Source organism: Phyllostomus hastatus, unplaced genomic scaffold, assembly GCF_019186645.2.
Source record: "Phyllostomus hastatus isolate PE091 unplaced genomic scaffold, TTU_PhHast_1.1 phas_contig_34, whole genome shotgun sequence".
Lineage (NCBI taxonomy): Eukaryota > Metazoa > Chordata > Mammalia > Chiroptera > Phyllostomidae > Phyllostomus > Phyllostomus hastatus.
This window is the reverse complement of record NW_025333857.1, coordinates 33,084,235-33,156,323: the sequence shown is the minus strand read 5'-3', so window position 1 is coordinate 33,156,323 and position 72,089 is coordinate 33,084,235. Positions and strand designations below refer to the sequence as shown.

Sequence of the window (72,089 nt, the reverse complement as noted above, 5' to 3'; positions counted from 1 at the left end):
AAAATGAGATATATGGTAAAAGTCTAGGAGGGAAGAGAGGCCCAAGAAATAAGGTAAACAGATTAAGACTGAGGTAGTGAAAATGACTGAAAAGCATTGAAAAACCAGTTTGTCTAGTAGCCAATTAAAAAATATCTGCTGAGCAGAAGTATGTGGAAAGACCTTTGTAATTACATGTGAATAACTAGAACAATCCACTACCCACCTGGAGCAGCCACCAGACACAGAGTACAGAACTGCAATTCAGAAGAAGTTAGAAACTAGAGCAGAGTTATTAGCTAAACATTAGCCATGGGGTAGCTTAAGAAAATCTTGGGAAGGTCACTATTTCAGATGAAAATCTGAGCTAATCCTAAAAGGCAAAATGGGGTCCTAAATGAAATCCATTACAAATATAAGGTCTGTCCAGAAGGTATCCAGCCATATAATATGAAAAATGGAGACATTTATTGAAGAAGATACAAGGTTCAAGAAACATGGTATGCAGGACAATGGCACCTCAGTCCCCTTCACAGTAGGCACTTGGGACCTCACACAGTTCTCCCAATCATGATCAGCCTCCCCATCATATTTCCCTGAATATCATTGATAGTATGAAATCTCTTCCTTTCAAAGGTGATTTTAGTTTGGAGAAAAGCCAGAAGTCACAAGGTGCCAAATCTGGGCTGTAGGGGGGCTGAGTCACCTGGCTGATTTGATGTTGCACCAAAAAACTCTGCATGATGCATGAGTGGGTGCATTGCCATGATGAAGCTGCCAATCATCATTTGCCCACAAATGCAGCTTTCTGAATCATCTGAGTAGTTTCTGCTGAGGAATGTTCAAGATTCACACAAAATTGGGTGCAGATTTGTTGCTCTGTTTGCTCAGTCATTTTGAATGTGACAGTTACACAGTACACATGCTCACTCAAAAGCATCTACTGACTAGGACAGTGAAGTCATCATTGTTCACACATACACATTTCAGTCCACTTTCCTTGGCTGCTAGGTTACATCAATGTTTGCAAACTGCTCTTGTTATATTAATAATGACTGGACTTTTCCAAGACAGGCCTCATATCTTTTCCTCATTGTCTCTATCTTCCTGTCTCTCTGTCTCTCTCCATGAGTGTGTGTTTACATGCATATGTATATTTATTTATCACATACAAATTACTAAGTTTAAATTAGAATTTAAATTTGAATTCCAAATTTCTATTCAGTTTCTTAAGTTGTAAAATTGATCATTATTGGCACTACCTGATTTCACAGAATTTCAGTGTTCTCATTTGTACAATGCAGGGGGGTTATATTTACATTCTACAGGACATTTTTGAAAACCAATTTGAATGATACACATGACAGCAACTTGGAAATGATGCCTGTTGTACTAGTTATGGTAGTAATAACTTTGTACTTGTACAATTCTGAATTCTTTATAAAGTTCTCTAACATACAGCATCGTTTCTATTCTTAACCACTCTCTAAGGTAGAACTTCTTGATCCCATTGAAAGACAATAAAAGAAAGCTCTGAGAGGCTAATTGAGTGTCTCAAAGTCACACAGCAAGTAAATGGCAGAGAGGCCACTTCCTACTCTGAGAGAGCACTTTTCCATTTCTTCTTAGCCATTTAATAAGACATCAGATTATCTGCAGTAGTTGCTGCTTCACCTAAGCCATCTTCCCTTCTTGTCACAGTGGAGCCAGCTTTGTACAAATAACCCAGTCAGAGATCTTGAATGATCCAATTTTTCTATTTAGTTAAAAGCAAATATCCAGAGATTGGAGAAGGTAGACTAAAAGGAAGGAAACTGGAGAAGATGTTGAAGTTTAAAACAGAGCTCTTATCATGCTGGGTAATGCTTTTCATAGATTTTTTTAAAGCAGAAATTATAGATCCATAAAATGCTAATGAACATTCACATTCACAGCATGTACTGTAATGACTCTGGTGGAGAAGCACACAGCTTCCATTCAGCTCCGAACAGGCTGCCAAATGAGAAATACCTAGTTTCAAGCAATCATACATAAAATCATATTGGTAGCTTACTTTGAAATACAGACACTCACACTGCCACCACTACCACCACCATAAAATAATATTTAAATTACAATAAAATTACAATAAAATAGAGAAAGAATCAGAAAAAGAATCATCAGAGTGAAATTGACCAAAAAATTAAACATTGTTAAAGGTTAAATAAAACAAAATAAATTAGGAATATGATGGGAACCTCATTCTCATCCTAGTTTACTGTCAATCACAATTCTTAGAAATGCCAGTACCTGGGAGATATAACATCAATAATAATTTAAAAGAGGTAATAATAAGCAAAGAACAGTCTTCTTAACAATTTTCCTAAACCAATATGATTTCTCTCTGCCTCACTATGGATGGGTTGGAGTGTGAGTGTATTTCACATACCTGTGAATAGAGTACTCAGCCAGTCCAGCCCCTGCCACCCAACTCTGCACAATAATAAGGCTGCCAACATTTCAGATCTAAGTACATCGGACTTAAATAATTTACTAATTGTCTCCCCACATCATTTTACCAAATAATGGAAAAAAATGTGGAGTCAGTAAGTGGGTGATTATTTTTACCATTGCTTTCTCTAGTGCATGATTGCATCATGATGTGGCCATGGTTCATGCAATGCAGTCATCTATTCCTTCCTCTGCTCTCTCGATGTGGCTACTTGTCTTTAGTTGAATCTATACTGCTAGTGCCCTTCGTGAATTTGAAATCCATTCTACTCCCTTATTCCTCCTTTCCAACAATTACTATTATATTATTCAAGGCTGAGACAATACTTTCTCAGTCCAGGATTCATACATCTTATTTATCTCCCCAGTTTAAGGCAGTTTTATATTTATGTGTGAGTAGACATGCAAATGAATGCACAGGTGATTCTTAGTTGGGGTTCTCCAGAAGCCAACCCTGAAATAAATATTTGAGTGCAAATAGTTTATTTGAAATTTTATCCCAGGAAAGAGTGGAGAATGGGGGTAGTCATAAGTTGTGCTAATTCTCCTGCACTTGCAGACTGCTGTGCATGAGAGCAGACCTGGCTCCAGCTATCAAAAAATTCACTGGACAAAGAGAAGCAGAATGTGGCATTAAGTCAGAACTCCATGCATTACATGGTAAGGCCCTAAAAATTAAAATGGGGCACGAGAAGCATCTCCTATAGGATGGGTGCAACTCAAATGAGGTAGGAATAAAACCTACATCACAGGGTGCTGTTAGAGTGAAATGGACACATAAATATAAACCACAGAGTACTATGTGTGATAAGTATTAAATAGGCATTATCATGTTATGTCTATTATGGTTATTATGAATATAATAATATATTTTATTAGTGTGTTATACATTCATTTTATTGATTAGAAATCATTCATCTCTGTTATTTAATATATTACTTGCTTATAGAAGTTATCTTAATGACTTGCAATGGCATATAAAATATAAACAATTAAAACTGTTGAAAATAGAGACAAGGTTGGAATCATAGAATAAAACAGTGAATGAGACTAATAACAACGCTCACAATGACCTGCATTTGCCATGACAGGTTATATATCCATCTACAAGCTGTTTAAAAGATAGTGTAAAAATGGCAAGATTTTAAGCCAGAAGTAGCTTCTTGTTCATTCTGAGCGAAAATGCCAAAGGAAGAATTAGGAACTTCTGAAGTTAATACCCTGAATGTTTCAATATTCAAAGACAATGTACAATTGTGGCCACATTTTGCATACCAATTATAGTCTCTTATGAGAAATAACACATCAATATGACATGTGTTTGCCATACAATGAAATATAATGTGTGCATATAATCATGTGAGCTTTGTCCTGCTCCTGAAATTCAAAATAACTTTATTGTGCAGAAGGTAGTTCTGTTCTTATAGATTCATACAAATCCATAGACACTACCTATGGAAAGTCTTCGTTGCCAGTCCACACACAAATTTTTAAAGAAGTGGCAGTTGTTCTCAGAGTTTCTTGGTTCATGAAATCCTTAATGTTTAATAATACTTCAATGGCACTGAGGCCAAAATTAGTACCTTACTGTGCATTTATTAAGTGGTTAGGTCCAAGATATTGAAAAAGTATTTATTTTCTAGCAACATAATAAACACAGGAAAAATAATGCATCCAAATTTAAGAAAAATATTTTATTTCTTTTTTAAATAATACTTATAATGAGATGCTAACCGTACTTCCAACTTCCAAAACATGAAATCCTTTTATTGAGGATGATCCCTCGCCTTGGAGTCCATGCTTCTCCTCTGCAGAGGCAGGTGAGAAGTGTCAGGGAATTAACATTCCCCAGGAGCAACCCTAACCAACCAGTAGTAGGAGTTAATGTATAAATACTCCAGCACTTTTACCCATTAGGGATAATAACTCGGAGGTGTTTGTTCTAGTCTGTTTCCCAGAGTTTCCTATTAGGATTAAGCTCCAGTTATCCACAGTGGGAGTTTGCTTGATAATACAAGTATACTCTTTTACTGCCTGCCTTCTCTTTCTGTCTAACTTCCCTACCCCCATTCTACAGTTTTCTGGAATTACCTCATCAATATACTACTTACTTGAACCCTTGACTCAGGATCTTCTCCTGGAGGAGATCAAACTAAGACAAATGAATTAATGATTCATGAGCTTTACACCATGTGCTAGTAATGCTTTGCTTATTAAGTTTCTCAGTTGTTTCCCTTGTTTGTTTGTTTGTTTTTTGTCACAGATGCAAACCTGAAGTGTTATTTATGTGATAGGCACTAAGGTAATCATTATTTTCATACACTGCTTAACCATACAACTATTCATTCAATGAAAATGCTTTATGGTTTATACACTATGCTCAGCGCTGCAAACACCAATATAAACAAATATAAATAAAACATACAGCTCCTGCATTTAAAAGTTCATAGTCTCCAGAGAGACATAAACTGATGACTTTTAATATACAGTAAATGCTTGAAAGCCTTCAATAAATAGTTTCCGAATAGCTGAATAAATAGACATTCTCCTTGTCACCACAATCTTCCTTGCTTTATTCATTATGTTCTTATTTATCTCTTTTACAGCATCGTCAGAGAAAAGCAGAAGACACAGGCACAGGTCATAAGTCACATGTTAGGGCAATTCCCTTTTGTCATCTCTGCAGTGAAACAATGTCTACCAGAGACCCACCTCAGAATGAAAGATATACACAGACTAAAAGTAAAGGGGTGGAAAAAGATATTTCATGCAAATGAAAATGAAAAATAACCTACAGTGGCAATACCTAGGTATATTTGACAAATAGACTTTAAAACAAATCCTATAGTAAGAAACAAAAAGGATATTACTTAGTGATAAAGGGAGTATCCAACAAGAGGATGTAACCCTTGTAAACATTTGTGCATTCAATAGAAGAACACCTAAATATATAAAGCAGATCTTGATTGACATAAAGGGAGAGATCAACAGTAATACAGTCATAATAGGGGGTTTTAACACTCCATTGACATCCATGGATAGATCTCTCAGATAGAAAATCAACAAGGAAATAGTGGCCTTAAATAACACACTAGATCCAATTAACTGAGTTGATATCTTCAGAGCATTTATCCCAAAGCAGAAGAATATATGAAGTCTGTCCAGAAGTTATCCAGCCATGTAATATGAAAAATAGAGACATTTATTTAAGAAGATACAAGATACAAGAAACATTGTCATAATAAAATTTAGAGCAGAAATAAACAAAATAGAGTCCAAAATAATAAAAAATCAATGAAACCAAGAGCTGGTTTACTGAAAAGATAAACAAGATTGGTAAAACTTTAACCAGACTCATCAAGAAAAACAATAGAAGACCCAAATAAGTAAAATCAGAAAAGAAAGAGAAGTAACAACTGACTCTGATACAGGGTACAGCCAAGAGGTAGCCCTCAATTAGGGATTTGGAATGGGGTCCAGAACTCAAAGTGTCCAGGAAATATTAGAAAGACATATAAGCTGTCCTCAGCCTTTCCCCCTCAGGTGTGAGTTGGGGGAAGGGACACATGGAGCAGGAACATGCAGGGCTGTTTTGTACAGCAACAGCTTTGCAGCTAATCCATGGCATGGTCACTTAACATATCTATAACCTTTAACTAGTTACATAGATATGTTAAATAGCTGTGGCCATGCTCTGAGCCAGGGGAATGGAAGGAACTTCCCCCCAACATGTAACTGGGTGTTGGGAACCGCCCTGACTGGTATCAGAAGCTGAAACCCCCGCCTAGGCTAAGACTAAGGGAACGCCCTTGGAACCATAAGCCAGCAAGGAGACAAAAGCTTATCTTCCTGGCAGGAATGCTGCTTCTGCTGCTTTATTTATGACTGAACCCCAAAAAAGCTTGGTCAGTTAGCCAAAGACGGGTAAGATTCCCCACGGGGGGAATGACCTAAGACAGGCACGATCACTTTTGAGAGGCCCCCCAAAAGAAGGACTTGGGGGGGGGGCTGCAGCAAAAGGGGGTGATGGACCCTCGCTCCTCAGCTTTGACATAGCCTGAGTTCTCCGTGTCTGGGAAAAAACCTCCTTGTCTCCCAGTTGCCTTAGTTCCCTTGCTCCACCTAAGCCTGAAACAATGACAGGGTGGTGCAGCTCGGTACTGAGAAGTGCGGGTTCCCCGGGGTGATCAGGCCTAAGAAAGAACATGTAAATTACTGTGAAACCTTCTTTGTTTAGAATGCTCTCAGTTGAATGAGAAGGGTCTTAGGAGGAAGTTAGTTTGTTCCTCAGTCTTACAGCTCTTTGACCCCGACTCAATAGACCGGCAGAGTTCTTTGTTTTCTATAGTTCCTTACTTCCCCCTAGTGAGTACTGTTCTTTACCTGAATTATTATGCAGAATGAGCCCAAAAAAAGCAGGTATGGACTGTAAATCAGCGCGCTCCCCACTGGGGGGGGTGGCCATTCCGTCCCTACTTCCCCACAGAAACTAGTCTGTCTCTGTGCATGTTGTTTTTTCTCGCGTGTTTTTCGTCGAGCCATCCGCAGCGTTCCATGGTCACTGCTGGCCGGGGACCCACGCAACAACTGGGGGGCAGGTCCCCTGAGTTATAGCACCTGTGTGGGAGCTTGGAGAAGATTGGCTTCATGACATGGGGCCACCCCTACCCAGACTCACAATGGCAGCCCAGTGAACTTGGAATAATACAGGAATGCTAGCAGGTGTAACTGATTGTAGGAGGAGTTGGAAATGGTGATACAGAGGAAGATTGGTGTGGGGATTTAAACCCAGACTCAGCAGCGATTGAGGAGAGATCCACATGGTTTTGCCAGAGTGCAGACCCCTGCAGCTTTGGTGGGGAGAAGAACCATGTGGTTTTGGTCAGAGTGGGGACCGCTGCAGCTTTGGTAGAAGTGGACCACACGGCTTTGGGGTGCTCCCTTTGGCCACATGGCCTGGGAAGCAGGAGAGACTTTGCCTGGAAGAAGGGTGAAAGAACTCTTGCCAATAGACCATGAGAAGGTGCCACATGACTTTGAATTACTTGGAGATCCTGCCTGAACGGCGACACAGCTGATGGTGTCAGCAGCCTGAAACATGGATGTTTGCTTCTTTTTTAGAGTCATGGTACCCCGAATTAGGGCAGGGGGAGAAGGGAGCACTGTGGGTGTCTGTGGGTATCCTAAAGGACTTTGATATTTTCATGAAGACATCAGGGTATTACTTTAAGTCTATATAGCATTAAATAAACATTTCCTTTCCTTTTCACAAATCTCTGGCATTGAGAGTTGTCTTTCCTACAAGTCAGCAGACATAACAAACCTGGGAGGATCCTTTCCGTAATAGTATACCATCCTCACTCCCCTTGGCACCTTTTGTTCTGTAACAATTCTACAGAAATACAAAGAATTATAAGAAAATATCATGAACATCTACATGCAAACAAATTGGCCAAACTGGATGAAATGGATAAATTCCTAGAAACATACAATCTTTCAAAACTGAATCAGGAACAATTAGAGCATCTGAATAGTGAAATTAAAGCAGTAATCAAAAAACTCTCAACAAACAAAAGTCCTGGATCAAATACCTTCACAGGAAAATTTTACCAAATGTTCAAAGAAGAGCTGACATCTATCATTCTCAAATTATTCCAAAAAATTCAGGGGGATGGAAGACTCCCTACCTCATTCTATAAGGCCAACATTATCCTAATTCAAAAGCCAGATAAAGACAAAAACACTATAGAAGAAGAAAATTATAGGTCAATATCCCCGATGAACATAGATGCTAAAATACTCAATATAATATTAGCACACTGGATCCAGCAACACATGAAAAAGATTATACATAATGATCAAGTTGGATTTATTCCAGGGATGCAGGTTGTTACAATATTTGCAAATCCATTAATGTGATACATCACATAAACAAAATGAAGGGTAAAGATTGCATGGTCATATCAATAGATGCAGAAAAAGCATTTTATAAAATCCAGCACCAATTTATAATAAAAAATTTCAGCCAAGTGGGAATAGAAGGGTCATACTTCAATATACTAAAGGCCATAAATGACAAACCCACAGCCAACATCATACTTAATGGGCACAAACTAAAAGTACTTCCCTTAAGATTGGGAATAAGACAGGGAGATTTGCTTTTACCACACTCTTTAACATAGTACTAGAAACCCTAGCCATAGCAATCAGGCAGGAAGAAAGAAAAAAAGGCATCCAAATTAGAAAGGAAAGAGTGAAACTGTCATTATTTGCAGATGACATGATACTATATAGAGAGGACCCTTAAGGTTCCACCAAAAAAAAAACTATTAGAACTGATTAATAAATTCAGTAAAATAACAGGATACAAAATAAATTTCCAGAAATCAGTTACATTTTTATAAACTAATAATGAACTATCAGAAAGGGAAACTAAGAAAACAATCCCATTTATAATTGCATCAAAAATAAAATAAAATACCTAGGAATTTATTTAGCCAAGGTTTTAAAAGACCTGTATAAGATACTGAAGAAAGAAAGTGAAGAAGATACAAACAAGTGGAAGCATATACTGTGTTCATGGATAGAAAGAATTAACATCATTAAAATGTCCATATGACCCAAAGCAATCTATAGATTGGACAAAATTTATATCAAGATATCAAAGGCGTATTTCATAGAACTAGAACAAATACTCTAAAACTTTCTATGGACCCACAAAAAAAAATAGCCACAGAAATCCTAAAAAAGAAGAACAAAGTTGGAGATATCATGCTATCCAATATTTAACTACAAGGTCATAAAAATCAAAACAGCCTGGTACTGGCATAAAAACAGACACATAGATCAATGGAACAGAATAGAGAGCCCAGAAATAAACACACACCTTTATGGTCAATTAATATTTGATAAATGAGGCAAGTACACACAATGGGGTAAAAATAGTCTATTCAAGTAAATGGTGTTCAAAAACTTATCCAAGTAAATTGGAAAAATTTGACACATATGTACAAAAAAAAAGAAAGAAAGAAAACTAGACCAACTTCTTACACCATACACAAGAATAAAATCAAAATGGATTAAAAACTTACATGTGACTCAAAACCCATAAAATCTTAGAAGACAACAGAGTAAAATATCAGACATTTCTCAGAGAAGTCTTTATTCTCATATACTGCCTTGGGCAAGGGTAACAAAAGAAACAAAAACAAAAACAAATGGGACTCCATCAAACTAAAAAGTTTTTGCACAGCAAAGGAAAACCACACAAAGACAACCCACTGAATGTGAGAACATATTCACCAATGACACATCTGATAAGGATTAATATTCAAAATTTATAAAGAACTAATAAAACTCAACACCAAAAAAAAAAACCACAAATAATCTGAATAAAATGGGTAAAGGATCTGAAAAGACACTTCTCCAAAGAGGATGTGGAAATGGCAAATAGACATATGAAAAGATGTTCGATGTCACCAATCATCAGAGAAATGTAAATGAAAACCACGATGAGATACTGCCTCACATCTGTCAGAATGGCTGTCATCAATAAATCAACAAACAATAAGGTGGCACAGATGTGGAAAAAAGAGAACCTTTTTGCACTGTTCATGGGAATATAGATTGGTATAGCCAGAATGGAAAGAAATATGGAGTTACCTTAAAAAATTAAAAATGGAACTGCCTTATGATCCAGTGATTCCACTACTGAGAATTTATCCAGTGAAACCCGAAACATTAATTCAAAAGAATGTATTCACCCCTGTGTTCTCTGCAGCATTATTTACAACAGCCAAGATCTGAAAGCTGCCCAAGTACTTATCAGTACTTGGTGAGTGAATAAAAAGCCGTGGTACATTCACATAATGGAATACTATTCAGACTTAAAAAACAAGGAAGTCTTACCTTTTGCAACAGCATTGATGGCCCTGGAGAGTATTATGCTAAGTGAAATAAGCCAGTCAGAGAAAGACAAATACCATACGATTTCACTTCTATGTGGAATCTAATGAACAAAACAAACTAACAAACAAAATAGAAACAGACGCATAGATACAGAGAACAGACTGACAGCTGTCGGGGCAGGGGGAGAGGTTTGGGGTGGCTTGGTAAAAAATATGAAGGAATTAAGCAAAGAAAATAAAACCCTCACAGACACAGACAACACTCTGGATTACTGGAAGGAATGGGGTGGAGGGGTCTAAGAGAAGGTAAAAGGGAGATAAGTGGTGATAAAAGGAGAGCTTGACTTGGAGTAATAAACACACAGTACAATAAAAAGATGATGTATTATAGTTGCAGATCTGAAACATATAATTTTATTAACCAATGCCACCCTATTAAATTCAATTAAAATTTAAAAATAAAACAACAGGAGACCAGAGAGCAAGTAAATGCCTAGAAATATGATCTCTGCCCTTTCCAGGATATTTGTATTAAAGAGCAAGGCAATTTTTTTATAGATTTTATTTATTTATTTTTTAGAGAGGGAAAGGAGGGAGAAAGAGAGAGAGAGAGAGAAACATCAATGTGCAGTTGCTGGGAGCCATGGCCTGCAACCCAGGCATGTGCCCTGATTGGGAATTGAACCTGCAACACTAGAGCAAGGCAATTTTTAAAATGTGGGAAATAGTGGTGCCTACTCAAAGAAAGCAATGGACATAAGATATGTAATGAAGAATTTTCCTGGACAGGCAGGAAGAGTTAATACTGTTACTAGACCAATTAATTACAATAAATTTATAAAACAGTAGTTTTAATTTTTAAAATCATAGAAAAATACTTTTTGTTTTAGTTTCAGTTAACCTCTGCTAATCAGTTACCAATAAACAAAAGACATGAATTAATTTTTTTTATTTAAACAACTGAAGTTTCTTCCACTTTGGTCCCTTTATCCATTCAATAAGGCAACATCAAAGATGCAAGAGGTGAAATAATTTGCCCAGTCTCATAGATATTTGGAAACCAGAACGCAGCTAGAATGGGCTATGCGATTGTGTCTTTAAGAGAATTTAGTAGAGTACACGATTCTTTGGTGCAGACAGAACAACAGTTGACAAGACACACTACAATAGCAGCTCACATTTCCTGCATTTCTCTTCAGTATTATATAATCGTCAACAATGAAATGCCCTGGAATAAACTGCTTTGCAATAATCAGCAGTCCAACAAATTGGGTCTTTAACTAAAATGAAGAAAGTCAGAAGAATGTGTCCTTGGTTTCTCTGCTGGGATGGCTAAAGGAGGGAGTCAGGCTACATTAATACTAAAGCTGATAAAATTGCTAGGGACATGGGGACTTCAATCCTTGAGAGGTCAAGTGAGTCTACCTATTCTTTTTAAACTAACATTTAACAAAGCTTTCTGAAAATATTATATGTGACATGTATCAACTTATGACATCTGCCCAATAACAACAGATGTAAATTTAACTTGGGAAATCAGATATGATAAGCATACTAACCCATTAAGAGTTTGTATTATTCAGCTCTAGAAATGATACACAAGTAATTAGGCATGACACAGTCAGTGGACAGTTCTGACCACTAGGGCTGTCATGGTCAGGGGTACAACACAGGTGTTTACAGTGGGGAAGATGGCAATGTGCTTTTTGAGTTGTTGGGTAAGTGTTGGGAAAGGGTCCTCTAAGAGTCTTTAAACTGCACGCATGCCAAGATTTCATAAGGATGAAGATGGTGGTAAAAGGAAGAAATGGAGCTGCATCACTGCTGAGAGAGTTAACAGAGGATGAGTAGCATTGCCAGAGTAAGTGTTGTCCTGTACTAGAACGGGTTATCATGAGTGTCAGAGAGGGAATGCAGAGGAGTAACAATTACAGCCCTTGTATCAGAAAACTTGTATTCAACTTGAGACATCCACAAACCAAGGAGTCCTTAAGGATGCATAGCAATGTACAAAAAGTACTGAAGATAATTATTATTGTGTAGAAAAAAAGTTTAACATAAATGAGTCAAGAAAGACTATTAGAAGAGTTACAGTAAGAGCTGGCCAATTGAATTTCAAAGTCAAACGGGGTGAAGTGCATCCAATTTGTAAAAGTAGGTGTAGGTGGGCAGGATCACATTCTTTTAGAGGGACTTTGCACAAATAGATTGGACAGAAGTGTTGGGCTTTAGAAGCATTGTGCACTGCTTCAGTGCCATGCTGCAAGTGACGTCATAATCTACAACAGTGCTGCCCAGCAAAAGTTTCTGTGATGAGGGAAATGTTTTATTTGCGCTGGCCCGCATTGTGGGCACAGTTGGCTATGGAGCCCTTGAAACGTGGCTAGTGCAGTTTAGAAACTAAATATTAATTTTGTTAAATTCTAATTAATTAAAATTTAAATTTAAGTAGCCACCTGAGGCTAGCAGCGTCAGTGTTAAGCAGTGCAGCTCCGAAGAGTAATGAAGTCACTGTAGGTTTTAAACAAGGAATGACAGGACAGAAGCCACACTTTAGGCAGATTAATTTGGCAGCAGTGTTTAAGAAAGTTCAGGGGAAATAAATTGTTCTTTTGAGATTGTACCAAATTTATAAATCTGGGAGAACTGACATCTTTAAAACATGAGACTTCCAATTACGAACAGGATGCATTGCTCCATTTGTTTAGGATTTTCAGTTTTTAAAAACCACTCAACAGTTTTTTAAACTCATAACAACATAGTTCATAATAATAAAAATATGGAAACAACCCAAATGTTCATCAAAAATACAATGTATCAGTAAAATACAATGGAATATTCTACTGAAAAGAAAATTAAAGAATACCTAATGCAATAATTAGAATAATATTGGGTAAATGAAGACACAAAATGATACACACAGTATTACTCCTTTCAAAAAAGATACAATGACAAGCAAAACAAAATTGTATTAATTATACACAGGGTAAAATCAGTTAGAAAAGCAAAGAAATGGTTTACCTTAAAACTCAGGACAATAATTTCCTTTACATGGAAGGGATGAGGTGGCCACACAAGGGATTTCAAGGGTTGTACTATTAACCCAGTTATTTGCCAATCTAGGTGGTAGTACAACAGGCATTCACTTTAAAATTTAACATTACACCATATAAATATGTGTTTTATGTACTTTCCAATATGATGTCACAATAGCCAAAGAAACAGAAGATTAAACAAATTTTTTTAAGTAAAAACAAAATTGAAATTATTAAAATGAAGTAGAGATAATTACTTTAAAAAACACAGCCACAAAATCTTTGCAGCTTTTCCCTTTCAAGAGGTAGGTAGGGCTGCTTCCCTACTCACTGAATCTAGACTGGTCTGGTACTAGCTTTGACCATTAAGATATTAGCAAACATGATGCAAGAAAAGACTTGAAGAGTGCTTCCATGCTGGAATTTGCCTTTTCTTGAAGCTTTGGGAACCCAGTTGCAGTTTGAAGAGACCCTGACTGGTCTCTACTAGGTGCTGGAGACCCATAGCTTGATTTAACTGCACCAGGGAGCTGAGGTGAGACTAGTGTAGGAACTTCCCAGTTGGTTTGGCTCAAATTGCCATTGAATTGCAAACTTAAAACAATTCTTTAAAGCCACTAAATTTTGGTGGGGGTTGCTTTCAGCAAAAGCTTGTTATCAGAGGAACAGGATGTTTAGACATTCCCAGATAACTGTAACAAAATACTTTAGCACAACTGGGCAGAGATTCCCAATCCCAGTATTTTCACAGGAAACAGGAAACACACTGAAGAACAGTTTTCATTTTCTGATCAGCAAATACCAACAAAAAGTGAAGAATGCTGTTGCTTTTGACTAATCTCAGACATAAATCTTTCACACTGATTCTTTTGAAAAGACAGAGGAGAAAGAATAGAAAATATAATTAACCACAATCTTGCAAGTCCCAAGAGAAGTTATCTGAGTTAACTGGTTTTGAATCACTCTTCTGCAGAAACAAAAAGGATTATAGTAAAGAGTAACTCAAGGAAGGCATTTCAGGAGAGGAACAGAGAACTTGTGGCCCAGATAATTTGCTTTCCACTAGTATACAATGTTTATATACATCATTGTGAGGATAAAAATACAGTACTTTTGCAAAATAAATATTGTGTTCATCTGACTATCACTTTCAAATGCCATAGTCTTAAAGCAGCTTTTGAAATTGCTGCAATGTAGGCAATTTGGAAAATAAATCTAGAAAATACCAGTACTGCAGGTAAGACAAGCTGCGCAGTTAAATAAACTGAGAGCTGGGTCCTTTAGGTACAAGGTTGGAAAGGCCCCACCGTTTTACTGGAATAACCTCAAAGTCCTGGGCCTGTTTATTTTTACTTCTTCATACTTTGTGTTAAATTAGGAAGTCATATCAACCCAGTATGTCTTTTATCTTTTGAAACCTTTTTTTGAAAACAAATTTTATTTTAACTTCTACTTTCAACTTTTAACTTCTATTTTTGTTTAAAATAAATTTCATATCTATAGCTGCTTGATCAATTTTTCTATGTTCAAATCAATTTGAAGTTATCTTTTCAATATCTCTAACTGGATGCCACACTAGTATCTTAGTCATTATATGTAATAAACAGAAAATAAAATTACCCCTCCATATACGTATCTACTAACCCAATCAGAAACTATTTTTAAAATTTTCTTATAGTACCATTTTTTTCTTGATTACTTTGCCTATGGAAAATTTTTAATATTTCAAGGACCACCCACTATCTCTTTGATGATGTGCCTGAATATTACTCTTGCTCTCTTTCACACAAATTTAAAAATACATATATTTTCCTTTGTTGTTATGGTCATCATGCATTTGTTTTATTCCTCTTAGCTCATCTTGAGTCCTTTGAGGGCAAAAGCTGTGCCTTACTGTTTGGATTCTCCACAATGGTTAGCACAGGTTTTACCTGTATTAGTGGGTCAATAGCTATTTGTTAACTTTTTTTAATTTATTGATTTTAAAGAGCAGTGGGGAGAGATAGAGTTAGTTTTTCAACTTATTTATGCATTCATTGGTTGATCCTTGTATGTGCCCTGGTCAGGGACGCAACCCAAAACCTTGACATAAAAGGATGATGCTATAACCAACCAAGCTACCTGGCCAGGGCCTGCTATTTGTTAATTTTAAAGTTTAAGAGCCAGTCTTCTATTTTTACTCATGCAGAATGTAAACTTATTCCAGCATGAGTATGCGTCTGCAGGTAGAAGTGAAATAAACATTTGATTAAAATATTCTAAAGACTCTTGGCAATGTGGGGGTTAAGCTTTGAAAGTTATTGGTGCAAAAGATCTCATTCTCATACAAAATCTATACAGAATTGAGTAAAATGAGCTAAGTTGATGGCCAAGACCTAAATCTGGGTAAAGACTCTCAGTAAGGGGGAAAGAAAAGAAAGTGAGCAAAGAATAGTTGGAAGCAAAGGGGAAAAAATCAAAAGAAATTTTAAAGGGAAAAGAATGTTTTAAAAACTGAGATTCAGCAAAGGTTGTCGAATCTTGCAGAGGAACTGAAGAGAGCAAAGACTGAGAAACACAAATGCATATTAGAATTTGCAGAGCTTTAAAGTATTAACAAGTATGCCACCATCATTCTCTTGCTAGAGAATAAGTGTGTAGTTATCAAGTTCATTAAGCTGAACACTTAAGGTTTGTGCATTTTAATGTGTGGACACTGCACTTTGAAACCCGCTGTGTACAGTTGTTCAGCTATTATTTCTTTGACTTGATTTTCACTAATTTCCACATTTTCCTATAAGTTAGTAGATTAACACTTATTTAGGCAAAACACATCTTATTTAAAAGAAAATAAGAAACCAAGAAAAGCTGTTTGCTAGTCAATATAACAATAGAAAAATAATTTCCCAAAACTCTATCCCATTTTATTTATAAAAGAGAGTAATAATTTACTTAGTTGGTATGGATAAATACTAATATGAACCCCCCTTTTTTAATAACTCCAGAAGTTTACTGGCTTGTGTGATAGGACAATTTTATTGTCTATATTTAGAAATGACTAGACATAGTAGCCATACAAATAAAATTATTAAATGACAACTCAAAACAAACATTGCTCAAATGCTTTGCTGTTCCTGTCCACAAAAGTTCGGTGCTATATAAGTGCATCAGTTTTCTTTAATATTACCTACAGTGGTATCAAATGCTATAAGTATTTTGTTTATATATGAAAAATCATAGGGTTTAAGAGAATTTGCCACACATGTTATAATTTTTCCCACTTGACAGTCTTTGATTCTTATATTTCATACTTGTATAATTTCATACTAATGATGAACCTACTCATTGGCTGATATTACATTTGCTAGTATTGATAAGATTCTGAAAATAGATGAGCTAGCTAAGACAAAAGTAACAGTAATTGCAAAATACCCAACAATTGATTAATAAAAGGAACCACTCACCAATCCCTCCCCAAAAGACATAGAAAAAATATTTCAAAATAAGTACACATATTTGTATTAAAAAGAATGTTGAGTTCATATCCAGAATCCCTTGTATTTTATACATTTTTAAAGACTATCATCTATATGGAACTGACATTGGCATATGCCACCTAGATGCTTTAGGAAATAAAAGAGAGATTTAGATTTCTAAGGGTTACAGAATTCGAATGCAACAATCTCAGGGGCAGGTAGAGGATTTAGAAAACAAAGCTCCCCTCCAGTGTCTGGCGCAGTCTGGTATCTGTTATTTAGTCACTCCCTAATTCCTTTAAGTGCTTTGCAGTGAAAGAATTAAAAGAGAAGACGAGAGGATCGTCTGGGGAGGAACCATGATGAGGGGCTGGGGGAGCTGCAGCATCTTGGGAGAGAGAAGGAGAGGATCCTGAGGAAATGGGAAGAGAGTGATTAGTACCAATTATAGAACCACGAAAGTAAAAACATCCTGAGTATCGGAAGTCGGAGCAAAGAAAACCTTGGAGAGCTTATCTGGACCTGAAAAGGGAATGCGGGGCCAAGAAGGCGAAAGGCCTACATGCAATTTCCTAACATGTCGAAAACCTGCGCCGAGTGCCCACAAAATAACACTAAATGCTGAAAAAGGTACACCGGAAGTACTCGTCTTTGTTTTACTCCAGATTCTGAATCTGAGTTCATGGTCTGCAAAGGTACCTCTCTTCAATCAGTAACACATAGCACACATTTAAAATATTTAACTCCTAATGTTACACACATCTTTATATAGTTAAAATAAAAAACCTTACCTTTATTTCAAATGATGTTTTCACTAGAATCCACATTGTCTCCTAATTAACTTCTCTACCACCATTAAGGAAAAAAAAAAAGTTGTGCCTATAAAGACTTTGTGGTGTAAAATTTAGATACCAGAAAATGGTGTAGACAGGCCCTTTTTGAAAGCTTCTTCCTTTTGTTGCCTCTGCAAATGGATTTAACATCATTAAATCGCAAAAGGCAGGACAGAAAGGTGATTTGACAAAACGAGCTTGGTTATTTGGAAGCAGCCCAGAAGCAGTAGCTCTGAATTGGGGGCCTTGTGGGTTTCTCCATAATGCAGATAAAACTTCGTGATATATTTAAATCCTTTTCCTCAAACATTTCCCTGATTTGTCGCCAGGCCATCGTTGAATTTAGTAATCCAGACAGATTACCATAGGGGTTCTATTTTCAGGGCCCTTCTGTCACTGTGGCCGCAGCAGCTGATGGGATTACAGCCATATCCTACCCATGTAAAATGCATTGATTCTTCAGGAGAAACGTGCACTCCACTCCCATAATGACAATGTCAGACTCATGGCTGGATATTTCTCTCTGAATTTATTTTGTAGCTCCATTGTGGCCAATCCATTATTAACTCATGAGATGGCGTGTTGTCTTTTAGTTTTGCTCTGTGCCTTTCAACACTCGCTCACTATTGTGCGTATGTGTGTGCCGGGGGGGAAGGGTGGGTGAAGGAAAATGCATGCTGTGGGTCACAGAGGACATAGGTAATTTTTCTGAGTCTGAGGGCAGAAAAATAATGTAACCAGACATTACTCTCCCCTGCAAATGGCAATATCTCCACCTAATGGTGAAAATGAGCTTAATCATTACAGTCTCTTACTTCACTGGCATTTACACATCTATCTCAGAATGTAATTTTCCTCAAGAGGGAGAGATGTTTGCCAAGCCAAGTTGGAGTCTTCCCTGCAGTTTTGGCAAGGGAAAAATAAATAATTCCATTCACTTCAGAGAAAGTCTGGCCTCTGGACATGCCTGTCCCTCGATGACCAGGTGGAGCTAGTTGACAATCTCACCCATGACTTTTCACAAGACAGTGGAAGGGAGACAGTTGTAAAGTATACTAAAGTAACAAGTTGAACTAATTTCATGTGAATTCTTGTATTTGGCTTAACAAGTAAATGACCTAACAAATTTCTCATCTCCCATATACAATGTTTTATCAATTTCATGGTAATTACACCCCAGTAAATTAGTATATATTACACACATCTAAGCAAGTAAATTACATATTTTTCCTTGAAGGAATAAAGGCTAAAGAAGAATGTTAAGATTTTCCTGCCTCATAAGTTATGGCAACCTCGATGAAAAAGTTTTTGGAATATAAAGCCAATAATTTCAGGCTGTCATTGACAAATATTCTTAATTCATTATTGTTATTTGTTAATGAAAACTGAGGATTGCTTCTGGCTAATCTTCCAACTCATATCAAGTTTTACAGCTTGTAGTAAAAAACTTATTTACATAAGCATAAATACAGAGTTACCAGGCAGGGACCTTGCTAGCGATGGTGAAGACTGCCACTGAGCTTGCAGCAGAGGCCCACCAGGTGGCAGCACTCACATGAACCCTGTCCTGGGAGACCCCAAACCTCCACTTTGTTGGTTTGCCATAGAATTTGGTTTGTCCTCAAGGACTGAGTCCCGTAACCCAGTGCAAAAGAGTCAGATCTTTCACTTCACAGTGCAGATTGATTCATGTAAAATTGTGGATATTCCTTTCCTGGGGCTGTAGTATCAGAATTTACAGAGAGAAAGATCAGAGAGAGACAAGTATGGAAATAAATAGCTACGTGGTCTATGCACACATTTATTTCACAGCTTTGTGTGCTGAGCAGTCCTAAAAGCGATCACACTCCAGTAAATATGCACACTACCAACTAGATCTTGGTTCCTAAAATCAATCTTCCTTAAAATAGTAACCAGGGCTCATTGAAGAAATGAGTGATTCCAAATAATAACAAAAAAAAGAAGATGGTCGTTTTATGGACACACCCTTCTCCAGCTCCTTGGGATGTAAATGAAGATGTCAGCCACAGAGGAGAAGGCTGAGAGAGGGCAGAGTTGCTGTCTGTTTGGCCCTGGCCAAGCTGAGAGCCATTCACCTCTAGATTTGTGAGCAGGAAAGAAACCCGTGCTTGTTTAAGCCATAATTCATTAGGTTGTCTTTTATCTGGAGCTGAACACATTCCAAAACTGATCCAAAATTTAAATGTGTAAATGTAATTATTAGACAAACTCAAAATACTGATATAATTAATACATTTGTAGGATTATGTGGAGCTATGGAGATCGGGAGGTTATCTTCATTTTTTAATGAGAGATGTTAGTAGATACTTTCTAAGAATAATAAATTAAGAAATGAATGTATAGGTTTGTAATAAGAATTACTGAGTTAAGCCATCACAAGAAGTAGAAATAGAAATTTTCAAATAGATTATCCATAGAGAGTGGTGCTTTCTTAGACAATACAAGAATAAATAAAGAAAAATGGCTTACCGTATTTTGCCATGTATAATGTGCACTTTTTGGCTCAAATTTTTGAGGGAAAAATAAGGATGCACATTATACATGGGTATAATGATTACACACCATGGGTATAATAATCCCAGTATAATGCGTACAAAAATGTGACTGCGTATTATCCATGGCAAAATACAGTAAATGATACTATTTTGAACACAAATAATATAAACTGATACATGTTGAAAATATAAGATAGAAGAAAATATTACTTAAGGTGACATCATTTTCTTAATTTAATAACATGAATACTTATTTGTACAAATACAAAAACACAGAAAGAATTGTTCCAATGACTTAAGGTATTTTCTACTTTAGGATTTTTTGTTTCCCTCAAGAATGGACAAAAAAAAACAACAAAATTTTTTTCTTTTTTTTCCTGGACAGCTGGAAAAGAATAAAATGTTCTCACTGTAAAGAAAAGAATTTAATTAGTCTTTGGAAATAGATTTTAAAGATCCCTTGAAAGAAGTAGTTTAATATCTCATTCCATATGCTGTTAATGGGTGCTTTTTTTCTTTTTCATTTCCTCTCATTTGTATATACCCTCAGTTAGATACTAATGATCTTAAACATTAAAAAACTCCCTCTATAGTGAGACATGGCTTTGGGCACTCTGCAATAAATCCCAGAGTCCACTGGCACAGTACCAAGGACAGGAAGCAAGGAGTATTTGAAAGTGGATCATTTATCCAAGGCCAGGGATGATTTTTGCCAGACTTTCGTTTTCAAATTACTGAATTCTAAAGGAGTTATTAACCCCTAATGAGAGTTTATAATGTTAATACCCAGCAAAGTGTTTCTGCTCGTTAACATTACAGATTTTTTTAATTTTATTTCATTGCTTATGCTGTTACAGTTGCCTCAAGTTCCCCTCTTTTCCCCCTTCCATCCAGCAGCCCCCATCCCTCAGGCATTCCCCACACTATTGTCCATGTCCACCGGTCGTGCATGTGTGTTCTTTGGATACTCTATTCCCTAGTTGTGTTTTGCATCCCCGTGACTACTCTGTAACTATGAATTTGTACTTCTTAATCCGTTCTCCTCTTTCACCCATCCGCCAACTCCCCTCCCCTCTGGCAACCACCAAGACATTCTCTGTATCTATTGATATGGTTCTGTTTCTGATCTGATTTTTTGTTTATTTTGTTTTTCAGATTCAATTGTTGATAGTATTTGTGGACATTTTATTGTACATATTTTTTATTTTCTTCTTAAAGAAGATCTTTTAACATTTCATATAATACATTTCATATAATACTGGTTTGGTGATGATGAACTCCTTTAGCTTTTTCTTGCCTGGGAAGTTTTTAATCTTTCCCTCAATTCTGAATGATAGCTTTGCTTGGTAATCTTGGTTGTAGGTCCTTGCTTTTAATCCCCTTGAATATTTCTTGCCAATCCCTTTTAGCCTGTAAAGTTTCTTTTGAGAAATCAGCTGACAGTCTTATGGGAGCTCCCTTGTAGGTAACAAACTGCTTTTCTCTTGCTGCTTTTGAGATTCTCTCTTTGTATTTAACCTTTGGCATCTTAATTATGTTGTGTCTTGGTGTGGGCCTCTTTGGGATCATCTTGCTTGGGACTGTCTGAGCTTCCAGGACTTGCATGTCTATTTCCTTTGCCAAGTTAGGGAAGTTTTTTGTCATTTTTTCAAATAGGTTTCCAATTTTTTGCTCTCTCTCTTCTCCTTCTGTCACCCCCACTATGCAAATGTTGGAACACCCAGAATCTCCTTAAACTATCCTCATTTGAGGAGAAATGGGGGGTTCTCTTGTCTTCTTGCTGCCCTGATTGGGTTTTTTTTTGTTTGTTTTGTTTTTTTTGCTTCCTTATATTACAAATCACTGATTTGATTCTTGGCTTCATCCACTCCACTGTTGATCCACTGTAAATTGTTCTCATTTCAGTTAGTGTATCCTTCATTTTTTACTGGATCTTTTTTTTATGATGTTGAGGTTCTCGCTAAGTTCATTAAGCATCCTTATAACCAATGTTTTGAACTCTAAATCTAGTAGATTGCTTGACTCTATTTTGTTTAGTCCTTTTTTGGGAGTTTTGTTCTGTTCTTTCATTGGAGCCATGTATCTTTGTTTCCTCATTTTGGCAGCCTTGCTGTGTTTTATTTCTATGTATTAAGTAAAGCTGTTATATCCCCCAAGTTTGGTAGCATGGCCTAACGTACTAGGTTTCCTATAGGGCCCAGTAGCACAGCCTCCCCTATCACCCAATCTGGGTTCTCAAGGTGTGCCCACCATGTGGGCTGTGTATGCCCCTGTGCTGTAGTTTTTTTTACCACCCCAGTGATTAACACTGGCAGCAATTGGTACCCCCCCATATTACTATTTGTTACTAGTGCAGCCAGGATGATTCTCATAAGAGGCTGCTGTACCTGATGCCCATCTCATAGGGACCTTCAGCAGGACCAGAATTCACTATCAGATGAAAATGTGGACATGGTGAACTTTAGTTCTTGGGGGATATTCAAATGTTTGACAGGTCACCAGATGTGCAAGGCTGGAGCTCTGGGAAATTAGTACATACATGATAGATCCAAAGGTCATCAGAATATGGATGTAAAATAAACATATACATGTGAATTATCTCAACATGTGACCATTAGTGAGGCAAGTATACCACTTTGGGTAATACCAATGAGATAGACTGAAAGTTGTGTCCTCCCAGAATTCACATGTTGAAACTTAATCCTCAAGGTGATGTTATTAGGTAGTGGAGTCTTTAGGATATGCTATGTGATGAGAGCAGAGCCCTCATGAATGGGATTTAGAGATCTTATAAAAGAAGCCCCAGAGAGGCCCCTTTCCCCTTCCCTCGTATGAAGTTACAGTGGAAAGTCAGCTGTCTATAGGAACAGCACTCTCACCAGATACAACTCCAGACTTCCCAGCCTCCACAACTGTGGGAAATAAATTTCTGTTGTGTATGAGCCACTCAGTCTGTGGTATCTTGTTATAGTAGCCTGAATGGACTGTGAAGACCAACAGCACTTAAAGAATAAGCATCAGAAAGAAGAAATGGACAGAGAACCAGAGGACTGGAACCATGAGTGGATGGAAAAACATAAAAAGAATATGGCAAATGATCCCAAGGAAGTAAAGACTAAAAATGGGCATTATATTTATTGATAAAGTCACTACTGGTTGTCCAGGGTCATTTCAGCAAAGCAGTGAGGAATAAATGGGACTGAAGAAGCAGAACTTGTCACTGAGGTGAACTCTTTTGAAAAGTGCAGATGATACGAAGACAAAATTATTCGTGTAACTTCTAAAACTCTTAATCCCATGCAATGTACAACTAAATTAGGGTGAATGGGTAAATTAGCTTTCTAATGTCTAACTTCAAATAAAAATAATAAGCATACTATTACATCAAAACAGTATTATTGTTTTACACATATAGTGTAGACTTACAATTTTCCCCATTGTTGATATTTTGTTCTTTTATATTCTGTTAAAAATGTTTTCTCATGCTTTTTATGCCTACAGTTTACATCTCCTGGCTACACTATAAACCCGAGGAAGAAATACAATGTTCTTCCTAGTTATTGACACTTTCTTACACATTTCTTCATATATGTACTTAAGAGGAAGTTTTTAAAGTTTATCACTAGATGGCAGTAAAGATCAAAATTGAATACAACCATGGTAGAAAACTTCCACTAGTAATTAATTTTGGAATAAATTATGAATTTCCACATTTGAGATCACTATAAAAGTTATATTGCAAAATACTATAGCTATACATATATGGGAAAATATGCAAGCATACTGTTCCTTAAAAGAAGATTCTCTTGGAGGAAAACGATGGAGATACGGAACCCAACCAGTTAAAAATTACAAATGAGCAGTGATATGCCTCTTTGTGTGACAACTATGCCCTCCACAATGCCCTTAAGAGAAACTCTTTACACAATACCACAATCATGCCTAAACCGTAAAGTCCAGTTCTATACTTTCCGTCAAAAAAAAATGTACTCCCTCAACAAGTAAAGAATTTTTTTCATTTAGTATTTTAGCATTTTTTACTCTAACATTTTCTTCATATTTCTGAAACAATGAACTAGTACAAAAATATATCACAATATTAGAATAATGAATAATAATTCTCACGGCATTTAATGGCATTTTTTAAACTTAAAATAATTTCATAGTTCCTTTTTGGACAGTAGTTTATTTTAGAAAAGTTATGGTATGCTTTGCTATCTTTAACTTATGCATATTTCCCATTTCTCTTCTTTGCATAATGTGAATAGTGAAGATAAAACATTTTTGTTATAAAGGTTTTGCACCCTGAACAGCACTATTTGTGTCCTATGGACAGAAATCAAGGCACCCTGTGACCCCAACATGGACATACTCACCTCCAAGCAAGTATCACAGAAGCAGGATGGCTTGGGGGAGGGCCCAGGGGTTCAGGCATCCTCCCCTTCTGGGCTCTGTCTAATGCCACTTTCCACTAAGCATCCCCTGCAGCTACTCACTTGCTGCTTAATTGAAGTTGGTAGCTTATGTTCATTTTGGTACCAGGTGCCCAGGGCATATAATAGACCAGTTTTTGGTTTTGTTTTTATTTTATTATTTTTGCATTTTTTCTTTTTATTTCATTTTGTCTTTTAAGATGGAGACTTTGTGAATCTTTAAAATAAAGATGGCAAAGAACCAGCAAAGAAAACAATTTAAAATAAATAGAAATAAGCCATAATGAATCCCATGAAGTATAAATGCCTCACTGTTGAATGCACTTACATATCTTTTCATGGAATCCATCAAAACACTGGGAAACAAGGAAAAACAATAAACTAACTGTATTTACTTGATGCAGACACTGGCCCACAGTGTCTGCATCATTATGGATGAAATGAGACATTCACACGAACTACTGAGTGCGGTGGAGGAAAAGGGACAGCATGGTTTTTCTCTCAAGGGGAGCAAGAGCCAAGGCCCTTGCCATGACAGGCCTTTATTGGGTTTCCCCACCCATTACACAATGTTCCTCATTTACTATGCACAGGTTCGCCTCAGGTGGTTACCTTTTACAGAAAACAAAGGAGCCAATGGTGCTAATCACATCACTGAAGAGGGATATTTGCCAACGAAAAGGCAAAAGTGGATGAACCAGTTACACTCATCTTTGGAAGGTTTAGCATGGATTTTAGGAAGTTACTTTGCAGTAAATGTCCTCAATTCAGGGTGAGGGAGTTTTTTAGCAAGAGCAAGACTCAAAGCGGCCTAGGCACATTGTAGGCCTGATTCCCCACAGGAGAACCTATCTGTGGGCATGGGTCCTGTGCGTCTCTGAGTGGGAGCTGGGCCCACGCCAAGCAGAATGATCTCCTACATTCAGTTTTTTTTTTTTAAATCATTATTTAAGCCCTGGCTGGAATGGCTTATTGGATTGAGCACGGGCTGCGAACCAAAGTGTTCCAGATTCAATTCCCAGTCAGGGTACATGCCTGGGTTGAAGGCCATGACCCCCAGCAACCGCACATTGGTGTTTCTCTCTCTCTCTCTTTCTCCCTTCCTTCCCTCTCTAAAAAATCATTATTTAATAAATGATTTTACCATAGTGTTCCTTTAAATAAGTCAAATTTGTGTTTTTATATAAAAGTAGGGTATTTTTTGTTTAATATTTTTTTCATTTCAGAGACATAAAACTCACCTAAAACATAAATCAATATTTATTTGTAAATTAAAAAGAACAATCTTATGAAAAACTATCATACGTCACTATGTCATAAATTTCACATGAATTTTACCTTAAATTTGCAACAAATGTAAATAAACCCCTTATTTTGTCATTAGTTAATAAGGTCTTTTTCCTAAGTCCCAAACACTGGAAGAAAAAAATTAACTTTGAAACAACCTTGTTTAAAATCCAATAATGACTTCTGCCATGGAACAAATAGGCCGTCTCTCACCTCCCAAGTTAACCTGCGATGTCAACGTCCCGCAGGTACAAGAGAGGTGTGAGCCAGCAGACAGTAGGAACAAGGCCACGAACGTGGAGCCAGAGACCTCAGTCCTTCCCTCTGCAACGACACACTGCCTCCTAAGACCCTCCGAAAATGCTTAGACCCCAGCCAGGGGAAGAAGTGCAGGAGAAACTGAGAAACTAAGCCTTTTGTTTCTAGACACATGAAGGAGCATCTAAAAGTAGATTGTTAAATCAGACTAAAATTCACACCAGATGGCACTAAAAGTTTATTTTTCCTCTCCTTAGCTCCACTTCTGAGGAAGAATGGGCTATTTTTGGACAACATCACGGAGTTACATTATGAGTCGGCTTCCTGGGGACGAAGCCTGTTTAGTAGCGCAGGGCTCTGGTTCAGAAAAGCCCTGTGGTAGGGCCACAGCTCCGCCCTGACCGTCCTGGAACTCTCGGTAGCTTTCCGACAAGGACTCCACGTGTTCGTTATGCCACGTAGCAGTGTGTGGCTGTTTTTCCTCTACTCCTTCAAATTATGATATGACTGCATTTTCTTAATCTTACTAGAGACACACCAATATGTTCTCTTCCTTTTTTTCTTCTCCTAGTTTGAAGTTAGTAGTAGTTGGTTTCACTATATGACTATGTAGAGAAGTGTTTCTCTGATTCCCCACCCCCACCCTGGTAACAGATTTAGAAAGACTGAACTGGAAATCTGAACCTAGAGAATTTAAAAAGAAAGTATAGAGATGCTAAGTAAACCAGAATAAAGTATATAAAGTATAAAAACTGAGACATTTGAAATCTAAAGTTGGTTTGCATTCTGACAACAGAAACATTCCAGCGGTCACAATCTTCATGGAAATGGAATGACAGTAATTGTTTCCGGTTAGAGAGGCAAGACATTTATTTCCATTAGACTGGCCAAGTCCAAACTGCCTGCTTTCCGTCCTCCTGGGTTATTTGGTTGATGACTCAGCTTGGGATTTCTTTGGACTCCTGGGGTGGGGCCTGACAAAGAAAAATTCTGAGATGTCCTAAATTAACTTACAGTGGGCAGGAGAATGAGAGAAGCAAGTATATTTAACCAATTAACAGCCGTGAGGCAGCTAACCGTAAACTGCTCATATTCCTGAATGCATGTTAAAGCTTTCAATCTGCCTCTGCAGTGACCGCCAGACACCCCAGCATCCCGCATACTCAGGAACTTTCAGGGCTGCTGCCTGTCCAATCACGGGAGCTAAATTTTTCTTACTTACAGATGTGCACCTACCATACACATGCCCCAGCTTCACCTTTTCCCACCCCTCGTTATCTGTAGCTAATATAAATTCTTTCCAAACAACTTACATCTTTCTTTACCAAAACATAATGTATCAAAGTGCCCATCAACTCCAGGACAGGGGACACGTTTGTCTTTTACACTAAGTCCTGCCGCCAGGGTGTTGAAATTTCACGCCCCAGGACCTGGTCTCAATAAACCCTTTGTTTGGGAAAAGGTTTCCATGGAAGTTTTTTTGTTTAACAGGCCAAAAATAAACATGCACACACAGAAAGACAATGAAATTCTTGATGTGCAGATATAGTCAAGTCATTTTCATTTCCTTTTTTTATCTCATGTCTGATTTTCTGCATTCTACTCTGCTCCTTTTTGCAGGTACTTCTCCCTCCTTTAACTTAGATCCCTTTGTAGTTCCACAGTCACAGAAAAAAATAGTCAATAAATAAGCTTTCCACTACTTCAAAGGCTGAGACTATTAAAGTTAATAATCTGCAGTGAGACAAGAATCTAAAAAATATAATCCATAACTTAGTTAATGACATACAAGAAATCTCATTTTATTTATCTTTGCCACAGCTAGAAATGATCTGATCTTTCTGATATTATAGGACATATTATAATGCATTATCATATCAAAGGAAGGTTTCTTTGGTAGAAATGCATTGCAAGCTCCTCGTAGTAGCAACTGTTACTATCAATTAATATTTATTGAGTTCTTTATATGTGTTGGTTGCTGTGTATCTCATTTAGTTTTCATCGCAACTGAGGGAGAGAGGAAAATTTTCCCTCTTTTTCTTTTTACTTCTGGCTGATCTAATAATCAAATTGACAGGAGACAGATGAAACAGGACAGAAACAGCCACAGTTAACTACAGGTGCACATGCAGGGGTTCTGGAAGGAAACCGGGCATCGGAGGCTTCTCTTCCATTTTCAGCTGAGGAGAAAGAGGGGTGGCAGTCTGCACTGCACAGGGAAGGCAGGCCATTCACAGGTGCAGGAGATAAAGCAAGCGTTTCGTAAACAGAGTTTGGCTGGGCCACTGGGAAACACTGGGACACAGCAGGGCATCCAACAGTCAGTCTCGGCAAGGTCCTCCCAGGCCGCCCCACCCCGCTCTCATGACACCGTGGTTCTCCATCTACGTTCTTTAAGGAACTTGGAGGGGAGATCGGAGGTTCTTCCTCAGTCTTTTTTTTTTTCTTTAAAAAAAAAACAACTAACTTAACATAATATTCCCAAAAAGATATATTTTGGGGTGACAAACTCTACTTTCCCTCACTGCCATCAATATCCTCATTTCATAAGGAGCAAGGTGAGGAGGAAGGAGAAGGTCAGAGGGCCGCACCCCACTGTACTGTAGGTCAGTGCCGGGGCAGGGATTTGAATCAAGCAGCCTGACTAATTCAGAACTGGGGTTAGGCAGGCATTTACTTTCTCTGAGTCATTCTGAAGTAAACAGTGGCAATAATTGCAAGAAAGTCATTGTTTACACTTCAAAGGTAAAGAAAGGATTTGGAAGGTGGGTCACTTTGGCTACCAAGTCCATATCCCAAGTTTCCACTGTTGAAGCTGAAGAAAGGATCATTTCCACATGACTGCATTTTGCGTTTCAGGATACTAAAAGCCCTTTGTCTCCCTGTATTTCTGGCTCAACCTGAAGCAGCTAAACAAGCCCTGCTTTTTTTTTCATATAGTTCAATTTTTTTAAGTCATTTGAGTTTGGACTTAAGAATTAGCTTAATCTATATTTAATCACCACAAGATTTATGTCATCTATACCAAAAGAGATAAAAAATAAAATTTCATCCAATCATATTGATTGATTAACCTACCATTAGCAAATATTTTAGCACTTGGAAGCACTGATTTTTAAAAAAAATTTTCTCTTAGGTTATTTAATGTTTAGTTGCCCCTCTAATTTCTTATGCAACTATTATGTCAGGCACTTTACCTCTATTATTTCCAGTCTTTATAGTAGCTCTACAAAGCAGGTAGTCATTGTAGCAGTAATAGTAGTAGTAACAGTAGTAGTATTATACTGATGAAAAACTATAGCTTAGAAAAGGTTGAAGAGGATACCCGCCAGCAGTATCCATCTCGGCTGCAGATGCTCATCAAAACATGCTAAAAACATACACAGAGACAACCAGGTCCTGTGGGGGAATCGGGACAAAATGGTCACTCCTCACGTGGGGAAGTAGGAATGGAATGGCCACTCTCTCTGGTGGGGAGAGCGTGCCGTTCCCCCTCCAGAGAGGCTTTTTATTGGTTTCATTTACATAGGAATTCAGGTAAAGCTCATTAAACATTGCCGGGAAATAGGGATCAAACAATAGATAACAAGGAAGTCTGAGTGCCTATTTTGAGTCAGGATCAAAGAGCTGTAAAACTTTAAAGAACAAACTTACTTCTTCCTTGGACCCTTATCATTCAACTGAGAACATTCTAAACAAAGCAGGTTTCACAGGATTTTACATATTCTTTCTTAGGCCTGATCACCCAGGGAACCCACCCTTTTCAGCACAGAGCTGCACCACCCTGTCATTGTTTCAGGCTTAGTTGCAGCAAGGGAACTAAGGCAACCAAGAGATAAGGAGATTTTCTCCCAGACAATGAGGACTCAGGCTATGTCAAAGCCGAGGAGTGAGGGTCCATCACCCCCTTTTGCTGTAGCCCCCAAAGTCCTTTCTTGGGGGCCCCTCACGTGATCGTACTTGTCTTAGATCGTTCCCCCCTTGGGGAATCTTACCCGTCGTTGGCTAACCGGCCAAGCATTGGGGTTCAGTTATGAATGAAGCAGCAGAAGCAGCGCTCCTGCCAGGGAGATAAGCTTTTGTCTCCTTGCTGGCTAATGGTCCAAGGCCACTCCCTCATCCTTAGCCTAGGTGGGGGTTACAGCTTCTGATACCAGGCAGGGCGGTTCCCAACAAAAGGTAGTTACTCTGTTCAGGGTCACTTAGTAAGTGGTAGAAGCTTGATTAAAAACTCAGATGTAACCCTGGCTGGTATGGCTCTGTGGATTGAGTGCCCGCCTGTAAACCAAAGGGTCACAGGTTTGAGTCCCAGTTAGGACACATGCCTGGGTTTCAGACCAGGTCCCTGGTGGGGGGTGCACTAGAAGCAACTACACATTGTTTCTCTCCTTCTCTTTTTCCCTCCCTCCCCCCTGTCTAAAAATAAGTAAATAAAATCTTAAAAATAAAACAAAACTCAGATTGCTCTAGCTCCCAAGTCACTACCCTCTGTACCACTCTGCTAGCAAAAATTCACAAATGTCTTTCCTTCTTTCTCTTCTTTGCTAGCAATATACCATGACTTCCACAAAGAGAAAAAAAAAACCACTAAGTCTTAACTTTCATTTACTGAGTGTGATCTTTTGAACTATGATGTAGGTGTGACAGTAAATTGAACATGCTTTTTTGGCACTCCCATAAAAATATTTCCCAAGATAGTTTGGTATTTTGCTATGTATAATGCTCAGTTTATTGCCCAAATTTTTGAGGGAAAAATAAGGGTGCATGTTATACATAGGTATAATAATCCAACTTATAATGTATACAAACACATGGGTGTGCATTATGCATGGGAAAATGTAGTATTTATTTCTCTTATTAAAATAATTAGGAAAACCACAGCTTTCTTTTGAAAAGCAAAGACAATTTGTGAACTTGCATAGATGTTCCATAAACGATATTGCAAAAGATGCTACAGGAAATGTAATGACATGCTATCATCCTAAGTATTATCCATTACAAAAATGGTTGTCACATATCTTTATACTTTCCCAAATCATCTAGGATCTTTAAGAGGTGAAATGTAATTATACTCCCTTTAAATCTGAGCAGTCTTGTGACCTGCTTGTAACCAACATAATGTGGCAGAAGTAATGATGGACCAATATCGTTACATTATTATAAATTTTTAACTTATAATTTATATAGGGTTCACTCTTTGTATTTGTACTATTCTGTAGGTTTAACAAATGATAACGCATGTATGCCCCACCATGATATTTACAAAATAATTTGATTACCCTAAAAATGTCCTGTGCTTCACTTATGCATCCCTTCTGTCCCCTCCAACTCCTGGCAACTACTCCTTCTTTTGCTATCGGATTAGCTTTGCCATTTTCAGAATGTTACATAGTTGAAATCAAACAACATGGAGCCTTTTCAGATTGGCTCCTTTCATTCAGCAATATGCATTTCAGATTCCTCACCTCTTGATACTTCATTTCTTCTTATTGGTGAATAATAAATATTCCATTATCTATCTGTACCACAATTTGTTTATCTATTCACCTACTGAGGGACATCTTGGTTGCTTCCAAATTTTGGATATGAATAAAAGTGATATAATCTTTTGTGTGCATGGTTTTGTGTGGATTTAACTTTTCATTTGAGTAAATACTTAGCAGTGTGATTGCTAAACTGTGCAATGATTTTAACTCTGTAAAAAACTGCCAAACTGTCTTTCCAAATGGCTGTGTCATTTTGCACTCTTGTAAGTAATAAATGAGATCTCCTATTGTTCCAAATTAAATGAATTTTAGCCATTCTAACAGGTGCGTAGTAGTGTCTCATTGTTGCTTTAATTTGTAATTTCCTGATGAGTAAAATTTCCTTTACTCAACAGTAAAGGATACTGTTGAGAATCCTTTTAAATGCTTATTTTCCTTCTGAATATCTGTGGTGAGGTGCCTGTTCAGATGTTTTGCTCATTTTTTAAAAAAGGTTTGTTTTCTTATTGTTCAATTTTGAGTGTTCTTTGTATATATTGGGTACTAGTCTTTTATCAAATATTCATTTTGCAAAGATTTTCTCCCAGTTTGTGGCTTGTGGCTTCTCATTCTCTTTACAGTATCTTTTACAGAGCAAATTTTTTTTTATTGTTTTAATGAAGTCTAACAATTTTTCATGGATCATGGAGAGCTGTGTATTTTTATATTCTAAAATTTCTTTATATCACTACTTACTACTCTTCTGTTCAATTGTGTATCCACTTATTTATCCTAATATCTGAAATTTAGTTAGGAGTCTCTCAAGTAGTTTTGGATAAAATAAGTAGTTTAGCGCCTTTTCAAATTATTATCAGTCAAGGTTTTAGCAAAAAAACAAAAACAACAACAAAAAAAACTTGGCATACCAAGCTGAAAGTTTTGATAATAGTTTTAATTAGGGCAGCAGTCCCCAACCTTTTTGGCACCAGGGACCAGTTTTGTGGAAGACAATTTTTCCAGACTGAGGGGAAGGGCGGTGGATGGTTTCAGGATAATTCAAGCACATTTTTTATATTTTACACTTCATTTCTATTATTATTACATTGTAATACATGATGAAATAATGATACAACTTACCACTTGCTAGGGTTAGCACATGAGCTTACCAAAACCGTGACTGAGACAAGGGCACAGTGCGGGGAAATGGTGCAGACAGAAGTGGCAAATAAAATAATGGGTGGGCCACACCTGTACTAACATAAGTGTCAGATTCTGACTTAAAGCCTGTCACCAGATGCAGCTGTGTAGTTCAAGTACATTAACTCCCTTACCACTATATAGCCTGCCACCAGATGCAGCTTAATTGCCACTTGCCACTCACTGACAGGGATTGATATGAGGCTGCAAGCAACTGATTTATTATGGTCTCTGTGCAGTCAAACCTTTCTGCTCCTGAAATCTGTATGTGTACCCGCTCCCCAGTGCTAGCATTGCCACCTAAGCTCCACCTCAGATCATCAGGTATTATATTCTCATAAGGAGTGGGCAACCTAGATCCCTGGGTGGGAAGTTCACAGGAGGGTGCTCCCCTACTGTGTTCCTATGAGAATCTAATGCCACTACTGATATGAGAGGAGGCGGAGCTCAGGTAATGTGAGTGATGGGGAGCAGCTGTAAATACTGATGGAGCTTCACTAGCTCACCTGCTGCTCACCTTCTGCTGTGCAACCTGGTTCCTAACAGGCCATAGACTGGTACTGATGGGTGGCCCAAGGGTTGGGGGCCCCAAAATTAAGGGCTTTATATAGGAGGTATGACCTGGTTAAAGGAACCAACACAGAATGTTGTACCACCCAAGCAACAGCAGCAGCAGGAATCCTGGACATCAAGGAGCAGGGATAGAAAAAAAGGCATTGAGAGCTAGAACTACTGACAAGAAATTATAGTTGTGGAAACATGAATGCTGACAAATCTGTGTAGAATCAGGGAAGAAGCAGAAGGAGTACCTCCTCCAGATGTCCCATCTGCTCCCATGTCCTCCTCTGAGCTCCCAATAGAAGGCAAGAGAGCCTTGATGATGAAGTCAGTCTTCAGAAGCCTCCTTCCAAAGGAGAGCAGAAAAAGAACAGACAGTGGACAGAGATGGAAAGGAGAGCAGAGACTCACTCACATTGGCAGTTTAAAAAGGAAATTAATTTGGAAAAAAGAGGTGTGAATGCAATATTGACTGGCAGAGATGCTTGCACCACCTTGAGCCCACTTTTAGAACAGTAATGATAAAAATGTATTGATAAATCCATCTTGTCTCAACGTTCCAATCCTAGGGCACCTCTGATTTCCCACTCACGTGCTTCTTAAACAAACACACAAGGGAGGTGTCTCATGTAATAACAAAAGAACTAAAAAAATTATGACCATAATAAGCAGTATATCTGCCAGCCTCTTTGGCTCATGTACTATGGGTCAAGTCATCATAATTCTCCCATAGGCTGCATGGGACAGGGGACGTGGAAGAAAGTAGAGGACAGTGGTCAAGGCAAATGAACTTACAGGTGAGTGCAGCTGATGACAGTCAGAAATTCAAGTTCCCAGCTGAACACTGCCAAGGTGAACAAATTCTACTGCTACCTGTGTGATCAGAATACTCTCAGAGAAAAATAACTGATTTTTTTTGGACAAAAGTGCAGAAGCAATCCAATGTAGGAAAGACAGCCCATTCAACAAATGGTGCAAGAACAATTGGACATCCATAAGCCAAAAACAACAATAATGAAAGAACCGTGACCTAAGTGTCACACTTTACACAGAGAATTAATTTAAAATGGATTCCAACTTGAAGGTACAATGGAAAACTATAAAGTTTTTAGGAAAAATAAACCAGAGAAAATTTTCAGGACCTACGATTCGGTAAGGAGTCTGTAGATAAGACACCAAAAGCACAATCAATAAAAGAAAATATGCGAAACTTGGACCTCATTGAAATTTAATGCACTGGCTCACAAAAAGACATGCTACCCACTGAGAGAAAATTTTGAAAACCACATATTTGACACAGCACTAGTATCTAGAATGTATAGAGAATTCTCAAAACTCAACAATAAAAAAAAACAGTGGCAAAATACAAAATAGCAGCAATAATAAATGCTGGTAAAATGGTGGCAAAAGTAGATCACTTGTGTGCTTATTGTGAATAAAGTAAAATGGTATAGCTACTCTGGAAAACACTTTGACATTTTTTTAAAAAACTAAATATGCAATCATCATTTTTAAAAAGTGAGAAATTTTTATTGCTGTTGCCATTTTGCCTTTATACTGATTCACAAAATATAGCAGAATATCAAATTGTTACAATGCTAAGGCTGTAAGTCCACTATTAGATAGCAACCCTCTCAATAATCTGTACCAAGATAATAAAATGTAAGGAGTCTGTTTTGTAACTCTGTATTTTCTTTCATTTAATATATAATATCTATTTCATTAAATGATTATGATTTAGGATTCAAGCTCCTGTCCTCTGATATCAAATTAAATTACTGCATTACACACAGAAGAAAATCAGAAAAGAAAAAACAGCAACATACCAATAGTCCTGTAAAATCATTTTATTTTCTGTTATATAAACATATTTCTTAGGTAATGTTACCAGAGCAACCTATTTATGAGGTTTTACAGTTTAGCGTAAATATATATATTTTTAAAGCTTATCTCTGTTATACAGAGTTGTGATACAAAAATGATTTATAGGCTATAGTTTTCAGAAAGCAGTTGGCTAGACTACTCCTGCTTTAAACTTTCCTGTTTAAATCTATAATATGGCATGAGAAGATATGATTTAAAAAATCTCCTGATCAAAAAGCTTGACATCCTCACAGGAATATTTACTGTCCTCCACAGAGAGCCACCAGGATTTTTTCATAATCTCCTTTGGTTTCATCCTGTTGATTGAAAATAGAGATACTTAATGTTACCTGAAACCACAATCAATATAAAGCCTTTTTAAATTACAGAATAATTATTACATTAGTAGGCTTAAGAGTTGTAGAACATACAGCATGTCAAGTATCTAGGATTTTTGATAAGAATGTTATCTACTTAATTAAATAATATAATTCATATGGCAGATGACTGATATTTGTGTACTGATTACTATAGAAAAGCAACACCTGTCAAAATTCAAATTGTAAACTTCTCTGAGTTGATTGTGTTATGCATCAGAGTGATCATTTTCCAAGAATGAGGTATCACACAGAGTCAAGTAAAGAGAGCACAACATTCCTTCAGATCACCTGAGGAACATCTGACTCACTCACCAGAAAAGGTATAAGTGTGTGATTTTCTCAATAGATTTTGGTTATTCATTATAAAGAACAAATTGAATTTAGATAGTCACCTATCTTTCAATAACTTTAAAACCCTGACTTGACTTTATTTTTATTTATTAACATTATAATAAGATCACATGAACATTCATTTTATATCTTTTACATATGACAAAATTAAGGAAATACTTAGACTAGTAAGTGTTTAACCTGCTGATCAATATTCAGTACAAAACAAATTACTGTATCTCCCTAGTAAAAATATTTTGGTTGCTAAATTTATGTATGAGAAACTAAATGTTTCTATGACTGCTGAATAATTTGAGTATTTCTTCAGTACAGAACTCACTAGTAGATTTTACCAGTGAAAGTAAAATGTACTTATAAATTATATATCCTAATATAACAAATTAATTTTACATATGAAACTGATAGAGGTACTAAGTCAGCCTTTCTCTTTAGAGAAGTTGCACAAAGAATTATTATTTGTGGGGGTAGCATTATGAAAATCACAACATACCAGGATGGCTTGGCAGAGGGAGATGCCATACAACTTCTGATAGCATGCTTTGATATCGTTCATGTCAATTTCAGAACGGGAAACCATGATCCTGATCAATGTCTTATGACGTGTTCCCACACCCTGTCCAAAACAAATGAGGGTTAAGTGTCTCATATTCAGAGCATACTCTTAATAAAGCAGGATATGGGTCTGAATGTGAAGCTTTTTTGTTCACCCATAGAGCCTCTATAGAGAAAATGTCTCTACATTAAAATACACACACACACACACAGATGCATTTTACACAGGTGGTAATAAAATGTCGAGAATCCAGTTGCTACATCGGCTGTATGTTGAGATTTTATAACCTCCAAGTTGGCTTTCCACCATCCAGTCTTTCCTTTCCCTATGCAATAATTACTAATACAGTGAAGTATTTAAGTTGCAAATCTGATCATCTAATTCATCTATTTAAAATCCTTCAAGGGTCTTCTCAACCTTACTTTATTTCTCCATCTCTTCTACCCCTGCTCTCATCAGGTAAATTCCTGTTCACGCACTGGTCTTAGTTAAGCTGAGAACAAGGCTACGCTGATATGCAAAGTCTGGGATACTAGACACTCTTCTACTCTTCGACAATACTAAGTATTCATCATTACCCATCAAATTAGCCCATTAACTAAGAGCAGACATGCTCTTAGGGACCAAGAGGGACTCTACTGCCTACTACATAATAGCACAATGTCTATCATTTCATAAGGACTCTTTCCTCTTAATTGAATGGTTAGATCTCTCTCTAAAGACTTCCTTATTTTAAAGTTGCTAAAGGAATAAAAAAGACAACTTCCTAACCTTCACAGTACAAGTATACAGGTGCTATCTTATATAATATATGATGAGAGCTAGAAAATAAAGTTAAATTGGTTGAAGTGTATCTCAATATAGCTTAATAACACCTTCCAGTTCACTAATCTTGGAACATTTTACAAGCTTAGAATGACATATTAAGGCATGGCATGGAAGACAGAATAATAAAACACAAATGAAACTTAAAAAGGGGGAGATCATAAAACTTACAACCTTAGCAGAAGCAGGTTACCAAAATCACACATTTAAAGAGAAATTACATCACCTTTCCTGTGCTGATTCAGGTTTTATGCAAATCATGAGTAACACACAAATTACCTACAAGCTCATCTTACCATCTTGGCTATAAAAATATAACAAATCTAATTTTGTTGTAATAAGGAAGTGTACTAGCCTCTTGCATTGAATGAAACAGTGATTCTTTTAATGAGAAAATATTGGGATGGCCAAAAAACCCGTATGTTTTTTCTGCATAAAATAAAAGACACATTAGCCCTGGCTGGTGTGGCTCAGTGGATTGAGCACGGGCTGCGAACCAAAGTGTCGCATGTTCGATTTCCAGCCAGGGTACATGCCTGGGTTGCAGGCCATGACCCCCAGCAACCGCACATTGATGTTTCTCTCTCTCTCTCCCTCCCTTCCCTCTCTAAAAATAAATAAATAAAATCTTAAAAAAAAATAAAAGACACATTTTTCTTTTTCACCAATAACTTTATTGATGTGCATATTTTGAGTATGTCAGATATTTCCCATGTGGTAGAATGTTGATTGTTCTCAATTAATGTCTCGATTTTATCGCTATCAAGTTCAGCTGGTCTACCCAACCATGGAGCATCTCCGGAGAGAAATCTCCAGCATGAAACTTCGCAAACCACTTCTGACACATTCGATCAATCACAGCACATTCTCCAGACACTGCACAAATCTCTTTGTGTTTCATTTGCCTTTCTTGAAATAATAAAGCATAATATGCCAAAAATGTTGCTTATTTTCTTCTATCTTCAATATTAAAATGGCTACACAAAAGTTCACCAATTTTGGTAAGATTTTTTTAATGCACACTGATATGACAGCTGTCACAATACAATCTAACAAAATTGTTTTGAATGAAGTTAAAGACAACTAAGTGCTGCTAGAGCCATCTGATGGAAAAAAACAAATGAACTTTTTGGCCAACCCAGTATTAATATTTGTATGATTTTAAAACAATCTGAGGTTTTATGTTCTCTCCACTGACAATAATCTTTCCCCAAAACAAATTATGTAAGCAGCATCTTACCTTCATGGCCTGATGAAGCTTTTCAGCAAAGAACATTGGTTTGTTTGTGGCACACTTCACTGCAAGAGAGGCACATTTTAGTTGACATATTTACCACAAAGGAAGAAAAATGCATATGAAAGAAACAGGTGATTTAGAGTTTCACAAACAAGATTCTATTCTATACCCATTTCTCATCCCCCCTTTTCAGTGTGGGATATTTGATGTATAAGATGGTGGTTTTGAATGATCTTCCCCCTGACACCAACACTTACCTCCTGTTATCTTAAATACAAACAGTAGCACCTTCTATAGTTCATGCTACCCTGAGCGTACTCTTCTTGGAAATAGGGAAACCAGTTGGTATTCAAGGCCATATTGGCATATAATACATTTTTCATGTAGTAAGAAAAAAAATTAAGTGCCCTAGAACAGGCTGTAAAAGACAATTGCCAAATTAAACACTAACAGGTGTGTCAATTAGTAAGTTTCTCCAGTTTGCTACTCAAAGTGTGATCCGTGGACAAAAGAATGGGCATTAGCTGGGAGCTGGTTAGAAATGCAGAGTCCCAGGCTCCACATCGTACCTAGTAAAATCAGAATCTGCATTTTAACAAAATTTCCAAGGGCTTCATGTGCACATTAATATTTGAGAAGCATTGCTTTAGAATGCAGGTTCCCAGACCTAACTGGGCATCTGAACGATGTAAGAAAACTTTAATATCTTCTCATTTTAAAGGCTGTCAGAAGCTACCAGAGAACTACTGAATCAAATTCCCTGGTGTTGCCTAAGATTGTTCAATTGTCAGGTGACAGACCAGGATTTGAATCTGTCTCTCATTCCAAATCCCATGTTCTTAACGATCATGTTGACTTTCCTCTGTGCTATGTCCAGCCTGGCGCATCACCTGGCATAAAAGTAGGGGAAAAGAAAGCATTTTCCACCTGCTTATCTTTTTTAAAAAGGGAATGCTGTTATCATTAAGGTCATTTAGCTAGTGATTTTATATTGACATTATCTTACATGTCGCCACTGTCTTACACGTCACCACTTTCTATAGGAAAACTATATCCGAGTTTTGCTTTTTGTCTTGTTCTATTTTGTTTTTTAAATTATGGGACAGCAATGATGATGCAATTTTCATATAGAAAATTCTTCTCTCTTCAGGACTACATACCAATTGTTACGAAGCATTTCTCGATGTCACCTTTCATCTCCAGTTCCAGAACTTTGTTCATGTCATGCTGACTGTACTTGGTGTATCTCTGAAACACTGAATGTGACATTTAAACTGAGACATGTAGAATACATCTTATTCTTTAGCAAATATTAGTAAAGTCAGGGAACTGACTCAAAGAACTCCTTGGCATGACTGAACTTCAGAACACAAGTTTTAAAGCTAGTTACTCAACTGAGCATATTTCAGAAACTACATTTTCCCTTAGGAATGTAGCTCACATGGTTATTCTGGTGATCTTATATATTTTGGGAAAATTTTTGCAAGTGTTGACATTTATTAGAAATGGCATATGATTGACAATCTTAACACTTGCCACATTGGAGCTAAGTGCCATAGCAAATGGATCTTCCCTTATAAAAATCTGTGCTTTAAGTTTAACATTAGATTTTAACATTAGAAACCAGTATGTTATTATAAGATAGTAAACTTTATCTTAAAATCATTATCACTTTCCATTTGCCATGGCTTCTAGCCGGCTCAGAGCTAAATCTTGTGCTCAAAGGCAACAACTCCTTTTGGTGTTTGTTTCCGGAGCATCTAAATACACTTTTTCACTTAGTCCTGAGTTATTTGTTTTCCTTCATTGTAATTTCATTCGTCCTGTTGTATATGTGGATTTTGACATATCTATTCCAAATATTTGGGGGAGTAGAAATAGTGAAAATAATGAAATAATATTCTACACACCAAAGTCACAAAAGCTGTTTCAAGTAGTATAAAACAATCATTACACAAGGCTGAACAAATGCACAAAGATCATTAAGGGGCCAGGGGCACTCTGTGATATTCATTTGGTATAGGAGTGATGCTGCTCATTAAGACTGTTCTCTTTCCTTTCTCTTTATTTGTTTTTAAAAAAATTGCATCTTCTATAAATAAGTTCCAGGAAACATTGTTGTCTCCTCACCTCTGCGAAGGTGGGGGTAGCCTCTGGTGGTAAGAATGGTTTGAAACACGTTCACATCAGTCCCTTTTCTCTTTTCTCCTGCTTCATACAATGCCTGTCAAGAAACAAAAATAAACACTTGATTACCTGCTGACTTGATGTCTGCACAAGAACGTTAGATCTCTTCAAAGCTGTTTTAGGCAGCTGCTTTATATCCAACAGGATCAGAGTAGACAATGCTAGGATACAAAGTTCCTTAAAGATAGGGACCTTATTTTGTTTGTCAAGTATCTTCCACAGTGCCACTCAAAGTACCTTGCAAACATTAGAGACTGGATATATCTTTGAAAAAGAAATGTTTGATGAATTTGATTGCTTTAAGAATATATTCTGTATTAAATCAACTCCAAGGACCTGTCTGATTTTCTTTTAATTGTTCAAAGTAATTATCAATAAATGGTATTAAAAAATCAATAATTCAACCATAACCTAGGTCTTGAATTTTGATGTTAGTATTTCTAGACTTAAATTTTGACTCTGCAACTTAATAACTCTCTAATCTTAGATAAGTAATTTAACCTTATTAAAGTGCAGATTTTCCTCTTTTCTAAATGAAAAACATAATCCCCTCCTTATTGTCACAAGTTGCTCTGTTAACTTTGAAATCTTAATTGCCAACATCCTCTTGGGTCACACTAATCCATGTAGCTGCCATAAATATACATCTAAGAGCCCTGACAGTCTTCACATGAAAAGCAAATTCAGAAATGGCACAAGCAAATAAGAAATTTTTTTTATTATGGACAATTATTCAAATACTTTTTTTCTTTGTATGCTTGCTTAATTTCTATTGAAATGATCAAACTTCCAATGGACATAAGAATTTATTTTAGACTTTTTAAGCAAACTGACTTGATACATATGTGTTTATTCAGCAAAGAAGTTAATGAATGCCTATTTTATGTGCAAGATAACATAGAAAATGTACTGTTACAGTGAAGAGAGTAGGGATGGAGAAATAAGTTTCTATTCTTACTGACTCAGTGTGATGAATTTATAGAGAGATGCTATTCCAAGAGGAAGGCATATGCAAATAATCTTTTTTTTTAACAGAAATTCCTGGCCGAAAATGGCACACTTTCTCTAATGTTACCAATGGATTGGTGTATTAATAACCAGTAAACTCACTGACACTATATAAAAAATATACTTGAAAATATACAAATGCTATTGTAATTGTTCTGTAATTATCTCATTATCATAGTATTTTTACAACATAAACTTCTATCTATAAACCATTCCAATGTTCACTGTTAAAAGAATGTTAAATGTGCTTAATTTTTTCACTTGACTTAATAAAAAATACATTTCCCTTTCTAGTAAAGTAAAAATTCAGAGTCTTCTCAACATAACAATTCTTGCTAATTACAAATCAAATTCTCATGGTTCTCTCTTAATCCTCTCAACTGTGTGAATAATGGATCTATAGGAAACATCAAGACTACAGTTTTTTCTTGGACTGCTCAAGCACAGAACAGTGCACATCATTTGAAGAAGGAACATTAGGTGTCCCCTGCCTCTTGAAGCATTTCAGACATCCTTTCATGTGGTCATCCAGTGGTAACCTCCCCAGACGTAGGACTGTCGGAGGTACGAAGGTAATTGAGGAAGATTGCTTACCCTGGCATCTGAATCAACCAAGTCTTCATTTATGCCAAGATTCTCATCTCTGTCACCCTGAAAAAACAATCCCATTGTCTTGGTAAGTTGTTTTCTACCATGTAACCATATGATTTGCTTAATTTCCTTAAAATCAAATAAGTAATATTTCTTTGAGAAAGAGTTAATTGCTCATTTCTTGAGTGAGATGAAATCTAAAATCTTACTCTTCATAAAAGAAGAGGCATTTCCTGAACCATCTGAGTTATACCTTAGCAAGAGAAAGCAAAGTCTTCTGATAATCTCCAGAAGTATCCGAGGTGATGTCCTTAGCCAGATCTCTCTTCAATTCTGAAAAATAAAAGAAGTATATTTTGCAGTAAATTAATGATAAATAATAGTGATAATTATAATATCTGACATTTCTATATGCATTGGCTTAAAATTTGTAATGTCAAATATTCAATGACTTATGAAATGCATTTCAAAATATTATCTTTTTAAATAAAAATAGTGATACAGAAGCAAATAAAACTTTGGATCATCAAATTTGTATCCTCTAGGGCAATAAAAGCAATTTATATAATACTGTGAATAAAAACCTACAGTCATAGAGCTTTTGCTAATATAATATGAATAGCGTAAGTATTAAATAACTAATTCTGAATAAACATGGCAGAATTTAAGCAAGGTGATGAATAGAACACTAATGTAAAAGAACAAACCAGAGGTACTTGCTTGAACACAGACCACTTATTTACTTTAAAAATCATATATATGTAATATAATTTATTATGTGTGTACATACACATGCGTATATAGATTTAACACTTTATTTGTGTAAACCTGCATACTTAACTATGCAAAACAATGCTCTATTAGGAAAAAATTAACTAAATTTATAATTAACTAGAAGATGGGGCAATTTAATAAGCTATCATTGGACTGTATCTTGGGTATAATGGGGAAATATGGATATTTATCTTCATAAACTATGTTTTATTGAACAAAAATACTAAAAATAAGTTCCCTCTTGATTATTATCATTCATAAACAGATCTAAGATAAATACTGGTAATAAAGGGTGCAGAAAATGAGGATGAAAGCTTCCTTATTCTGATTCATATATTAAATTGCTCTGAAAACAATATGCAAGGGCTGTTTTATTCTCTGTGCTTGGGATGAAAATCAAGCAGAAAGGCCCCCTCCGGTACCACATGTTGGCTTGGGAAACTAGAAAAGGAACATAGTGAAAGACCCAGCACTGCACGGGACCCACTTACAGTCATCCTCTTTACAATGCTGAGCATGTTACTTAAATGAGATATTTCACTGAATAGATAAAATGTACCATGGCCGGCCTTTCATCCCTATGGATCCAACTAGAGGTAAAGAATAAGTGAGTCATTTATGTTCATAATGATAAGTTTCATAATGGTAGAAGTTTCCATCACAGGATTATAAGCACCTAGCTCTTTTTCAAGGACAAATGGAGAGTATTTTTTGTGTTTGTTTTGGAGACTTTATATTTTTGTTATCTTTTCAAAATAAAAACAACAGAATATTTTAATGAAACAAATCTCAGTATAATAGAAAATGTTTTTAGAAAACATTTTTAGAAAATGCTTTGAATTCAATGCTTTGAATTGAGTTTTCCATTACAATAACACATGACCATGTGTCTTAGACGTTTCTGATTGAAATGCAGATTGCTGAGGGTTGGACCCTGTCTCCCGTATCAGCACGCTAGCAACTTGAAAGCTGTACGGTAAGTGTGTGATTACAGTAGACTTGTACCAAACAATAAAGAAATATTTTAGAAAGTAGAGCTTCCAAAGCCCCTGTAATTAAACTCACATTCAATTTTAAGAAATGCTTATCAGATTTCCTTTGTCAACGAAGGCACTTGGACTGTTTGGACATTAAAACTTACCATCTCTATAGACTCTGTTGATTTCTCTGATTTCTCTGTTAGTTCTTGAGGCCAAAATTTCATTCAGAGTGTCTTCATCAGTTCCAAGACCCTGAATTGAAAGAGAAGAAAAGAAGAAATGTAGGAAAATATGCATTTGAGAGCATTAACTAGTTTGTGTGTCCCAAAATTCATTTGAATCTGGCATTTAGTAAATTTCCCACAATATTTAGTAATTACACTTAGCTCTATCTGGTATATTGCTCTAGAAACAAAATGTGCTTAAAGCCAGTATTTTTAACAAATATATAAATATATGCCCTGAGATATATGGATATATGCCCTGGCTGGTATGGCTCAGTGGATTGAGTGCCAGTGTGCAAGGCAAAGGGTGGCTGGCTCGATTCCTTGTCAGGGCACATGCCTGGGTTGCAGTCCAGGTCCCCAGTAAGGAGCACAAGAGAGGCAACCATACATTCATGTTTCTCTCCTGCTCTTTCTCCCTCCCTTGCCCTCTAAAAATAAACAAGTAAAATCTTAAAAAAAATAAGAAATAATAAACTATTTTTTAAAAAGTGAGATGTATGACATACAGTGACATGTTGATGAAGGCAGAAATAAAATAGTTATTAATGCCAACATTCATTAATTAACTAATTCATGCCTATTATTCCCATTAATTGATAGGTCCTGTACTAGATGGTGAGGATACTAGTGGACTTGACCTACATATTCTTTTCAGTAAAAGAGTTTTGCTTAAATCAGGTGACTTACCTTCATGGCAGCACGGAGTTCATCAGCATCAAACTGGGCTGGAGTTTTTAATAGAGCCAAAACAACCTCCTCGAGGTGCCCTGTAAGGGCTTTCTTCAGATTTTCATCCAAGGGCTGTAACAAAGAAATTAGAATCAGAGTTTATAATAATTAACATGCTAGTTTACAGAGCAATGTAGGGTTACCTGACCTTTAGATAATCTTATTGCTGATTCCTAAACCCAACCATCTTTAGAGCTGCTCTTTTTGCATATAAAAGGCACCAGATAGTTAGAATGTTATCTTTATCTTTTAGAGTAATTAGAATGACATTTGACTGAATTCATTGGTAACTACTTAAAGAACAGGGTTCTCAATATTTTATAAGGGGGAGAAGCCACAAAGCTCAAACTATAGGGCTGTCTATTAATAAAAACAGTGGTAAGAATACTTAAAAATACATTAATATATAATGTATTAACAATTTTTCCAAACTTTGAGGTTTGCACTGTTCAAATAGCACTCTTATCAGACAGTGACATAGTTTTTTAATTGTATTTTTAAAAAACCACTACCTGTATTTGGTATGAAAAAAAATAAAGCTTACTTTCAAAGTAATGTAGACAATGTAAAAAAAAAAAGACACATACTAAACCTGACTAGCTCAGGCAAGGCCTGCATGGAGGGACCTACACACTCAAAGGCAGAAAGTAAGCACATAGGAATGTCTGAACATAAGAATTCCTAACTACGAACAGGTCCTGGCTGATAGTCAGGTCCTAGGCCTGTAGTTTCCTTGACAAAGGTCAATCTTGACCTAAAGTAGCTGACTTTTGCATTCTAAGATAACATACCTTCTAAAGGTCAGAGTAATTGCCTTCTCCAGACCCCTCAGGGCACAGCCTCCCAGCACACAGCACTGGCTCACAGAGCCCCTCATTTTATCTCATTTCCCAGCATAACATCTCTCTGTGCTATAAATGCTAGTTATTAACTATCCTGTGCCCACCAATGAAAAAGAAGTATGTCTCTTCATTTTACTTTTTATCTGACCTCAAAGATTTCCCTGTTTTGCTTTCTTCTGCCCCCTTAAGCCAATGGGTTTCATGTAACCCTCCTTATGCCTCCTTCTTTGATTCTAATGTGTAAAATAAGCTGCAAAACTCTTGAGATTTTGCTTCCTGGCAATTGTTGTTAGTTTGGCTCAGATAAACTAATAAAAATTCCCTACAGGTTCTGACATTTATTACATCAACTGCAGAATTTTATATATATACAAAATGTAATATGTGTGTGTGTGTGTGTGTGTATGGAATTAGAATTTCTCTGCTATGTATATATATATACATATATATATGTAGGGAATTAGAATTTTTATATATGTATATAAACTTTACATTTAGGCATTCAAAAACTCATATTAAATATTAGCAGAAGACACATTTCAATCAGAACATATTCCTTATTGCCAATAATAATCTCGATGTTTGTTATGTTGAAATTAAAGACATCTCAATAGAGAACACCACATCTGCCAAGAATTTACACCAATACAACCAATGTATGAAATCAGTAAATTTGCCAGAATTGATTTGATTGCAATCAAGTGGATAAAAACTGCAATCCCAGTCTTACTTGTAATGGAAAAATGGTGTTTGAAACTGAAAGAACTAAGTAACTATGCTTTGAAATCCATAGTTAATACAAACACAACTAAAATAAAATATCTAAATTCACCACTCCAACCCACCTTTCCAGTTTCCTGGAGGTAAGCTGCTTTGATCTGTTGGCGCTGTGCATTGTTTCTCTTCGTCAGAATGTCAATGATGGTTGCTTCATCCACTCCTGGAAATAAAGGGTGGCTTGCCTTGTATTTTATTTATTTTATTGATTGATTTAAGAGAGAGAAAGAGGGTGAGGGAGAGAGAGACACTTAGTTTTGTTCTTCCATGTATTTATGCATTTCGTGGTTTCTTCTTTTATGTGTCGTGTCCGGAGATCAAACCTCACAACATTGGTGTTTTAGGAAGACACTCCAACCAGCTGAGCTATCTGGTCAGGGCAGCAGCTTGCCACTTAAAATCAACTGTTTTCCTCATCAATAACTGACATTAAATGATTCATTATCAAGATGTTCCAAATGAAGTTCTTAACAAACCAAGAAATATGAATTACATAGATGCAACAGTACATATCAAAGGGAAGAGCTTCAGGTGACACTCTTCCTATTTGAATGAAAAAGGAAGAGGAAACTGTTCCAGGACCTCAGTGTCAGAGTGTTTGATCTTAGTTCAAACCCTAAATGTGAGCAGAGGTGTTGGTTTCAGTGTTGAGTTTACCCTAGAAATGAGCTGTTGTAGCAACAGAGATTCTACAGAGTTAACCAAAATTTTTTAAATGATAAGAAATGATATATAGCTTTGTTTGACAAAAAAGTCTTTTTATCTTCAAGATGAAACAGACTTTTTCCACTGCCCATGTCTGTTTTTCAATAGTCATTCAAACAGCCATTCTGAAATGTGCAGGAGGGGATTGTTTGGGAAAGACACAATTACCTTTAACCATTATTGCTTTTTGCAAGGCGGCAACATCCGAGGATGGATTGAAGCTGGGATAGGGGCTCACTGCTGACCCAGGACCACCTTTGGATCCTTTCACAGTGTTCTGTGGATGAGAAAGAAAAAATTTAATGTCCATTCACTCCTATTAATTTCTCTTTTAATATTTAACCAAGTTATTTTATTATCATTTGACTTACGATGTATTCTTGCTCTTGATTTTCCATAAACCAGGCCTGCCTGAGGAATTCCGTTACCATGGCCATTTTTAAAGAAGTTTCTGGGAAGAAAACATATGCTTTTACAAACCGTAAAGCCACCACACACATACACCCCTCCATTCCTTCACATACACAAGACATAGAGTAGTCTTGACTTTATTTTTCAGGATGTTACTCTTAGAAGCATAATAAAATGCTAGATGTAAGTTTTTGAAAAGGAGAGTCTTACCCCTGAACAGAAACCTAGAATCTCCACTCAGAAATCTGGCTCTTTCTTGGCATATTCAGTCCCAACTTTCAGGGATTGGATGACTACTACAAATAGGCTGAAGAGAGAAGCCGGTGATTCACTTCACTGCTCCAAATTTATAGACCATTTACTATATGCGAAGCACTGGGGGGCGTGCAAAAACATCAAAACCTCATCCCTTGCTCCCATGAACTTAAGTTCATGTGTGCTCTCAGTGGGAAAACACAAAGGCTAAGGAAACTTTTTAGAGGAGGTACTGGCTGATCTGAACCTCTCTTGAAATGAGTCGAGATCAACCAGGCAGAAAAGTTAGGACAAAATAAAGAGACACTTCATGTTTGGGGAGCTGAAAGAAGTTCACTGGAACACAAAGTCTTGACAGAAACTCCAACAAAGAAGTTTAAATGTGTCCCCAGCTACAGCTTTGGGAAAACATTAGACTTTTTTTAAAAGAAAGCAATATGATTCCATTTATATGTCAAAAATATTACTCATCCTCTATCACAGAGAATGGCTAAGAGATGGGCAAGATGGAAGATTAGAGATACTTAGTAAGGCCATTAGAGATTCTATGTAGGATCCATAGATTCTGTATCCGGAACAAAAAGAGCATAATATTTACATTTATAAGGTAAAATAATCTGTGACAGTCTGCAGGAGTTGATTTAGACTTAAAACTCTATACATAAAAAGAGATCCAGGTGCTGTTTCTCCCTCAAATAATTCAGTATCTTTTTCTATTCCTTGATACAAAATTATTTCAGCACTTAGAGTGCTCCCATTTCTTCCTATCTAAGCTGTTCAAAATACCAGGTCTACATGTTTTTCCACCCAACACACACAAAAAAACGGGTAAATGGATTATTTTATACCAGGTGCTTGGCTCTTACAAGAAGCATTAGGGTGCAGTTGCAACATGGCTGCCCTCTTTTTGGTAAACTCTGTGTTAAAGGAAATTCTTGAATTGCTACCATGGTTCAGGAGTGATTTTATGGAATCAACCATGTATATTTTTGAAAACCTGAAGTGTGTTATGCACAAAAGAAGCTGCCAGTGATCCTTTCTATCTTGGGATGTTTTTAGCAGCCTATGCTCAACATCTAGACTGATTATCTCTCTAGATCCTCTTGTTTATCCCTCTGGAGACTCTTCTCATGAATACATGGAGACTGGAAGGATAATCTAGCCCATTTTAAATTCTTGATGTGAAGCTAAATGACTCATGAGAAGTGAAACCTGTAACCTGATTTTTTAACAGCTTATTCAGACGAAGCATTTCAATCCCCACTTGCAGAAAAATAACTGCAGTTCCAGATAACATTAAATACAGGAGGGAAATACTATCCAAACCAGAAACTTTCTCCACTTAATTATTATGTGGATAGTCCAAACTACTATTAGGTCATCTGTGAAAAGAACCGATACATTGTACACTTATTTAATCTCTTCCTACCCCAGCAACTGAAAAGTTTAAAGTTGTTTCCTAAGGTAAAGTCACGATGTAGAATTTTGCACAAGATTTTAGTTCTTATTGCAGACATAATTGGGTGCAATTGCCATTGGCATGCAGAGAATTTCATTTTCTTGTTGCTTAATTGGCACATCCAAAATCTCTAGCAATTTTGGCAAAGTTTCAAGTATTTGAAATTTCTATTTCTATCATCTCATCCATGCCTTTCATAAAGCAGAATTCTCAAAATGGGTGATGTGATCACTCATGAATCCTCAAAAAAAAGTACTTTTCCACAGTTACAGAAATATGTGCTCAAATATCTCCACTCTTTTCAATTAGAAATAAAAACTTTGAAAGAGATAAAAGATTAAGGATTATGTCAAATATAACTTCAAAAGTGAGACTCAAAACTTCAAAAAGAATTTCAAGAAAACTTTCCCATACCTCACCTATTTTTTTTCACTTCTAAGAAAATGCTTACATAAGGCATCACTTTCTTAAAAAATAAACTTGAGAAAGCCCAAGAAAATGTTATCGCCCTATTAATTACATAACACAAAAATGAAAACACATAGCAACCGAATAATTTATTTGACATAACAGTGTCTGCAGAGGAGACGGCTTTGGAACACAGCCGGAGCACCCAGACTTTAGTGTGAAGCCGTTTTCGTGGCCTGGAAAAGAAAAGCAGCCCAAGAGGAATGTATCTTAGGGAAGAAATTACAAAAAAAATCAAATCTCAACTAAGGCAAATTAGATCCACTAGCTTTTAACAAAGCTTAAGTAAACAAGCATTTTTGCTAGACGTCAGAAACTGCTCCAAGGAATTTTAGGAATTGTCAAGTACTGCTGTTTAAATGCTCAAAGTGAACTGTACGTTTTAACAGAAACTCTCAGCAGTTACAACACTCCTTCAAAATTCAAAGCAAAATATTTTGGCCAAAAACTGCTGCCAAACCATTCTGTCTGTTCAATATCTACCTTCCGCATGAAAACCAGCATTCTGTACTTGATAGAACCCATTTAGCCATTTGAAGTAACACTTACTTAAGTGTAAATAAATAATGCATGCAAAAGTGTTTTACTGACTGACATATGTTACACAAATGTCAGGTATTACTATTACTCGAAGAAGGGTCTGGCCCAGCAAATAGGCTTGTACAATCGACAAGTAATTTAAATAAGCCCATGAGCTCACAAGAGATTTCCTTCTTTTCTGTCTTTCTTTTGAGTTACGATGTTTAGAACTTATACTAAGTATTTAAGGGTTTATTTTAATAACTTACCTTGGTTCAATATATATATTTAATCTGGCTACTAAATAGCTCTGAAACCAAGTTTATCTCAGTCCTTATCATCATCTCATTTGGAGAGGAAGTTGGCCATTTATACATAGGCTGACCTATATGGGAATTAACAGTATTCCAGATTTCTTCTGGTTAATGAATTGTTTGTGCTCTTGCACCGCCTACCAATCTCAATTTATCTGTGGATAAATGGGTAGCTTTCTAGGCATGAGCATTCCTTGCTCTCTCCATCTCACTGAGCAAGGAATTCAATAAGGTAAGTATGCACAAAAAGTGTGCCCAAGATGTTAGAGAGGGGTCCGTGTTTCCTAAATGTAAGGAAAAGGTATTCCCGGAAGTGGTACATTAGCAACAGCACCAACTGAACAGTTTGAGAACACTAGGCTTGTTGCATTAAAGTTAATTTGTTGATTTTTTTTTAAATTGCACTATGGTTGTATCTTCATTTTTTAATTTATACAGACAAAAAAAGTGTTTAGAGATACAGGGACATAGTATCTGCAGTGTTTTCTCAAATGTTACAGCAAAAACAACTATATAGAAAGGGTTGAAGGGGAAGAATTAATAACAAAGCCAATGTGGTAAAATGTTAACAGTTGGACTGCGATGGGTATAAAGTATGTGGTAATTCTGTGCAATATTCTTGCAACTTTCTGGAGGTTTGAAATGATCATAAAAAAGTTTATTTTTTTAATCTCTATTTCTATCTCTGCCAACCTCATGAAAGGCTATTCCAGAATTAGCGACAGAGGAAGCCGAGTTTTGTGGCCTATCCTGCCTTCCTGATGACCAGCTAGAGCGTCAGAGCTCTACAATGGCAGCAGCTGTGATTCATCTTTGCATAGGACAATGTCATAACTGCAGTTTTCCACCTGAGAAAAGTGTTATTTTCAGGCAGGTTTCTAGATAACAGCTGCAAGCATCAAAGCATACATAAATTCATACCTTTTGATTCCAAAATATTGTATATTCTTTTAAACTAGTGAGCAAAAGAACAGTGACAAGATGGCTGTTATTTCTAACAGTTAGCAGTTGAGAATCAAATGCATTCATAGCCAATCGACGTAGGCTGTGGCAGGTTTTGCCACAGCTGGAGGGAGTTTATATTTCAATGCTTTGTCTTAGGCACAGTTTTTTTCCTTGAATATATATTTCACAAGTCTTTTTCACACCTACCCGTGGGAGAGAAGTCAATTAGGCTATACAATGGCATAGCTTGTGAAGAACCACTTTATGAAAAGTAGTTTCATAAACATTTTGCTTCTAGGCCTTTGGATAGGGTGTTCCCTTTGCCTGGAATGCTGTTTTCTCCTCCGCCCCCACTGCCCTTTGTCTAACTATTGCTTCTAAGTGAGAACGCAGCATAGACCTCTTTACATCCCCCAGAAAGCCTTCCTTAGTTCAGCTCTGGATTGGGTGACCTTCTGGGCTTTCCCAAAACATCCTGCCTTTAGCCCTATACCAGCCCCTACCATTCTGTACTAGCACTTTAAGTAGCTATATTTACAGCAGCATTCCATGAAGGCAATGCTGATCTACAATTCATCCTGTCCCACCAACCCCTGGCAAAATGCCTGGTATTTAGAATGTTAACAAGCATTACTGAATGGATAAACAGTGTATGAGTGCTAATTATTTAGGGAAAAAACTATGCTAATTTAATACATGTTTCTACCCATAACTATAGGATATAAAAATAAGCCCTATTTCTATTCTCTTTGACTGATTGTATGACCTCAAGAAAACATTAATCTTTTCTAGGGATCTTCATTTGTAAACAGAAGACTATTGGAATAGATAGTATCAAAAATGCATGTTAGCTCTGAAGTGCCAAATTTAAATCTCACCTCAAGTGGATGGAACTGGAGAAAATCTGCATCATGAAGGTATTATATAAATTGTACCTGTTCTGATCTTTCTGATAAAAATCTGCCCCATTTCAAAGGCAGGGGAACTCATTTACTCCAAAAAACTGCTTTTATCACTGGAAAATAATAGGTTTGTTGCTTTAGCTCCAATTTTTAAAGTAAGTCATAAATTAATGGGTCTAGAGAGGATTAAGAACAACTAGCTCAGCAAGCTAACGTCACATACAGAAATCACCGCTTGCAGATCTTCTGATTTAAAAAGTATTTAATAAGCATAAGACTCTAGCTGACTATTTTGACCACATCAGTCTAATGCTGGCTAGCTGCCAGCTGTGGTTACCACCCAGGGCTCGGGTGGTATCAAACCTCTGAAGAAGAGGCCATTTCAGAATTATGAAACCAGCGTTTTGCCACATTTGAATTATTTTGCAATGTGCCTTCTCCTCCGGCCACCAAAATACATTCATGAAGACAGAGGGGAATATTACTTTTTCAAAGTCCATGCATAATTTCAGACATAAACAAGGCAAGAAAAAAACACATCTGTCCTAATTAGCTAGCATTGAAAAGTTATAATTAGGGCATTGAATTTAACATGCAAAATGGGCTAAGAGAAAAATTCTTGAAGGGACATTTGTAATGAACAATAGTCAGGTATATGGTTATGATTCAAAATCTTTTACTTTTGAAAACAGCCAACACCAGTAAAAACTCTGCTTTAAACCTGCTTTGCACTTTTCTAAGGAGTCTTATGGCCATTACCTCATTCAACAATCAAGATGCTTCTAAGTAGAATAACTTTTAGATGACTCATCTGGCATTCCCAAGGATGACTTATCTGACGCCCTCAGAGACTGTTTCCTTTCCCCTAGGTCTGCACATCAGCACTTGAAAAGCCTGCCTATGACACAGAGACTACAGAAATAAGAAGGTGTCCACACCCTCTTTAAATGAAATGATTAATAAATAGATCCTCTAATTTATTTACATAGCATAAGTAAAAATAACATTAACCTCAAAGTGTTAATTACAAAGGATGTGATACCACTATCAGGTCTGAATCTATTTGGTTTTCCTTACAAAAGAAAATGAATGATGTCAACCATGCTGTTTGGAAACAGTTCCCTCCAACCCACCCTGGCCTGGCTCCCCCACATGCACCCCACTACTTCATGTTTTCCATGTGGGGCTCACAGCTCCTGGAAACTCACAGTTTCTAAAAGGAAAACACATTCTTTCCTTCTTTTCCATGGTAACTCACCAACAGTACAACAAGCCAGTATTAATTACTAAGCAAACTTAATATTCTTAAAATTATATGTCTTAATTATGTAAAACAAAACACTATAATTTGTGATTCCCAAAATACAAATATACAATATAATTTTACAGAAAGATATATCAAAACATATTAAACACTACTAGTGATAAATCCTACAGAAGCAGTAACATGTAACATCAAGTTGTGGAAAGTTTTCAAAACAACCAAAACTAACTCAAAGGCAAACCAAGACTTACCTTTTTTCCCACCTCTTCCGAAGAACTAAAGAGAGATTCTTCTCTGAAAGTTTCTCAGCAGAACTGAAGCCTTGGGCTTCTGATTTTATAGAAGTTGAAAGGAGACCACACCCAGCAACCAGCAGTTAGTAATTGGCTGACTTTTGTTTGAAATACTTGGCTCAGCCCTGTCCAGAAAAACAAAGTGAAACAAGTCTTGCAAAACTACTCATAGTTGACAGCCCAAGGCAAGGAAGCAGAAGGACAGATTTTCTTTTTCCGTCTGTATTTTGCACTGTTTTCTCTCCAGATGGTGTGGAATGCAGTGGATTTTTGAGTCTGCAGTACTACATGCTCCGATCCTGATACCAGTGATTGACACTTTATTTTTAGTTAAATAGATTTCAAATGAAAAATGTTTAAACTTCAAAACAAAACAACACAGAGCAAAACTTTTTTTAAAACCCTTTTAGTTTGAATCTCAGTCCCATCACTCATTATTATGTGATCCTGGGGACAGACATTTTTAATTTTTCTGAGCCCATTTCTACTTTTGTAAAGTGGGGATAATATTATCCAGGCTGCCTAGCTACTGATATTCTTGTGACAATTTAGAAATAATGTATATTTATAAATTCTAATGCTATACAGTGCTGAATAATTTTCTATTTATATTTCACTAGCATTTTTCCTGCCTTTAAAATAAGACTTTTTGTGCTTAGATATAGGTTGTTGATATAAATAAGAAACATAAAAGAAATGAAACTCTAGATTGACCCACAATTTTAAGCAAAGCAATTGCTCGAAATGTGATTATTATGACATTCAAAATAAGTATTGGCACTGCAGGAAGGTCTATTTACAGTAATTCATTTGTAAGAAACAATTTTATATAAACTTTGATACAAATAGATCCTTGACATTCTCGACTAATTGAACACTAAACTAAAACTATCAATTGAAAGAATTCATGGACTAGTAACCATTACAGAACAGGTACCATAAGAAATTTCCCACCTGATGCAAGGCAAGGAAATATGTTCTAATAATCTCAATGGTGATTCATTTTTATTCTACAGGAAATCTTACAAAATATTATATGATGTTCCCATTGAACTATGCACAAGTATGACGTCTCCCTCAACATGTGTTTCGGTCCAGGCTCCATTTTAGTGGTAAGTTCTTTTTCTCTGTTTCTCACAGATGTCTCTGATATTTAATCAATGAAAATACTTTCTTTTTTTAAAGATTTTATTTATTTATTTTTAGAGAGGGAAGGGAGGGAGAAAGAGAGAGAGAGAAACATCAATATGCAGTTGCTGGGGGTCATGGCCTACAACCCAGGCATGTACCCTGACTGGGAATCGAACCTGCAACACTTTGGTTCGCAGTCTCAATCCACTGCTCAATCCACTGAGCTACGCCAGCCAGGGCCTGAAAATACTTTGTTAAGATTAGATTTTCAGTTTTTTATAATACCTTTTAAATTCTCAATGCTAATTTCAATGAAGTGAACTTATTTTGAAGTAAGATAGTCACTAATCTAAATATTTTAAAAAATGTCTATATTTCTGGCATCTACCATATGTGTTAAACTAATCAGCTACTAACTAATGAATTGACTGATATTGTTACAAATTAGTATTGACAGATATAAACCAGCTTTCTAACAGCACATTAATTTTGTCAGGTAAGAAAAAAAAATGATAATTACACAAAATTTGTTATTCAATTTGTATTTGTATTCTTAACTTTGATAATGAAATGGAACATTTCTACCCAGTAACACTCTTATGAAATAAAGAAAAAGGTCCATATACCTTTCAAACAATATAACTACCTAAAATAAACACATAGTCTCATTTCGTTTTGTTTTTGTGGTTAATAGGACAATAAACCCAGAGGAACTGCTGTATATATTTAAATTTCTAATGCATTGGTAAACCTATTATAGCAACAATAAAAGTGGTGCTTGTGGGAGAATTAAGGAAATAAAGTTAGAAAAGCATCTTTTCCCCAAAATTCTAGTTGTAACTCTAAAGGCAAATGAAATTCCCAAATATAAAAAGAAAAGCATGTCACTAATCATATATGAATGTTGTGAATAATCTGTTGGAAAGTTCTTCCCAAACAGTAATAATGTCAAGTGGATTTGTGGAAATAAAACACCACATATGTTACCATGAACAGCTAAGGGGTAATCACGGGTTAAACGCCTTATGTGCTCGAAATGCCATGCCCTATAGCTCCCTACAGCTCCCAAGAAATGACTCACCGCTCTTGTTTCTAGAAGATGATGATTCATAAGCTCCATTTCCTTTACAGAGAGAGCAAAGAAAGTAAAGGAAGAGAAGGAAAGAAAAAAAGATAGTTAAAAGCAACCATTATATGTTACATTTCCACATCCTACTTACTTCTACTCCTTTAATGTTGATAGTGAAGAGAAGACAAACCAGGAAGACAACACAGGGAGTCCCTTACACATTTTGTATCTTCACAGAGGAAACGTTTTGCGTAAGACTCTCGCAAAACATCTGACTTTAGTAAGGTGTTCTCCCCACTTCCTTATGTTAGGCTCCATTTAGGTACTTGTCATTATAGAAGATGTATACTGAGAATCAAAAAACCAGACTTTCACTGAAATCCCCAAATCTCTCCACAACTTCAAGCCCACTATCCACAGACAATAAAATCATGGTTTTAGTTTGTATTTCTAATACATTCTAAGCTTAACTAAAGCATCTTGAGAACTAGTGTTCTAAACGGTTTTCCCTTTACCTCTAGATTGATCCAATAATCATCTCTCACACATGCACACATATACACACTGAATTACGGAAAATATTATTATTGTCATTACTCAATTACCCCCAACATTACATGGACAAATACATTCTTTTCAAGTTGGCGAAGTTAATGAAATGGGCAAGTGGATAGCGAAGGCCAAAGGAAGACATCCTCACTAGACTTCACTTAAAAAATGGATACAATTATCTGTGTGTAAGAAGAGAAAGAGCAAACTTCATTTCTTAACACATCAGGGAGGGGACTGAGAATGTAAAAGGTTAACATTTTGATAAATTATCTTGCTCCTGCGATGTGGATTCAACAAAGAAAAAGATATCACCCTGTCTACCAAAGGAGTAAACAAAGATGGGAATTCCCTGATACTGGAAATTTTTTATCCCCAGAAACTTTGAACTTTGGGAGGATAACAGAAGTTCCCTATTAGGTCAGGCTCCAGTAAGACAAGTGTTTGGTTTTGAAGGTCCAGACACATCTGGAGCAATACGTTTCACTTTTTAGGTCAAAAACAGCAGTGAATTATGGAGTTAATTTGCTGTATTCTGGCCAACATTTAAAAAATAAAATAGCAATAATAGAATAGAAATAAATAGAATAAAATGGAATAACATGGAAACTTGGGGTGTTTCACATATTACTAGGTATTATTTTGTGAAATCTTAGCTTATAGCGTTATATGTTTGCATGTGTGTGTGAAGGTACAGTGTGAAGATATAAATGGATCTCAGCTGAATGTCGTGCTTAGAAAAATTGAAAAAGACTAAGGATGACTACTAAAGGAAATGCACCCAACAAAGGCAGACAATGTTGTACCTTCCTAGTTGTAAAGTGTAGGGAATGCATTTGTATCGCCAGCAGGCAGGTATGCATATGCTTGTAATATTGCTTGTACTATAAAAAATTGAAAACAACTTATTTATCCATTAACAGAGGAATGAATAAAAAGTGGTATAATGTGAATGAACTAGATATATAAACAAGAATACATGCTAGAAAACTTGTTGGCCAAAAAAGCAGAGTCAAGGAATTAGTATGATGCCACTTAGGAAAAATTACTAAACATCAAAACAATAGTATATATAATAGAAATATTCACATATGAAATAATATTATAACCAGTGTGACTGAGGTACATACTAAATGTGGATAAACCCTGAGAAGAGAAAATGGTGAGTGGTATAGAGTATGTGTATTTTAACATGCCTATGTCTTTTCATTTCCTTTTTAATAAGCATTCTGACATAAGTAATATCCATTAAACTTGAGTGTTAGGTACAAAGATGTTTAATATAGCCTTCTCTGGAAATTTTTATGTTCAAAAATTTCAAACTTGTATGTGATAAAGGAATAAGACATTGTGTCTGACTTTTTCATTTAATATATTTATGAGTTTCATCCATATTTGTATATATTATTATTTTAAGTATTATTATCTTTTCTTCATTCCCATTGCTCTATGGCATTTAATTGTATAATTATATCACAATTTTTTATCCATTTTCTCTAATCAAATGTTAGAAATACTTTTTATTTCTGGTGATTACAAACCTATGCTCTATAAACATTCTTACCCATATGATACTTCTGGTACTTTTGCTGGTCTCACGGCATATATACATCCATTTGGTTTTAGTCAATACTGCCACAGACTTTCCAGAGTTGTACCAGTTACACTCCAAAACAGCTGCACATGAGAAATCTGGTTATCCCTTATCCTTCTCAATGTTTGGTAATATCTTTTTTATTTTAACAATTCTGATGTTGTGGAGTTTTAAAATGCCTTTTTCCAGTGACCAATGAAGTTGACCACCTTTTTACACACATATTGGTCACTGAAATTTTTTCTTTCTTAGACTGCCAATTTAAGTTTTTTACTTACTTTTCCAATTGGTCATCTGCTTATTCCTTATTGATACTTATGAGTTATATATATGTTCTAGATTCTTTGTGCAATGTTCACAAACAGGAAGGCCATATCAATTTTATTTTTGAAAATATTTTAATTTTAAATTAATCTACTTATACTCACACACACACACACACACACACACACACACACACACATACACACCCCATGCACAAAATAATTGGCCAGATCTGGAGAAGTGGTGAATTCTGAAGAGAAAATAAGAGCTGTGGGTGCTCTATGGCATAGAGTCTACTAGAAACTGCTCAGATGCCTCCAGGTTAGTGTGGTGACAGAAGCAGCTGATTCTCAGGTGCTGAAGTCAGCTTCATGGGACATCACCACTGCCCTGGACTGGGGCCCTGCTCTGAGCTGTCCATCAGCAATGGAGATGATTGGAATTAAAAATGAGGTGGTGTTCTTTCTGATTTCTATAGATTTTCTGAAACCTTGTTTTCTGCTGTGACCCAAGGATGAAAGGAAAAATCTGAAAATTCACCCATACTGTACTTAATGCTACTCTTAGGGCATGAGCTTTGAGGTAAATGTTCATTTCATTTATAATGGAAAAGAATGTGATACTTCTTCCATCCTAGTGTTATAGTTCCAATAGCTACCAAGCAAAAACAGCTAATATACTTGGGCTAAGATCTCTCTGCCTCTCTTTTGTGGGTTAGAAATCTTAGGTAATAAGACAGAAGCTCAGTTTCGATGATGCTTAGTATCTATTCCTGTGTGACTTAGGAAAAGTCAGTGAATGATTTGGTGAGTCAGTTACTACACTCCTACCATCAGGATTATGCTAGGATTAGTAATTTAACGTTTCATACTTTTTTTATCTTTGAATATGGTATCCCATTCCTCTCTATATATCATATTTTTAAAAAGATAACAAAACTGTCATATTGGCTATTACAAATAATTTTATCTCAATAAATTTTCAGGAAGTTTTGGGGAAAGAAAATTAAGATGTGCATTAAGGTCAAGAGGCCAAACTCTGCTTTCTAGGTCTGAGGAAAGCAAGGGAGCTATTTAAATCCAAAGTTGTGAAATTGCAGGTTTCCCAATACCAGTTTAATTACCATACATTCTATTACAGATTCTTTTTTAACCCTTAGTAATTTGTGTTAGCACTGTGATTTTTCATTCTATGTCAACCTACTTATAGCAAAACATTTTGATGAGAAAAGAATATATAATAAATTCATTTTGTGACAGTATTTGTTTGAGTAAGAGATATCATATAGTTAAAAGTCCAGTTGATGGGAACACTCTTTTATTGCTAGTAGGAAAACAAAACAGCACGGCCTGGTAGTTCCTTACAAAATTAAACATAGTCTTATAATACGATCCAGCAGCTGCCCTCCGAGGTACTGGAACAAGTTGGCAAACTTACAGCTACACAGAGATCTGCGCACAGATGACTACAGCAGCTTTATTTACAATTGGCCAACAATTGGGAGCAACCAAGATGTTCTTCAAGAAGTGAATCTAATAAACAAAATAAACTGACAAACAAAATAAAACCAGAGGCATGAGTACATAGAACAGACTGACAGTTCTCAGAGGGAAGGGATTGTGGGGGACAGGAAGAGATCAGCCAAAGAATATGTGTGCATGTACACATAGCCTGTAGACACAGGCCACAATGCAGTGAAGGCTGCGCTGGTGGGGGGGCTGAGTGAAGGGGGTAGTGGGAGGAAAACTGGGGACATCTGTAATAGTGTTAACAATAAAAAATAGAAATATATAAATACAAAGTGACTAGATAAACAAATTGCATGTGCATACAGTGGAATTTTATTCAACAATAAAAAGAAATAGCAATAAAAATTCAACAGAAAAAGACAGGGAACAATCTTACATGCGCATAACTAAATGAAATAAGGCGGTATGAGAAGGCTACACTGTATAATGCAAGATTTCATCTATATGACGTTCTGGAAAAGACACAGTCTAGGGCTGCTATTTTGAATCTGTGTGCCATGTACGGCACACTGGTGTGCTGCAAGAATTTTTAAAGCATGCAACCAACACCTGATTATTTAGTCAAGGGCCCTGACCTCTTTTCCCTTAGATTATCAAGTAAATTGTGACAACTGCCAACACAACAATATCCATCCTGTGTGAATGAGTCAAAATTATACCTATTTTTGTCAGATCAGCAAAAAAGTATAACAGATTTTTTGATGTGGCACAGAATTTTAGTAATTAGTTGATGTATACTATGAGATAAAAATGATTGAAAATCATTACTATAGAAAAAGAGATCAGTAGTTGCCAGGGCTTTGGGAGAGGGAAGAGGGAATAAATAGTTGGGGCACAGGGGATTTTTAGGACAGAAATATATTTTTTATGATGATATAATGTTACATTCATGACATTATGCATTTAGCAAAATCCACAGAACTATACAATGTGAAGAGTGAGCCCTAATGTAAACTATGGCATTAATTAATAATAATGTATCATTATTCGTTCACCAGTTGTAACAAATGCATCACACCAATTAAGATATTACTGATAGAGAAACTGAGGCTGGGAAGGGAGACTATATGGGAACTCTTTGTACTTTCTGCTCAGTTTTTCTGTAAATCTCAAACAGAGCTAAAAATTCTATTAAGAAAATTAGTTAAATATATAATTTCTAAGATTTATGGGCTACTTCAAAAATTATTACATAATCAAGACCAAAAAAAGTCACATGAGTATTTTAAAATACACCAAATCTTCACATTAGCATTTTTTAACTCTCATGGGTCTATAGCATGAACAATGAGATTCACATCCTTAAATTTAGTAATGATGGTACTTTCAGCTTCTATTTGCAATCAATAGATTAAAAAAGTAATCTAAAACAATTTTTAAAATGGAAACAATTAGAAAACTGAATCTACAAGTATGTCTTGTTAGATTAAGATTTTAATATGTAAAACAAGAAAAACTTTTAAAGGTGTCCTAGAAATAAGATATAAAATCTTTGTTTGGGAGACTGCTAACTATAATAAAAATAAATATATTTTTAATATACACAAATAAAAATCCACACATAAAAATATGGACAATCACTAGGTTCTCACTAAATGTTCAAAATGTATCTACATTATACCAGGAGTTTTATTAAATTTTTGAGGGGAAGGGGCAAAGCAAGTGACCTAAACAACAACAGAAATGGGTGAAAAAATATGAAGATTCAGAGAAGCAAATCCAGTGGCCAAATAAAAGGAAGAGTTCACCATGACGGAAGTCTTCTATTCTTCAAAGAAACAAAGAATATCTCTATATAGTCATCAGACTGCTATTGGTTTTAAACTTTCTGTAATATCTTAATTGGTGAGACTATATTTAAAAAAATGTTTCTTTTTTTTAGAGAGAGGGGATGGGAAAGAGAAAGAAAGTAAGAGAAACATAGATCAGCTGCCTCTTCCACATGGCCCAAACAGGTATCCAACATGCAACCTAGGTAGGTGCCCTGACAAAGAACTGAAACTTTTGCTTTGTGGGAGGATGCCCAGCCAACTTAGCCACACAGATCACGGCAATTGGTGAGACTTTTAGAAAGGGTACATGCTGGCACTTGATTGTTTGGAAAGCAATCTGGCAACAATTATGAAAAGACATTTGATACAGATGGGGATAATTCAGTTAGGCAAAAGCAAACCAAGAGCAAATAATCCTGATGATGTAAACACAGAAAAATTTTTAGGGAGGAAGATGTGAAAAATACAATGCATTGCCAGGGCTCCAGAATGGTTATTTAGAATGAGGATTAAAAATTGGCTTGAACTTAGAAATTAATAGGGAGAGGATGGCTTTAAGGATAAGAGTCTCAGAAGGAGAGCGGAGAGAAAGTGGTTTGAGATGAGAATGGGAACAGAAATTGTAGTCATGTGCAGGCAACTCTTGGACATAGACACACACTTTCATAAAATGGAGGAAACGGAGAGCAATACGGTATTAACTGTGAGGTAGGATATGATATATGTTAAAGAAAGAGTGATGAAGGTAGAGGACAAAACGGGACAGTTCATGGAACAAGCTTCCAAAAGAGTTGGGAAGACATAGAAGAATGAGTACAGAGCGTTACTAGCCTTAGGGATGAGAAATTTCCTTTTGTCTAGAATTTCCTTATATTATTCTTTTCTATTTGAAGAGTTGATGGGAGGAAGGAGATGAACATCCAGTCCTCAGGTGGAGCAAATGTAGTGGTTCCAAGGATCACAGACGGAAAAGCACTGGTGAGAAACCTCACCTGTGTTCAAAGGGAAGCTGACATGAAGACACAGGGAGAAGACAGCCATCTTCAAGTCAAGGAGAGTCAAGGTCTAGAACAGGCCTTTTCCTCATAACTCTCAGAAGAAACCCATCCTGCCAACACTTTGATTTTGGACTCCTACCTTCCAGAACTGTGAGAAATTAGATTCCTATTGCTTAAGCCTCCCAGTCTGTGGTCCAGCATCATGCAGCCCTAGAAAACTAATACAGTCTTGTTATTCATTAAGGACACCCTTGGCTAAATGCTCTTGCACTTAGAGCCCAACTAACACTCCCTACATAATCAATAATTGTTTCCTGCAGAGAATAAAATGAATTAGCAAATTGTGTTTGTTATTGCTTTTTTTGTAATTCCCACTAATTTTGTAGGCCCAGTTTCCAGAGATAAAATATGCATATAATACAGAGAAGATGTAATGTATGATGGATTTGTGTGAAAAATCTCTTTGCTCAAAAAGTATTCCTCTTTGCCTCCTACACTGACCCTCCATTGACCCTCCCTCCATGATGTAACAGAGGTGGGAGGCCATGTCACAGGGCCTGAGGGGAGGCGGTGGGTGGGTCAGAATGCCTGCCCCACAGAGGCAGTAGCCTGTTGTGCCTGTGAAACTATGGATAAAGATCATCCGCAAGTCTCTTGTTGTGCAGGTCCAGAACGACTTGCAGTTAAAAAAGAAATTTATCTCACCAATAGAGAGTAAGGAAAAATTTGGTCTGCACTATTTTGGATAAAGAACAGATAGTAGAATAAACATTTAACTGATTTTTGGCTTGTAATGTCTTGACATACTTGTTACTATGAAGAATTTTTAAAATACTTTGTCTAGAGTATGTGGTTATCTCTATTTTTCAGACAGATGTAACTATAGTTTAAGGGTGACAGACACTTCTTGGATTTTGCAGCAACATACCACATTTTTTTCTACATGCATAACGATGGCTTGGAATTTAAGACCAGTTTTAATAATGAATGATTTGAAATGTCTTGCAATGCCATAATTGTATAATTGTGACTGCCATGTAATTAGAATATAAAATAATTTTATTAATTTTTAAGATATTTTATACTTATACATCCTTATATATATGGAAGGCTGTGAAACTGTCATAAAATAAGCATCAAAATATAATATAAAAAGAGAGGGAAAGCAACACTTTTTATAACCAAGATCATCTTTAAGCTCAAAGCCAAACATGCAAATTCTAACATTTTCTCTAAATCTGCTACATAACTGGGAGTCTTTTGGAGAGACTAAAAATAAGCAAAATGTGAAAAGAAACAATTCTAAATTCTACATGTGATAGCTAGATTCAGAAGAACCCCAGGAAATATACACTTAGCTAATGGATTTACAATGGCAATCCAGAGAATTAAAGATCCTTAGACTTCATCAGCAGCTCTTCTTTCTATTTGAAACTATATCCTTATATACGGTTGCCTACAAGGTTTTGCATTTTAAGAGGCTTTGGCAGGTGCTTGCAATATGCATATTTCAGTTTAATTTCCATCTGGGTGAACAAGAAGTCAGCTGCCTGGAGCTGGGTTGTATTTGCTGTGGACACAGGTAAATTTGCTTAAAGTACTGTAAGTGTAAAGAGAATAAAGGCTTAGTTGGATGAAGAGGGAGCACACAAAAACTCATTGGGATTAGAAATGATGGGTTAGGCAAATATTCTGTATAGCATTTGATATTTGCAATATGAAAATGAAATGCAGATCAGAAGGATGGTCTTATGGACTTCTTAAAAGGCAATGTCTCTTAAACTTCCTTTAAACTGAAACATCTAAGTTACATTTTTATGCAGCCTGAGTGTACTAAGTTTAATATCACTATAGATATTTTTAAAGATGCTATAGATGGGGGTTTGTGAAAACAAGTACTGCAAGGATAACTATTGTATAGGAAATGCCACTATAATGACAGAGGCTTTCTGAGAAAACTAATGAAGAATCCATTTTGTGAACAAACTTGTTTTGCAGGAGTTACCAATGTTCAGAGTGTCTTAACTGTGGTTTAATGAGTCATGACTTTAACATTTGCCCCAGAGTGAGGAAGAGGAAGAGGGAGAGGGAGCTTTTCATAGTCCTGTCAGAACCTAAGTAATGGGAAGATAATACCATTCCCTTTCTTGAAATACCTGTATTTTCCCCTGACAAGCAGTTCAGTTTTAACATGGCAGATGCTTAAAACTAAAATGCAAACTCAAAAATTAAAAAAGAAAACAAAAAATAGAAAGCTTTTTTAAACAATGACTCATTTCTCTTTAAGGAGAAGTGGTAGAAAAAACAGTTTTCCACATTGCAAGGCACTCAGAACTGCTTAAAATACTTGAATCTTAAAGACACCACAGTTTTGTTTTTTGTTTTTTTTAAAGGAGACATCAAAGATACTTTATTTTTTTAATTTTTAAAATTTATTTTTAGACAGAGATAATGGGGAGAAGAAAGAGAGGGAGGGAAACATCAATGTGTGGTTGCCTCTTTCATGCCCCCTACTGGGGACCTGGCCCATAACCCAGGCACGTGCCCTGACTGGGAATAGAACCAGTGACCCTTTGGTTCACAGGCCAGCACTCAGTCCACTGAGTCACACCTGCCAGGTGACACTGCAGTTCTTAATAAATTACAATAAAATTATTTCAGCTATTTAAATATTCTTTGTTCCTGATGATCTCATAGAGGCTTAGAAAACACTTTAAGACTAATTTCTAGAGCAAGGTATTCTCTGACTTTAAATTCATCTCTGTTGAAATCCTATTCATGTTTTACAATCCAGCTCAAAAGCCAATCCATTTTTGCAGCATAACTTCAAGTCTCTGTAGAAAGGAATGTTGGTTCTCTAGGAAGCAAACAGAATATTGGCTAGGTCTGAAACACAGATTCATTTAATTTGAATTTTAATATACCTATTTTTATTTTGTCTTTCTCCCCTTCCTCTAGAGACTAAATTTCTTCAGGATGCATTCTTATACCAAAACTGCCCACAGGGCTTCACACACACATACAAAATGAAACACTTATTCAATTATTTAGCAAAATGGCTCAGCTGTACCCAATCTCTATGCGTTAGCTCTCCTAAAAGTGTTAGCCATCATGCACACAAGCACTATTCTAGGCACTGGGGAACGCAGTGAAAAATAGGACAAAAATATCTACCACCCTCACAGAATGTACATTCTAACAATGCAAGTTGTTGCGATGTGTCAGAGAATCTACAATGAAAAGAGAAAGCTTACTCTTTTGCTTCCTGTGGAATTTCCAAATAGTCTGCACATAAATAGTGCAGACTTTGAAATTGCACTTTTTCCTTATGAGGTGATTGCAGTCAACATATCATAAATGGAAGATTGTCTGATGACTTAGGTCGTTCTCTTATAAGTTTAGCCAATATCTTCATTTTTAAAAGACGTAGAGTAGGTTAATAACATAAGGCAATGATAATTAAACATTTGAAGGCACTGAAATACAATTCTCTGCCCTTGTAAACATGCCCCCGTGATGATATGACATCCACCCCTCAACAGTGAGTGTCAGAAAAAGGCTGTGAGAACAGGTACATTGAAAAAGCCATTTTCAGCATTGTGTCCAGGGGTTAAAGTCAAATTCAGGAGGAATGGGCCAATAAAAGCAGAAGTACTAGAGGAGGATCAGAAGACAAATCAGTTAAATAAATGCAGCGTAGTAGTTCTCACCAGTAGAGTAGCAGAAAGCCAGAGTCATCAACTTCTAGGTAAAGAACTAGTATGGGATGGATGGTTATAAGTAATTACTAATGTTTACTGAGCTCTTGCACTGGACTAGGTGATGGGAGGAGGGGAAAGGAATAGATTCAAGACAGACAGGGAAACCTTGGTAAGGTAAGCATTCCCAATCCCCAGCAAACCACCAAGGGGAAAGAGCATTAGCACCAAGGGAAGCTTTTCAACTAGCTTGTCATCACTTTACAAGTTAATTAACCTCTCCTTAATATAAATAATATCTGTGGTATTGTTGACTTGTGCTTTTAATATAAGTCCCTGGGTTAGTCAGGATTGCTAGTGTAGACCTCGGACTCTAACAAGATTAGTCAGAAAAAGGGAATTACACAAGAAAGATAGGGGTGTCTTTTATTACTCAAGTACAGATGTGGCCCTCAGGCTCTTAGCAGTTTGAATATTGTTAGAGTTTCTTTTTTTTTCTATGTTTGCATTAATACACCTAGTCTTTCTCTGAATGGTAGGAAACATGACAACCAAAATCATTGTCCTTCACACTTCTCATCACTTCTCTACTAGAGAAGCCTGTTTCTTTTCCTGTTTGGGGGGAAATATCCTGAAGAAGTGTTCTGATTGGCCTAGCTTGGATTGCTGGCCAATCCCTAAAACAATCCACTGTGGAAAGAGAAATGGCATGCTATGATGGGAAGACCTTAGTAGAACTGGTTGCCTGGTTTTACCTGATAGAAGATAGGGTTGTTCTTAGCATCAGGAGAAATGCTTCTTAGACAAAATAGCAGATTCCCAATCTTTTTCAAGAACAGAGTCCACTGTTTTCCTCAGTACTTCTACTTTTATTATCTGAAAATCTTTGAAGTCTTTAAGCTTCTAAGATTGGCCTTTATTTTCCTTTTGCTATAGTTGTCACAAGTCCTCCACGATCTTACAGTGATTTAGGGATCATATGGAATTTTAAAAGTATATAACATTTTGTATGTTGCTCTTGTCATGGAACACCAGGCAAGGAGTAAATTTTTCTTTGGTACTGACTTAATATGAAAAAAAATGTTAAATCTCAGCCCTGGCTGGCGTAGCTCAGTGGATTGAGCATGGGCTGCTAACCGAAGTGTCGCAGGTTCGATTCCCAGCCAGGGTACATGCCTGGGTTGCAGGTCATAACCCCCAGCAACCGCACATTGAAGTCTCTCTCTCTCTCTCTCTCTCTCTCTCTCTCTCTCTCTCTCTCTCTCTCTCCCTCCCTCTCCCTCCTTTCCATCTCTAGAAATAAATAAATAAAATCCTAAAAAAAAGTAAAATCTCACTCTCAGTATCAACATCATCTCATTATTCTAGCATCAAAGCTATTTAGTTTAATGACTTATGCATTTGATGTTTTTGCAAAAGTGATATAAATTCTGTAGCTACTTGTCATGAACAGCAGTAATGTAACAGAATTTGAAAACATATAAATAAGGCCTATTTTCTCTTGACAATTGTCATAGAACCTCCTTTCATTTGGTTTTTATTTTACTGAAATGTTGTGAAGATGTGGCAAATATAGTCTATATCAATTAACCAGCCAAATTCACCAACACAATATCTTTGTTGTTCTGTAATTTTCATTACTCTGATCATAATTTTTCATTTATATAGAACACCACTATTTACAAAGTGCTATTGTATAATTCTCTCATTTATTTATGATTTAGTTCAGCTCAATCCAATGTAATGTATAACAGTCTTTTAGCTAGAGATTGATTGACTTTAAATAAGGTGTACCTTGTATAGGTATAGATAGAAATAAAATGAAGATTAGAACTGAATTTTTATGACCTTCCATAAGTTGTATACTCAACTTCAGTGCCCTCAAAAGTAGCAAATTTGAGATAATGCAAACTTGTTTAAAAAGCATACCCTATTAAAAATTTCATGACTAGATTGCAATGCCCCCAATATCTTCCCATTTACTGCTTAGCTCAGAGGTCCATTTGTAGTCAAAGAGAATGAGAAGTATCCAATTAAGGTTTACAATCTACCCCAAATTCTAGAAGACCCATTCTGATGGATGGTAGAGCTATAGAGAACTTAGGAATGTCCACCACTTTACACTTAGGAAAAGCACCACTTTTCATATGGAAACTGAACATAAATTCAGATGAGTTCTTGGGATCCACACTTAAGTCAATGGTGTATTTACCAAAGGTACTATCTCAAATTATTTTTTTAGTTATAACTCTAAATAATATGCGTGTCATTGATGGGCCCAGAAGAGGGTTTGATCAGATCTTGAAGAATGTAAAGCAAGTGCCCAAAGCCTTGAAGCTTGGTGTGCATATGGCATTTAGATTTCCTTTAAAAGAAAAACAAAGTTAAGTCAAAAACATATACTTTGTTTTAACAACAACAGGAAAGAATATATTTTTCCACTAAACAGGAAAGTGATATTTTTTATGAAGATTGGTCCTTGCTTTATTTTCTCTCTGTATATTACTAAAAACATTAACCATCATCCTTCATTTTAAAATCTGCTTTTCTCCTAATGGTTCATCTTTTCATGCTGTTTTTTTGATGCCTGAAATAGTGATCCTCTTACCCACACATTCATAGATGGTAACTGCACTATTATAAAGAAAAATGATGGTTTTAGGTAGAACTCTATGAGAGAAAATAGATGTGTGTATGTGAATATATATTATACTATATATTCCATCAATGCTGAGAATGAATATAAAAATATGTATGGTGAAACAATAAAATCATTCCTATTTCTAGTTGATCAGTTTAAGGAAGTACGGTGTTCATTAAGAGCCTACTGTCTTTTATCCTTCGAATGAAATATTATTTTGCAGGTTAAGGGAGAAACTCTTTCCCTCAATATCATTTCTGAGGAAAAACATACAACACATTTTTATAAAGTAAGACTATCTCTTGCCTTAATTCTGAAAAAAAAAAAACTAAACTAAAAGTGGGATGATAATAATGGTCAAGCTTTTTTGGGTTTTTTTGTTTTGTTTTTTGCCTTCTCATCCCGTAGTTACAAGCTACAACCGTGATGACTTGTCACTTCCTCTTCACACGTATCCTCAGCCTAACAAGACCAGTATCTCTACCACTTCCTGACAAAGACACTCCCCTTTTCCCCATAAATCTTTATATTCTCTAAAGTCCAGCTGCAATATACACAATATACTCCTTAACTTTCTAGTTCAATCTTTTGAGTATTCAATCATATTCGTGTTTATATTAGTACTTAATAGTTCCATAGTCTTAGAAACTCCTTCAGATCATCCACTATGTTTTCAATGTCTTTTTAATTTAAACCTAAAAGATATCCTGTTAGAAATTATTCCCACTCCATTTTTCTGTGGGCCAAAATGAAATGAGCCATACAGAATTTCAGACATTTTTTTTTTCTTAAAGGAGAGGTGAGTGAAGTGGCAATATTTGACCTCTGGTCAGTGTGTTTCAGACAATACTGACACATCTACCTACCCCATAGAACTGGGCTCAAAATATAGCAAGTGTTTAGATTAATTGTTATTCACATACTGTGATTCATAATGAGAAGGAAAAATTAGAAAACTTTATATCCTGACTGGTGTGGCTCAGTGGGGTATCATCCTGCAAACTGAAAGGTTTGATTCCTGGTCAGAGCACATGTCTGGGTTGGGGGCCAGGTCCCCAATTGAGGGTGTGCGAGAGGCAGCTGATTGGTGTTTCTCTTGCACATCGATGTTTCTCTTCCTCTCTTTCTTTCTCCCTCTCCCTCTCTAAAAAATAATTAAATAAAATATTTTAAAAATTAGAAAATTATAATTATGACTTAAGAGGTTGATTCTGCCAAACTACTTTTTAATGACTTTGGTATGATAAATAGTTTTGTGATCTCCCCCAACAAACTGTAAATTCTTTGATTTATTTCTTGTTAGTTCCATTTCCTAACACTGTGCATGGCACATAGGAGGCACTTAATAAATACTTGTCACATGAATAATAAATGATGAGATCTCTCTCTACTAGAATGAGCTCATTTGTTCAAGAAATTCTTTACTAAGTAATCAGATGGACAATCTGACACATCCTCCACTATTGGGAAGCTGATAATATTCTCTCACAATGGAGGAAATCAACTAGGAGTACTTGCACAGGATAGAGGTGAGTCGATACTGACCTGTTACATAATAAAACACAGGTCCTGTGATTTAGCAACAGACTTTTATATCTGTGAAATCAATTCTAGTTTCAGTTTTTGATTCTGTCTTTTTTCTCCCTTTCATCTCAAAATGAAATCCTTCACTGTTAATGAGAAGATGACAGTAATGAAGAATGGCTTTCTTGTTTAATAACCCATTGTAGACATATTAACTAACAGAATTTGGAGTGACCAGAACAGGATTTAGAATGAGCTCACTATAAGGAAAAATAAGTATTATTTGACTATAACTTTAAAAAATAGGATTGGGAAGTTGGGGGTGGAAAGGAACATATTAAGGGTGCAGGGAAGAAAATCACAAATAAAGGATGTGCTGTTGTCACCTGCCTAACTTTGATAAGTTGCTGAATGAATAAATGCTCTACATGGGACCAGGGCAGAACTCTTTGAAATTAAATCAGGAAGGAGGGAATTCAATCCATCATGGTAAACCTGACAATAAAGAAACCAATAACACTCTTGGTTTCTTTAACTGTCTGGCTATTGTTGATATACCGGAGGTCTCCATCAGTCCACTGTCTTTATCTATCCATGACTTGGAAACATGAAACTTTGTGTTTCATGGGCCTTGTGCCTAGGCAGGCAGGTGGCAAGGTAGTAAGGTAATAATGTGACTGTGCTTTTTTATGGTTGACTAGCTGACTCGTTGTGATTTTAGACTGAAACTCCACAGATCTCACCAGCTAGTGTACTCAGGCACATATTGAGATTCCCGAGGCAAGCTTGAACTTTCCCCAAAACAGGAAATGAAAGCCAAGGCAGGTAAAGAGGGATGTCAGCAGCCCCATTCCTGTCCCTGGTAAAGCACCTGTCATTCTCTCAGATTCTTACACTGGGTGATCCACCTTACTGTAGCAGAAATGTTTTACTCCTTATAACCAGGTTTAATCATTTAACTTGTAAAATGCAACTGGTTGTTTTCTGCTGTAATAGGGACCCATGTGTATCTCTGTGTGTTTGTGTGTGTTCAATATTCCCTGCATGT

General features: G+C 36.4%; 1 protein-coding gene across 1 annotated transcript; it reads right to left on the bottom strand.

Moving 5' to 3' along the window:
* Positions 1–35,245: 35,245 nt before the first annotated feature.
* On the bottom strand, positions 35,246–54,377 carry ANXA1 (annexin A1). The gene is made up of 13 exons (XM_045840814.1): positions 54,231–54,377; positions 47,814–47,893; positions 47,611–47,719; positions 46,806–46,900; positions 45,077–45,190; positions 44,324–44,414; positions 42,662–42,741; positions 42,412–42,468; positions 40,753–40,846; positions 39,783–39,878; positions 38,626–38,684; positions 36,498–36,620; positions 35,246–35,593 (listed from the first exon to the last, which is right to left on the bottom strand). The coding sequence occupies exons 2-13, from the start codon at positions 47,877–47,879 to the stop codon at positions 35,537–35,539; spliced, it is 1,041 nt and encodes a 346-aa protein (XP_045696770.1). The 5' UTR covers positions 47,880–47,893; positions 54,231–54,377; the 3' UTR covers positions 35,246–35,536.
* Positions 54,378–72,089: the final 17,712 nt, after the last annotated feature.

Bases quoted from the DNA above. Each gene is read 5' to 3' on its own strand.
- ANXA1 (XM_045840814.1), bottom strand. From the start codon at position 47,879: ATGGCCATGGTAACGGAATTCCTCAGGCAGGCCTGGTTTATGGAAAAT. The intron at 39,879-40,752 runs GTGAGGAGACAA...TGTCACATTCAG, and splicing joins CTACCCCCACCTTCGCAGAG to TGTTTCAGAGATACACCAAG. The intron at 38,685-39,782 runs GTATGTAGTCCT...CCTCTCTTGCAG, and splicing joins GAAATGCTTCGTAACAATTG to TGAAGTGTGCCACAAACAAA.